At 39.9% G+C, this 72089-nt stretch overlaps 1 protein-coding gene across 2 annotated transcripts; it reads left to right on the forward strand.

Annotated features, from left to right (window-relative positions):
* The first annotated feature begins 26863 nt into the window (after nt 1-26863).
* MFAP3L (microfibril associated protein 3 like) lies at nt 26864-46867 on the forward strand. 2 transcript variants are annotated; one of them, XM_058024891.1, is made up of 4 exons: nt 26911-26946; nt 35841-35887; nt 38451-38843; nt 41685-46867. In XM_058024891.1, the coding sequence occupies exons 3-4, from the start codon at nt 38564-38566 to the stop codon at nt 42545-42547; spliced, it is 1143 nt and encodes a 380-aa protein (XP_057880874.1). In that variant the 5' UTR covers nt 26911-26946; nt 35841-35887; nt 38451-38563; the 3' UTR covers nt 42548-46867. The 2 variants fall into 2 exon arrangements, with proteins under 2 accessions (XP_057880872.1, XP_057880874.1); XM_058024889.1 differs by lacking the exon at nt 35841-35887 and having other exon boundaries at nt 26864-26946.
* Nucleotides 46868-72089: the final 25222 nt, after the last annotated feature.

A 72089-nucleotide genomic window follows, 5' to 3' on the forward strand; every position in this document is an offset into this window, starting at 1 on the left:
AAAAAAAGTCTAGTGACAATAGACAAGTAGAAATCTTCCCCAGAGCCAGACACAAATTGTTGAGACTTCCTCTGTTAGAAATGGTTTTAATACTCATTCATGGTTCTAACCACACTTTCTGATTGTCAAATGGCCTTCTTAGTCAAGGGGCAAAAATATTTTACTTCTCTAAGACTTGTATCAAATTGTATATTAAGGATGATAAAAGCCTGGCTAAAACAGCCATATGTCACTATGTAACTACTGGCACTTTGAAGAACCTAATAGAAAATTTGGCTTACTGTGTTCCCCAGGCTGTAGCAGAATTCTAATAGCTTTGCTAACATCTTTGCCTCCAAACTAGGCATTCAATAGCTGTCACAGCTTGCTTCCAGTAGCAGCTTCACAGACCACAGAAAATACAATATGCTGTGATAAATGAGCTACACAAATGTTTTGCTCATGCCAAAAACTGAAAATCACAACAAAGCCTTGCTCTTGCACCTTAACATTACACATGATTTTGTGCAGGCCAAATACATAAATGGATCTGAAAAAGGTATTAAACACAATGATTTGGAACAGAACCATAAAAGACTTTTGAACACAAAGGTCTGTGGATCTGTGAGGTCCATATCAGGATTTTCTAGACCAATGATTGCCTGAATGGGAAAGGATATCAAGGGATCACTAAATAATTCCCCATTTTTTATGCTCTTGCTTTGGCCATTGACAGAAACATTACTCTGGACTAAAGAAAATTGGTCTTAACTAATACAACAATACAGATGTTTAAGCTAGCTTGTCTCTGATTTAGCAAGGACTGCTCAGCTAAGACATATGACTGTGTAGGAAGTGAGTGGCAGCAAGAATTAAAATATAGGGCCAAGCTATAGAGCAATCTGCAATTCATGCATAGGCACTGAGTCAGTTTACTGCTAAGTTTAAGCTTTTCTTAAGGTCACATCTTTTTTCCAGTCTTGTGCTCAGCTCAAGGCAGTGGCCACATTATCCTGCAGAGTCTGTATACAATATCTCATTTCCCCTTGTAACTGCAATTGAATACAGATGTACTGATCATCTGCATTGGAACAACATGTTGGTTATGTACCAAAGAGAAAAAAATCCTGATGGTGTCACCACATGGGCAGAGAATTGTAAAGGGGTTTTACTTGAATTTCCTCCTCCTTACTGAGTAACTCCAAATGAGTCCCTTTAGTCTCTGCATCCCCATGGTAATAATGATAGCTACCTTTGTAAAGGACTTTGATATACAATGATGCTATTGACATTTCCAGGTACTTACATCATCAAATTAATAGCAAAACATGACAAAGAATGCAAATTCATGTGCCATTATCTTTTTCACAGCTGCAAAGAGAATATTATCCATTTCATCTTTTGTGATTCAAAGAGGTAAAAATTCTTTTCTGAATTTCCTAGTATTTGGTGGGGCAAGAGAGTGAAGATCAGAGTATACATGTATACATCCAGCCTTTAGGAATCTAAACCAGGAGCCCCTGTGTCACTTCCATGCTAGAAGGGTTATCTCTCCAGTCACTCTGAGGGCAGTGGAGAAGGAGGTGCATCTGGATCAGGAGGCTGTATTGCTCTGGCTCCCCTAGCTGCACTCAAGGCCCCATCTCTGCCCAGCAAGGAGACAGAGGCCTGGCAGGAGAACCTGCTGAGCCAGGCTCCCATAGTGCCCCAGGCTCTCATAGTGCCCCAGCCTCCTGTGCTGCACGGTCTGAGCACAGAAACTGTGACATGCATTCAGGTGAGGCTGTGCTAAATAAAGCAGCTGCACACTACATGCTCTCCAACCTGCCACAGTGCCTCTCACACACTTAAGCAGACCGACTGTGAAGTGGCATCTGCCTTAAAAGCCTTACTGTGGCAGAGCATCAGAGTTGTCACTGAATCACAATGCCTGTCATTTGTACATCCCTGCATAAGCACTTCCTAAAAACATCTCCCACACTGGAGCTACTGCAAGAACTGGTCTATGTTTTCATTTCAATTCTATTTGAAGCATAGGGCAGGAAATGGGGAAAACCCATCAATCTAGTACCCCTCATAACAGTAATTATGAGAAGTTATTAATATTCATAAAGCTTTTTAAACAGGCTTATTTACTAGATGTGGCTCTGGGAAGTCATCTACAAAAATGTCAATTTATGAAGGCAACAATGTACATATCTTCATCTGAATTATTCACATTGGTTGATACAATTAATCTTTTCTCTAGCTGAGGTTTAAAATTGGATCAGATGAATTGTATTACTAAGGTTCTTTTTTCCTTCAGTTGCCAGTGACTCACTTCAGTACAGAGGACTTTATTTTAGTTATCAAAAGCTTGGTGAGAAGCAGCTCATCTTTTAAAGTTCTTTTCATGACCTTACATTGTTTCATGTCATGCTGGATCTCCTGCTAGAGATGTGTGTTAGTGGCAGCCTAGTGGAAGATTTTAGAAATTCATGCATGTTTTTTTCTTCATTAATGACAGCAGATAATAGCAGGTTTGGTATTAATACAACTCACTCATTTATAACTTTATTTTCCCCTTCATGCCTTAAGCACCAATATTTCTGTTAGTGGAAGCTGAGGGCCTGATACATCTGCTGTTTTTCCTCCTGGATAAGCACTGCTCCAGAATAGTGACGAGGAAATAACTCCACAGTGTGCAGGCAGCTGTGGTTCCCAGCAGTCTGAAATATCCTTCTCATTGTACAACTGTAAAATGAGAAGGATATACATACAATACAACTGTATTCTAGTCACATTAAGCTTGTACACTCAACCCATCATCTTTGCTCCAAAGGGTACCTTTCTACAGCAGGCCTAAAGAGTTCACTTTTCTACTTAGCCGAGATTTATTAAAAATAAAATTGAGCTTTTAGTTTATCCCAACTTTTGATTATCAGCACAGTCCTATGAATGCAGATCTCAGAGAATATCTTGGCCCTTTCATACAGAAGAGTACCAATGTTCTCTCCCACTTATTCCAGCTTCACTTTCTTGCACAAGATTAAACAGCAGCAGGGTTACAGTGCTGTCAAAAGCAGAAAATATGGAAATAGTACTTCACTAGCAAAGGAAAATTTTAAAGGAGAAAAGCTTTTTATGTTAAGTCCTATCAACACTAAGAATATGGTCCACATAGCAGTGTTAGAAGAGCATGAATATGTAGAATCTTGGTGTGTTCAGATGAAAAGAATAAATGGGCTAGAAAGCAATGAGTGGTCTCAAACTAAAGTGTCATTCACCACTCCATTGAAGAAGTGGAAAGATGAAATATTTTAGCAAGTCTCCAGGTGATAATATTTAGGTAGAGCTTAGCCTGTAGAACTGCTGGCCTGCCTCTCAAACTGTAGACAAGATTACTAACTGAGAAAGCAACATTCAAATTATTCAGTAGTTATACTGATGTTTCTTGCTTGGGTACCATTATTCCAACCTTTTCATACATTAAGAGTCTTCCTGAAGCATGTAGGTAGGTGATGCCTTTGTATTATACATAAAATTTTAATTTTCCATTGCCAAAACCAGCATAGGTACATAAAAGTCAAAGTAACAATAAACATTGCATAGTGCTACTGAATATGAACTGCCCTGGGTGAACAGATGCATCTGATCATGTTTTTCATGAGAAGGTGTGTGGATTTACATTGTATTTTAGGGCCTTATTTCTCCACTCAGTCTTATCAGCAAAATAAGATTTTATTTTCTCCACCAGATAGTATCAAACCAGGTCTGGATTTCTTTGGTTTGAGGTGGTAATAAGTCAATTGCTGAAACAGCTATGACTTCAGGAAGTCAATTGCTGAAACAGCTATGATGTGTATTTATTGCCTTTATCATTCACTGAAGTTATGCTCTGATCTACCTTATCCCAGGAGCTTTTCAAGTGAATTTACAAGCAGCTGCCACCTTTTTAAAATTCTTGTCTTTGTCTGCTTTCTGATGCTGAGCTCTGGTAAGTATCATCTGTTAATATCTAACAGTATAGGTTTATAACCAGCATGCATTTCAGGAGCCAGGTTCAATATTTACAAAATCAGTGGTCCTTTATCAGCACATATCTCTGTTTCCAGCCCAAGGATCACACCACTTTGCTATCTAGTTTATACAGACAGGTGAAGTAGCCAGGAAAAATGATTGAGATAAGAGTGAAGGTAATCATGGAAAGAGAAAACATAATTAAATGCTTTATGGGAAAGGTTCCAAAACATGGAGCAGAACACCAGCATCCACTGCAGTATACCTAAAGCAAAAACAGATAGGAAGTTTTTTGCCAATTGATTTGTGAGTGATGGATCAGGTTTATTGAAAACAAAGGAGCAGTCATCCTGTTAACAAGAGAAGAATTATCCTATTGAGAAAGAAAAAGAACAGAACAGTGAGAGCACAGAGCATCCAGGCAATGGGAAGCTTTAGGAATCCCATCAGTGAGAAATAGCCAATGTCATGAAGCCTGAAGTGAGGCCATATGGGATCTATTTCATTAGACTGTTGAAGTGAAAAGATATGCACTCTCTGGGTTGTGAAACCAATAAATACAAATTTAAGTTCCAGTTTTAATTCTCCAGAATATTTTCAGAAAATTTAGCAAATGCCTTCATGAACTTAAGGACTGGGCTCATAATAACATAATGAAACTTATTCCAGTTAGAAAGAAACACACAGAATGTCCAGAAAAAGAAGCCAGATTTCTCCACCCTACAAGTGTTGCAGAAATTAAAGTTATCCTTTCTTGAAGTTCTTATGGAGAGCTTTTGCCTTGCAGTTCTTGATAAAGGAAGATGGAGAGACCAATTCAGCACATGGTGGGTTTATAAGGCATAATCTAGTTTAAATTGTACCACATCATAAGACTAGAATTTAAAATGCCATGAAAATTCATCTTTTTCCTCCTGTAGAAAATTCTAGACACAAACCCAGTGAAGACAACCTCTGAACACTGAGACAGTAGCTGACGCTGCTGAATGCACAACTTTCTCCAGCAAGGTCATGGACATGCTGGAAAATTTTGCTTCTATAAATTTTATTGACTTTCAGTTTCTGATAACACTAAGTGAAAGCACACTGAACTCTGGCATTGTGCCACAAGAGACTATTTAATTCTGACAGCCAAACCCCACAGTTTGCTGAGTCACAGAAAACTCACAGTAATAAGTCTGTGTAAATGAAAGGCACCTTTTGTCAAAGACAACTTTGTAATGTAACTTTGACCAGACTTCAGTTTATTTTCTGGCCCTCCTACAGGGGAATATAACTTTGAGAGAAAAATGCAGGTTCTGTATTGTTTGAAAACCCTCCAGTTCCCCTGGCTTATAACCATTCCTTAGTTTCCCTAGTGTGTCTATGGGGAAAGGAATAAAACAGCTCCAGGAGTAATACAATTTAATTCCACTTGTTCTTGTTGCATGGTCACAGGTCACACACTGTCAGTATGCTTTGGTGGAATGAAGAAAATGTAGAATATAGTGACTTTATAAATACATTTTTCTTTTTGCTTGCACAACTTTGATTTCCTTATGACAGAGGGTGACCCAAATTGTATTTCTCAGTAGGAATAGGTAAGTACTTGCTTGTGGTTTTCAGTATTCCTGTCACATGCAATTTTTCTTTCAAAATTAGGAATGTATTTTCATCTGCCCCAGTTAAAACACACAAACAGTAAAACATCTTGAAAGAATCCTTTGCTTTAAATATATTTTGGTAGTTAGAGGTGAATGACCCAGGCTGTCATTCACCACTAGTCAAATCTGAGCTTACAAAATCCACTTATACTAAATCAAGAATAAACTGTATTCAATTATATGTATCATACAAGCATTTAATATTTTGGCTTGGAAGGGACCTTCAAAATCATCTAGTTCCAACGCCCCCTGCCTTGGCAGGGACATTTTCCACTAAACCAAGTTGTTCAGAGGCCCATCCAACCTGGCTAATTTTATTTCTAAATCTACTCTTTTTCAGTTTGAAGCCTTTCCCCTATGTCCTGTCACTCCATACCCTTGGAAAATGTCCCTCTCCAGCTCTCGCAGGCCCCCTTCAGGTACTGGAAGGCTGCTTAAAGGTCCTCTTGGAGGCTTCTCTCCTCCAGGCTGAACAACATCAACACTGAGCCTTTCTTCACAGGAGAGGTGCTCCAGCCCTCTGATCAGCTCCTCCCCTTAAAACTCAGTTTCTCTGGAGCTCTGTTCCCACAAAAATTAGCTCAGCATAGTGAAGTTCTTCAACTGACCATTCACAAAGATACAAAGTCAAACTTGCTGTCTCCTAACACTATCCCAGAAAAGCCATCCAGGCTATTTTTGTGCCATCTGGCCAATTTTTAAAAGAATATTAAAAGCCTAAGATGCTCTCTTTTCTCTCCATGAACATTAATGGTAAAGAAGTTGTGTTTAATTTTTTTTTTCCAAAATCATCTCTGCTGGACAAGCACAACTTAAAACATACTATCAACTTCCAGAATATGCTCAAGCATTCTGTGCTATACAATTGAGCAAAGAGCCTCAAGTCTTCAATAGTCTTGTTGAAAAATTATATAAAAGCTGGAATCTCATGTGCTGTATAAAGCAAGTGTCCAGGTTTAGAGCAAATTTGGGGAAGAATCCCCCAAAGGAGCTCCGGTGAGAAAAGCAGATCCAATCGGCCCCTCCCCACAACTGGTCTGGGAGGAAAAAAAATACCTCCTTGGAGAAAGGTGGAAAAAACTGTTTATTAAACAATAAAACCAAAACAATATCAAACGATGAGACCCCTTGCCATTCTAAAAGAGATGACAAACTGAGAAAACCCCGGGTTGCAGCTCAGCTCACTCAGTCTCTGATCAGTCCCTCAGTGCTGGAATTGTCACAGGCCAGGCCTGGTAGGCCACAGCTGCAGCTGCCGGTGCTCCCCTGGGTGTTCAGGCCAGAGCAGTTTCAGCAGGTCCAAAGAAAAAGGAAAAAAAAAAACCAGTCCAGGGAACTTCTTTGCCTCAGCTAGCTAACACTAACTAAAAAGCAAAAGGAGAGCTCTGTCCCGCTGTCTGTTCATCCAGAGACAACACAGTCAGGAGCAGGAATGTGGGAATGTGGAGGAGTGAGTGCAGTGTCTGAAAACAAACCGTGTGCTTCTTCTCTCCCCCCTTCACTCTCTGGAGCACTCTTAAAGGTGCAAAACTTATTATTCAACATAAACAGAATGAGACGATTGGGGATAAAAGCATCATATAGTCAACCCAGGACAGCAAGCCTCTAATTACACAGTTGAGACCAGTGGAGAAGCAGTATTTCATTGCACAGCTCTGAGAACATCTGCCTTCTGTCCCTGGCACAGTGCTCCTGAGCTGTGTGCTCTTTGTGGGCCTTCAAAGAACAGTGGCTGATTCCCACAGTGCTTCTCCTTTACAAATCCTTGGGGAATTAAGCATGGCTCTTTCTCAATTTGCCTATGAGTGACAACGGAATGGCCTCTTACTGGTTGTACTTCGAAAAAGCAAATCTTAGACTTGTGATTTCTTTGGGGCTTGTCCTTGCCAAGCTGGCTTTATATTATTTAGCAAAGGCAAATATTAAACTGACATCCCCTCTCAGTCTTATGCTCCATGTGCATGAAAACTCCTTCTTAACTTCTTCCTTAACTTTTACTTGTAATGATTAATGACAAAGCAAATTAGGGCAGAGCTGCTTCACATTATGCGCAGAGTGCACATGATGAAATAGGAGACAATAATTTAACCCACAAAGATCCACTCATCACAAGTGCAGTGACTTATCAACTTCCCAAAACTGTGATGAAATCTAGCTAACAGATTCTAACAAGGCAAAATCACAGCCTAATATAAACTGCTGCAGATTATACATATTGGTTTTGATGCTTTTTCTTTAAGTCTAAGCACACCATCAGAGCAAAAGTAGGGAAAAGTATCTATTTTCAGGTAAGAAAGTGAACAATCCCATGCCACAGCCCACAAGCTCAGACAGATGCAACATGTTAGTGACCCAGAAAAAACATTTAATTCTAACATCCTCTTCAAAAAACTGTATATTTATGTGAAAGTGTAAATATTTTTATTCTGTAGTTTGGAACATTGAGACACAAACATAATGAGCTGTCCAAAGCTCCTGCAGAAGCCTTCAACAAAGATGAAAACCTAGACCTTCTGACTTCCTTCACTGATTCAGCCATGAGACCCAAGTCTACCATGACTTACACTTATAGAGCACATGCTATGTACAACAGAATTTTACATTGCCCTTTATTTAACTTATTTTATTTAGATAACACTGTGAGAAACAGCTATTGCCCAGATGTGTGCAGCTCCATCACCAGATGCAACCAGGCTGTAAAGTTTCTCCAGTGACCAGGTAATAGTTAGCTACACTTTTTTTACTTCCCCTTAAAGCCAGGCATTCAATTAACTCATCAGCTAATCAGCTACCACTAGTCAGCCACCAACTTTGTTCTTTTTTTAAAGCTTTCATGAAAAAAAAATCAAAGGACATGTGAAAAACCTAGTCAGAAGAAGCCCCATCTAGGATAGCACTTAAAATTGATTTCCAATGAAATCATGGCTGGGCATGACAAGGAGGGTAGTAAGGGATTATGTCTCTGTGACTGACTCATGTGTTTTGCTGTTCTTTGAAATCAAGAACATTGATTTTTTTTAATAGTTTTACTTGGGTTTGCTTCCAGCATCCTGCGATTCCCCAGGGTCCAGAAAGATACAATGCTTGACACACAGGGAAGTTGCTGAAAGGTCAGTGTGCTCAGTACACACTGCAGCATCTGTGCTGCTGCTATATTTGCCAAGATTCAAGCAAATTCAAGGAAGAAAATTATATTTGAAGAGCATTTTACCTGAAGTTTTTCATCCTCTTGAAAAATACCCATAATTTATAACCTTTATTTATATATTTGTGCACAGACAGTCCACACAAGTTAAAACAAGCTGGCATCTGAGTTTTTCCACACTTAGTTTAGCAAACTCACTCTCAAGTACAAGCCTAGCTTTTCCCTCTAAATTAGTGAGGCCATTCAGAGCCACAGGTACAAATATCACAGGAACACAAACTGGCACTGACACCCAGCATAGTCTGGCCAGGTCTGTGCCACCAGCTTGTCAGCAGCATTTACTGGCACTGGCAATGTGTACAAAGCTTGTACCCTAGCACTGATCTTTTCCCCAGCCTTGCAGTTAAGCCCCAGAGCCAAAGGTGGCTCAGAAAGCAAATGTGGAATAATTTCTAAAGTCAATCTGAAACAAGTCATAGCCTTAGCGTTGACTGACCATATATCCCAATCTAACCTTCCCCCTCTCATGATGAGATACCCTTGTCTGCCACTGACCTGACAGAAGAGCATCTCTGTCTCCCTTGCAGACACTCTCCTTTGCCCTGGAGCTCTGTGAATTCAAGCCCCAGTTCAAGCTCCAGCCTTTGCACCCCACTTCATTTGCCCAGAGAGGGTTTTGCCCCATTTTTCTTCCAGGCCAGATAGAAATTAGAAGTAGGTTTGTGGTGGAGTTTGCATTACTTTGAAAGTTTGCATAAATCATGGTTTTACTCAGTGTAGCTTCTCACCTTCCTCCCAGCCAAAGCTGTTCATAACCTAAAAACTGCTTCAGGATCAGCTTTTAGCCTGAACTCTGAAAAGCTTCCCCAGTAACCTGCAATAAACTCAAGCTTTGCCTTTTTTCTTTTATGTTTAGAGGTCAAACCCTACTTGATCCACCATGTTACCCAGTGATGCAATGTCCCAGTTCAGAGGTTATTTCCCACTGACAGTGGCTCACACCAACTCTCAGCTTAGTTTAACAGGCCCTGTTAATTGTTATATGACTTTATAAATTTACACAAACAACCTCTCATTCCTTGCATAACTATTTACTTCCAGAAGGCTGCATAGCCTTAATTTGGAAGCAAATATACAGACATGAGACCCAGTCTTTCATATCTGCCTACCTTGCTGAAAACTGAGTCTTTTATTAAGGCAGCAGGGCCAAGAGAACTTCAAACACCTTAAGATACTCAGAGCTTGACAAGAATCAGAGATTTTATTGGAATTTCTATGAATATTAACTTATTTTTCTTGCAGTAGGGATACAGTGATATTTTAGACATGAGAATGTCTGCTGTGCACATGTACTGTCTCGCTGTCTCGTATTACTCTGGATGCCACATTTCCATTTACATTAGAGCCTCAGAAGGCATTATTGACTAACTTAAAAGTAATGATCAGAGAGGTTTTATGTGGCAAGACTATTATGATCTGATGAGAAATGGACCTATTTTGTTTTATTTTCTTCCTACATTTAACAAGACATAATTAGATCTAAGAGCAATTGGTAACAGCTAAAAATGTAATCTGTTAGCTGCAGCAGTGAGCCACAATCAAATGCAGGAATGAGGTGAGGCAGCCTCTGCCTGTCTTTGGAAATGACAGTCTGCATATGAATGCTTAGAGACACATGGAGCCAAACTGAAAAGGTTCCAATTAGCATGATCATCTCTGGATTTAAATTTATAGGTCACACTCACAGTAACACCTCACCAGGTACCAGAAATCAGCCTGACAGAGAAGCCCCTCTTCACCTGGAGCACAAGGTCATTCCACAAGAATACAAGGACACTACAGAAGGACTACACACTGATGCACTCCAGGACAATTTTCAAACCTTTCTGAACATGACAGTTTGGGAGATTTCAGCAGGGAGCCCATCCTGAAAGGGACACTCTGCTATGCATCTTCAGTAAACTCCTCACATGAAAATGTAGGCTGATCAGAGGCAAAGAGCAGAGAGCCTCAGTCACCCAGGTGGTCACAGATTGTAAGTGATACCTGCAGTTTTACCAGAAGCTCTCAGAGAAGTCTGCAGGCAGGAGGAGGCATGTAAAATCAGTCTGCAGTGCTCACAAGGCTGGCGACTCATCTGCAGCAGGGACGTCACGGGGATCTGAAGGCAAATCACCCTGGGCTCTGCCAAGGGCTGTCCTGCTGTCTCTTAGCTTAGTGAGGAAGTAAAACACTGCAAACAGCAGGAGCCTCACAGAGAGAGCAGCAACTGAAAGGACAAAACTTCAGGGTCACTCAGGTGATGGGAAGTGACTGTGCTCTGCTACCTTCACCTCTCTGCAGGTAAGTCCTGGCTTTCAGATAAAGCATAAAGCATGAGCTAATTAGACCTTTCTTTTCTTTCCAAATCCAGATTATGGCTTTTGGCAGAGAAAAACATCAGTAACACAGAACCCTAGCAGCTCATGCAGTGAAGAAGTTTTGTGCCTGTCCTGCTGCCTTCGGGCCAACATCTGCTTCACTCAAGAGTTGTTCTGTGTGATAAGCAGTATCTCAAGTGCACAGCTAGGGCAACAGCCTGCTGCCTTGCAGACTATGAGCATGCATATAAGTAGTAAAGACTAAACTGTGTTTATTTTCTTTAGGGAAATATTTTTTCACCTGATAAACTGTAGAGGTGGTGACTAACTGTGGAGTAAAAAGGTTATGCAAGGTATTAGTTGCTAAAAATGCTGTACTTTTCAAGAACTGCAATAAATATTAAAGCAATTTAGAAAGACTTCTATCTGCATCAAACAACTCTGCAGTTCAGATTTATGTTCACAGCATAATTTTATTCAGAGGTGATTATACAAGACATGCATGTTCCCAGGAAGGTTTCTTGCCATGCTGTCTGTTTTATTTAAATAATAATTACCAGTCAAAATTGACTTGGGAAGCTGGGCTTTCCACTAAACACTTTAGCTTCTTCGACAATAAGCAGAAAATGGACAAGAATGAGGGAACAGTAAGTATTCAAACAGCTGCATATGCTGATAATGAAAAAATTGATCTGTCAATGAGCCTACAGTCCACCATTTCTGTAAAAGCAGACAATAGCAAATGAAGTTAGCAGGCCCTGCTGAAAATTGTCAGCTGCAAATAGGCTGTCTGGATGTCTGGAAGGATGGGGGATTCAAGAGGGCTTCCACAGTGAAATACAAAGCAAAGTGGTACCATGATTTTCTGCAAAGATAATGACTCAGCAGCAGGCACTGATCGTGTCATGCAATGATGGAAAGAGCCACTGGAGCAAGCTGCTGGACTCTGAGTATTTGTCCAGAGGGTCTACACACACTGCCCTGCACACACACACACTGCAGAGAAAAGGGCCCAATCAGCATGACTAAAACCACTTCAAATGAAATAGCATTGCTGCATTTCTCTGCATTTTCTGCCAGTATACATCTGGTAGTAGTAGAGGACAAATATGCTTTTTCAATTATTTTTAGATATTTACTTTAAAACAAACATTGATTAAGTTATACTGAACTGTGTACATCACTGATTTGTAATATCATGGACTGACAAAAGGAAACCCAGCCCAGAGTCCAGAAAAAGAGAATTGCTTGGTCATCTCATAAAACATTAGGGTAAAAAAATTGTGTACTAATACACCCATGGTATTGCAGATGAGATCTTGCCCATCTTGAAGCTACTTTCAGTATGACAGTGTTGGAGACCTGCAGGATCAATAAAATATTGATTTTATATCTTTTCTTTTGCCAGGCTTGGCAGAGAAAAACTGCCCTTTGATTGGAATTGTTTCAAGGATTACAAATAAGGACACATTCAAAACACCCCAGCTGATCATGAAAGAAGCCACAGAGACAGGGGTGAGTAAAAACTGTCCACTCAGGGAAAAAAGTTATTTTTAATGTAGTTTTACCTATATTGTGAATTTCTGATGTTCTGAATATGCTATGAGTCAAGGGATGTTTTCTTTCAGAAGACAATAAAATTTCAAGGGCTGTGAAAGGGAAAATCACATGGTTACTATGATGGCTTGGATCTGATCCATTATTTGCATGTAATTTCCCTTGGGTATATAACATAATAAAATTCCAATAAATGTGATGGACATGGAAGATATCCACAAAGAGAAATGCCTGTCTCCCCAGAATGTATAAAATGCCAGGAAGGGTGAATCCTTGTATCAATCTCTTTCACCTTCAAGATTAGCAAGACTAGGGTGTGAACTTTTAGCAGTTTTAAAGTTTCTACAATAAAATATGTGAAACTCTGGAAGAAGCATGAATATACATTAACAGGACACCATGAACCAGCAAAATCTGAGTAACAAGACACATATCCAAAAATGCTGTCTCCAGCACAGTACTTCCACCAGCTTCTTTCAGCCCCAGTGAAACCTTGCCTGTACCTAAGTATGAGAATTGTATTTACCCAAACCATAGAGAATTTCAAGTAGTGTAATCTTGTTGGGTTTTTTAATTCGCTGTTGTCATCTTATTTCAAAAGTTCCATACCTTCTTGGTGATTTTATCATGTGCAGCTCCACGCAGCACTGACTCCCTCTTCAGCACAGCCAACAAACTCCAGCACTCTCCTCACCCAGCTACCCCACTCTTTTGTAGCATCAGCTCCTCACTGGACACAGCTGTGGCCTGTTAAGGGCAGGGCTGTTCCTAATCTTTGGTGATTAGTACAGCTGCAACTCCTCAGGGGTGAGATTACCTTCTGCACTATCTTTAATTTCTTACATTCTATCCCTCCACAATCCCCAAAACTGATTTACTCATTACCTTTTCTTTATGAATAAATGCGCACAGTATGCAATTTACAACCATTATGGCAAAAGAAAACAAACCCAAAGGAAACTAAGAAAATCTCTTTAGAGTGGAGGAAAAGTGCAAATGTTCTAAAGGCTTGGAATTATTCTGATGATAGTCTTAGTCTTCTTTCCAGCTTTAATTTTTGTTGTTATCATTATTATCAGACAATAAACACCCACAGTGGAAGCAACTTAACTTATTTTTCCAGAACAAAACACATTTCCATTCCTACAGTCACTGTGGACCACTTTTCAATTAACAGAAAGGACTTCAGAGAAATTTTCTAGGTCTGCAGTATATCCTCCTTCACTAGAGTATTGGCAAGAGACATCCATGCAATAACCAAAGCTCTCCTACCTTTTTTCCCATTACTGACCAGGAATCGTTTTCAAGACTGTTCTGGCAGCTGTTCCAGAACACACAGCCTCCTTTCCACTGTCAAAGAAATACTCTGAAAATACTTACCACTCTTCAGCCTGTTGTCAGAAAGTCCATGGAATGTTAGGCTGTGAGAACCAAAGTGGTCAGTGGTAGCCAAGTCAAGGCACTGGAGAAGTCAGCAGTTCCAGCTGTGGTAGCAATGGACCATGGACATTCCCAGGGTCAGTCAGCTCAGGCAGACAAGGGATTTGTCAGCACTGACCAACACCAGCTTGAGTACCAAAAAGCAAGATAACAGCACATGGTTAGATTTCTCTCTACTTAATGGGCCTGTACAAAAAGCCACACATCTTTAACCCCTGACTAACATACCATTATTTTCATTATCTGTAAGCAGTCCAATTCATTTTTATCCTACTGGTAAATGCATAATTGTTAATGCCTGGAGACTTTGACCTATACAGATTATAATTATAAAGTCCTCTGAGCTGTTTTAGTGCAAGGCATACAGTGCAGGTGAGAAGAGTGGGACAGAATGAGCACTGGGTGTCTGAAGTGCCAAGCTCCTTTGCTCAGAACACACAGATCAAAATCATGCATCTGCCCAAGAGAAGGGGGCAAATGCAACACAACTAGTCAGTGAATTTGTCCTGATATACTTCAGCATTTCCATACACTTTTCTCCAGTTCTGAACAATCTATCTCTCACTCAAATATGATTTGTGTATCTCACCAGACATCTTTCAGAGACACTGTGGTTGTGTTTCCTGATTACAGATATGGGAGACTGTCCCAGGCAAGAAGATGTGCTGCCCATTTCTCCCCCATTCCCATTTCGTTCATTTCAGAGCAGAGTTATTTCTGACACTGACAAGTTGCTGCATTAAAGTAATAATTCTGAACTTTAGACATCATTCTATGTGCCATCCTAAACCAGTGAGCCAAGTCAATTGTGACTTGAGAGAATGAAGGCTCAAAGTCAAGGAACAGCATGGAGGGGAGCAAGGTGGAATGTTTGCCTGGGGCTTTTAAAATGCAAAATGACTCTACTGCCTGAAGTCCTTACCAGCACAGTATTGCAGCTCGAATTCCTTACCAGCACAGTATTCCAGTAGTCAGTCCTGTAGTGTGTTAGTTGCTGGTATTTGGATTAAATTAAGTCTAGCTACTCTTTTAGGACACTTGTTTTATCTGTTTTTTTTTTTCCTTTATTTTTGACAGCAGGATTTGAGGGCACTGAGAAACAGTGGGAGAAATTGCATGAAGTGATTAAAACAAAATTCTCTTGAAAACTGGCACTTTTTGGAACTTGCATTTATTGATGGATGGAAATTATGTGTCTAATTTTACACCGAAAAAATGTAACAATCTTACCTTCAGTAACTATCAAGAATTGCACAATAACTCTTAATAATAATACTTTGCACAGCACATACAAACAACAGAACAACCAGCAAAGGTGTCCTGAAATATCCCTGTAACCTGTATGAATATACAAACCCTCCTGTTGCAGGTGTGTAAGCTGTATCTCAGAACAAAGACTTTAGTCAATTTGGTGAGGGATACACCATACCCTCCTGAGAACCCATGAGTTGAGAGCATCCAGCCCTTGGACATTGAACTTAAGACTATTATTGGTTCTTTGTGTGACCAAAGTGCACAATGATTTTTTTTTCCTTTTTAATAAGTTTGTTTATGCTCATCAACAAAAAGCCCAAGAAGATACATTGGCTGCTCAGCAGCATCACTTCCTTGTCAGCCATAAGGTTTGTCACACCAAAGAACATGGCTGCATAAACCCAATGGCTTCATATCCTTTCTATATAACTATGAGATCCTGAAACTTTGAAAGTAGACTCAAAATGATGAATTCTATATTCTCCATGTAAAATCTGAAAGCAGCCTGAAGCCATCCAGCAGCACCTCTATATAACTCCACACAGGACCTAAGCAAGTCTGATGCATTAGCCTTACATTCCATAAAGAATTGTTGTCAAAGTTAAATCTCTTTCACAGCACAGAAGGTGCTTCAAAAGAAAATGTCTTCATAAGCTATTTACAAATCAAACAAATAATAGGAAACCCATTCAGATAAACTGACCTTGCTTTATGAGAACGAATAGCATTTGAGTGATAACCATTTCATTTCTATATTTTAAAAGTCTCAGTGGACTTTAAAATCAATAGATTTTTACAGCTAATTCATTTTACCACCAATTTATATTTTACAAATAATGTTTGGTTTCTAATACATCTTCATTTCCTCTCTATATTTTTTAATAATATAGGTAGTCTATCAAATAATTGTCTCACTTTTTTTTCTTAAATACTGTTTTATTTTATAAGACATGTTGTACACATGTTAAGTTACTCTATAGACTATGATATTTTCAGTAGTTTCATATATTAATCTTCTGAAATGATTAAGCTGTTCTCTGGGCTCCAGAAATAAATTCCTCAAACAAAATGATGTGTTTTTCATCAGACGATAAACACCCACAGTGGAAGCACTTTATTTCTCCAGAGCTGCAAATATTTTGAGCAACTACTTGTCATCAGTACATGAACTATATATATATCATGCAAAGAAAAACCAATTACCCACATATCAAGTGCAGTGAAGAGAAAGCCACGTGCCCCTGTTGCTGTTTCAATTGTCTTGAATTACCCATGTCCTTGAAATGCAGTTACATCTCCCACCAAATACCTGATGTGGATCTCTTGAATATATTTGCCTGACTGGACCTGTGAGGTAGCTGAACATGTCTCACACCAGCTGGGTTTACCTAAGAGGACTCCTGGCTTCTAAGTGCATGAGGAATGGGAGAAGGAGCATCTCAGGGTGAACTGCCCCTGCCATGGCATTTGTCCCCTCCAAGCTGTCTCTCTAAAAAGTAAGAACTGACAGCATCCTCCTGTTCAGAGTGGAGGGACAACTCATTGCTACTCAGCACAAGTGCTAAAGGTGACGGGTGTTTGGCACCAATGAAAGCAAGTGACAGAATAAAATTCTACAGAACACATAAGAAACACCAAACACACCCTGTTTGCTCTGCCAGCTGCAGTTACTGTGATCACCCTTTTCTCACCATGCTCAATGTATTCACAGCAGCCATTCCCACTTTAGAGCAGGAAAGGTCACTGGTGGAAGACTTGGCAGACAGTTGCTCTGCTTTGTTCTTCCAGAATGTTTAGTAAGTCTGTCTATTCTGAAAAGACCATAGACAGCTTTCTGCAAACAAGAATAATCCTATTTAACTCTGCAAAAATTAATATTTTGGCAGTCTATGAGTCTTAGAATTTCTTGCAAATTTATTTACGCTACTAGATTATAGCATTTTCTCCCTTCTAGCCATTCTATCTGTTAAGATTTCTCCTGGAGTGTCTCATTAATGCAGGCTTGGGAAAGTAGGCAGTAAAATCAACCTGTGTTATAGACAAAAAGCAAGTTTAATAAGTCATAAATATCTGAGTCCTGTGAAAGGGAAGAAGCAGTTTTAATGACCTCTTAAAACAGGTTTTAACCTACCAGAAGAAAAAAGGAGGTATGGATGTGAAAAAAATAATGTGTTCTGAATAGAGCAGACAGGAGCTGCTCTTTCAGGATATGAAATGCAGGGTAGGTAGAAGAGATTTTTCCTCTTATTGCCACATAGTCTATGATAATGTGATAGGAGAAGCTAAACCAGAATATTTTTAGTTCCCTGTAGGACTCAGCCATGACTGAAATTGTCCTTCTTTTGTTCAAGAAACACTTCCATTTAATATGCAGAGATATATGGTAGCTGGAGGGAAAAAAAACAACCCAACCCACACCATTTGGTTAACTTAATTTGGTGTTCATAGGAGGGTAGAGCAACATCACAGTAACTTGTCCCACTCCATCACACCCATCTCCTAGCCTAAGGACAAGCAGTTCTAGTTCAGTGCTGGAGCAGAAAATTAGAAGTTATTTCATTGGCAGTCACCCAAAATATCCTTCTTTCTTGTCTTCTGATCATGAACAGCTCAAGCATTTCCTGCACCCTCTGCCTCTAAAACTACCCCTGTTTATGCCTAGTGCAAAGATTTTTCTGCTAAGACCAGAGTCTGACCCCACCATCCCATTTGTGCAGCTCATCCCATTTCAGCCTAGGTAAGTGTTATCCTGTATCTGGGGCTCTAAAACCTTGGCATCTATTATAGTGTAGGAGAAAATCCTCCATAAAACTAAATAACCTAAAATGGTTTTGAGCTTAAATGCAAGTTAATACTGTCATTATTACACATAATGACAGTAAGCCTATGAATGTGCCACATCTCCTCCCTTCTAATATATGATGGGAATAAATTATTTTTTTCAATAAGGTAAAGCTGAAATATTATTAACATTCAGACAATGTGCTGTTACCAATTACTTTTTTTCTCTTGATATCTAGAAGTAATATGAATCCTATTCAAGTTCTTTCTGTGGGGAGGTGAGCTGTAAAATGGCAATTATAATGGGGAGCAGATAACAATTTTGGTCTTTTCTACTATCAAAGAGAAAGTTACGTAATTTCCTCCATAATAGAAAGGTCTTCTAGCAAGGAATATAATTTCTTTAGAAAACTAGCACATGGAGGAAAGAAAGCATTAATGAGACTTTGATTGCATCTCTGCTATTGCTATTATGTGATAATCTTCGAAATTACTCACCTGTTGTATCTTGCTTTTTAATCTATTCTTAAAATGAACACTGAATCAGATACTTAATATACTTCATTTGCAAAGCTGTTTCCACTGAAAGCCATTCTGGAGAAACTTCTGCATGCTAAGGGGGAGCTGTCAGAGTTGCTACACTAGCTGTCACTAGGCACAGTGGCACAGCTGGCACACCTAACCTCACTCCTTCTGCAGGGAGCCACATCCACTGCCACAACCCCAGAGATCTGGGAATCAGTCTGAGCAAGCACTGTGTCCTGCTCAGCACAGCTGAAGTTGCTGTTGGATTTGTGGGAATGAACCTGTGTTAACATGTGTCATGCAACACATACAGCTGTACCTGAGCTGGTGAAGTTGTCTGTACTGTGTTAAGGGGCACAGACCCCTGTATGCACAGCTTTGGCTGTGAATCAATACAGGGACATAGCTTCCAGTCCTTGAAAACCAATGCCAGATGACTTACTGAATTCCTTCAACTCTTTTATGAAGCAAATTTTGCTGTACTGTTTTGCATTGGGTTTTCTTTCCCTGTCTTTCAGAGGAGACAATGTCTTGTTGAACAACTAAAGCAAACCTCATCCACAAAGAGGGTATAGGAAGAAAGAATACAGAAAGAGCAAGGAGTGATAATTATAGATTGTTAGAGACATCAGCTCTGATGCCTTTGAGGCAAGAGGCTCCCAGAACCATGTGAACTTAGCACCTCTCAGCTACACAAATGCACAAGGCAAGAAAAGCAGGAGTTCTGCAAATCAAGAAGACCCTTTGTCTTTTACTAAACCCAATATGTCCAGATGCCAGCAGTCTACCAATAACTTACAGAGAAGAAGACAAAATAGGACCAAGCAGCCCCAGAGCCTATTCCACAGCATAACCTGCAAGCAGGTTGGCAACAGTGACACACACATATATCCTCTAGCACAGCTGGCCCACTACACTTGGTCTCTCCAAATGCTGCTTCTTTCATCCCTCCAGATGAAAACCTAGTGGTCTTGAGGGTACAGCTGCCTGCTCAACTAGAAATCAGACTCACACACACGAAATCTCTGAGCCATCAAAGAAGCTGTGCACCTCCTGACTGCCCATCCCCAAACTTTCTGATCATGCAGAAAGAACTGTGAGGCCAGCCAACTTCCCTAGTCCTGGGATACCTCCCAAAAAGTAGTGGGAGGGGAAGATGAGAGATCTCATAACTTTTGATGGCAAAAATGTTGGCTGTCTGAGAGTGAAAAGCAATTGTTTACTACATATTTGATCCCTTCCATGTAAACCCATCCATTTCAGGTGCAAGTTTCCACTGAACAACAGGGACTCAGCCTGTGTGTTTCAAAGTAGAGGTGGCCTTTTCTTGTACATAAAATTTGTAGACCAAACCACCCCAATTTTAACGACAAAAAACATTACTAAATACTTTCCAGTAGATGGCAGGGTTACGTTGTGACAGTGCTGAAAGTCTGAACTTGAAAGTGCTTCTGGATAAATGTTCAAGTACTGATCAAGCAAATTTAATTTGCAGAATGATCTAATATCGGAAAAGACATAAATACTATTGGATTAACTGATAGAATGTCATGCTGGAAATGCAGAAGTTATATTTTAAGGCAGCAAAAGCTTTAAGCTCAACATGGTATTAAAAATGAACTTTGTTAAAAATGAGCTTCATTGAGATAATCGCTTATACCACAGGACTGACATCACACAAACCACAGTATTTAAAGTGAGAACCCACAGAAGTTACCAGCCATAGAATACAGTCAGGAGAAAATATTACTGAAAATAATCAGCAAAAGGGGTTTTCAGGACAAAAAAACAATTCAGCTGGACAGTATAGTGTTTGCTTTTCCTCAGGAACTGTGAAAAAATGAGCACCCCATTAAGGGAATTCAGTACTGCTTTTGTCAATTTGAGAAATCATGACCTCAGCAGGGTAGAGAACAGCTTCACAGGTTGGGGTTCCCCTCAGAAACAGCCAGGAGAAAAGCCTCCTGCACCCCAAGGGGGGATCTCAGAAATGGTTTTTTACTTGTCAGGAACCAAAAAACTCAGCCCAGGATGACTGGCTGCAAATAGATGAGGTTTCAGTTTCTTAAAACTGTTATCTCCATGTGCTTTTCCAGCCAGGGCTGTAAGATGTGCCCCACTGAATTTCGAACACAATGACTCTAGTGAATGATTTCCTTTGCAGGTGTCCCAAGGTTGTATGGTTTTATGCTCCTTGAAGTAGAGATGATTTACATGAGATAGATAGATAGAAATGTGGCCACTCTGCTTGTGTCAACTCTGGTCTGAGAACATTTTTGGCAACTGCTTATGTCAAACCTCTGTACACTGCAGGCAAAATGAAATGGCTGCAGTGAAAAAATACCACCCTACCTTTTATATGCTTTCCTTGGCAGAAAATGTTCAGACATCAGTCACCCAATACTTTTATTTCTTATTTGGTGTATGCCAGTTTTGAGTTGATTCACTGAAATTACTCACGTATTTCATTTCACTATTCTACTGTGGAATTATAGGATTACTTGGAATACTCTATCTATTCCTAAAAAGAAGTTACTTTTGTGAATATCTAATAAGAAAATGGAGGGGCTGATGACATGTGATTTCTGAAAGTAAAAAGGCCCAGTCTGGCACACCATCTCTGTCAGGACATAGTCTGTATTTATTGCACTAGTGCCTTTGTGCAGTGCTACTCATGTAGACCATGCTGAAAAGCAGAATTCTCATTCCTAATGATAACCAGTTTCTTCAAAGGCACATTTCCTACTATTTCCTGTAATAACATACTCAACTTCCTCTGGTAAGTGGATAGCATTTATAAAGAACATAGCTACACCACTGAAAACAGTTTTGAGTTTTGCTTTTATTTTATAAAGTCCTTTGTTGTCTTTTTTTCCCTTTGTTTGCTTTCACATATTAATGCCTGATTATATATTACTCTTTAAAAGCTTCATCTTATATCCACTTTACTGATGATTCACACCTATAGATTCATCTTGTTTCTGAAAGCATGTGCTTCATAAGAAATACAAACAAAAAAGAAATAAAAACAGTATTGACTGATGCTCTAAAATCCTATTGTATTTTTGCAGTTGGATAAAACACACAGAATTTGACACATCCTGAAACTCTGACTCTGGTGAGAGGGTAACACAAATGGTAATATTAACATAATCATCTTGATCTTTCCCCCCAAGAATAACATAGCTCTAACTGTTCCAAGATCACATGTCCTTTCTCCCCCTTTCAGCCTCATGAATAATTTGGCTCATCTTTCTCACGGACACAGAGAATCTTGCTGAAGGTCATGCAACATGCCCACTATCTTTTCATTCAGCTGCAATTCAGCACTGTTCCCTGTGCCTTGTATTATTTTACACTCATGACATGCAGCTGTAGATTGTTTTCATGGTGGTGCAATGCCTGATAGTCAGTTCAAGCAGTGAATGGTAAACACTGATGTTTCAAGAGCTAATTAGTGGTGAAGATTTGTTTTTTATTTCCCTATCTCTGTTTATTCAGCTGGAAAGCCATGGGCCAGGCGAGGTCAGCAAAGGCAATTAGAGAAATGATCTTTGTTTCATACAACACAAAGTTGAATTAAATAAGATTATTTGGTAAGAAAAGAATTAAAGAGTCTGATGCATCTGACATTATTAAGGTAACAATTCTTAGACCTTTGGCTCATCAAGTATCCCCACTAATCCATTTGTCAACCAATATATCTGTCTAAAGACAAAAGCTCTCTCAGGTTTGACAGGGAACTGAAATTCTTCTATGTCTGGCTCAGTGGCTTCATTTCCAGCCTTGAGCTTCATCTCAGCAGTGCTCTCTGAAGAAATACTCTGTCTCCACTTTTCAGTAGCTAGAAGGAAATGTACAGGAAATCATGAGGCAGGGAAGTGGATGCAGAAAAAGAAAGGAACCAAAACTCTTTTATCTGTTAACCCCAGCTTATACATGGAAAGTTTTGTGCTGGGGGGAGGGATGGGCATAGAGTGGTTCTCACCAGACCTTCTTTTATTTCTTCATGTCCTAAAAATTTGGTAGCTTTTTAATAGTGGTGCCAAACCCTCTGAAGCCAGTTTTCTGTAACATCACTGTGGAATTTTCCCTTCAGATCACAAGAGGTGTGGATTTCACCCTTTCCTCAGCTGCCAATAATTTATGCAGACATATCTGCCCTTGCCTTAGCACATCAGCACAGCTAGACTTTCTGCAGCACACATCACTGAAGAGCCTGAGCAACAACACTGAACACAGCTACAAGTGCATGCAGAAATGGCTCACACACATCCGGTACAACAGGGAGAGAGACCTTTCCATCAAGTGAATATACTGCAAAGCCTCAGAAGGAGAAACTCAAAAAGGAATTCAATCACAATAAGCTGTTAATTTCAAGAAGAATCATGTATGCATTTACATAAGGTAACATATAGTGGCACATAATCAGTGGGTTTGTTTCATTTACAGACTGTCAATGACACATTTCAGGAAAGAACTTCCTCCAGAAATGAGTGACAAAAGTGGATCACAGCAGAAAATGTAATCTTCAAACAAGCTGAGAATTTTTCCTCCTCTGGAAGGAGCAAAGGAGGGAGTCATAGTAAAGGTATAAAACAAGTTACTTTTGTAACCCCATGTCCTAAAAAAATAAAGCATAAGGAGGAATAAATTGTAATTGGTCGTTCTGGTCCACTTGTAGAGGATAAAAAAAGGAACCGCCCCAGGAAAATGACAAATCCAGAAATGCAGAAGAAAAATAGTTAGCACTACATGTTATTATGAGCTACACATAAAAACCACCAAAAGTTCATGAGCTTCATGCCTAATATTTTTTAATTTATTGTGAGTTGTTTCAAAAGGTAGGGAGGAGAAACAAGAACAAAACACAAGCCACAGTGCCCTGGGACACATCAGACTAAGGTATTTCTGAAAGCTAGTTACCAAAAAAGGGTGGCCTTTTTACAAGAATGTATGCTGGTTAAAATAAATTAATAAATCAAGTGCTTTGAACTAGCACCCAAGCTGTCTTATTCAAGGCAGGAATACCTATCCCCTCCTGTGACATCTCCTCCCACACCACTCTGGCATGTTTGGTGCAGGCCAGGAGCTCCCAGGACCACATGATTTCTCCATCTCCATCCCAAGATCTTTTGTAAGCCTTTCAGTTGTCCACATCTTTCCCAAAAAATAGGATGGTACTCAACAAACAATGCAGTGCTGATCTAGCTTGGAATTTCAGTCTTTCACATGGGAATAATGTGATTACAGTTTATAGTGATAAAGTAACAATCTTGGGTCACAGATATAACCAAAACTAAAACGCTGTTAGTATTTCAGAAAACAATTTAAATGAGGTAAACGAGCATGTTGAAGATATGTATCCTAATAAATAAAGTTTTTTTTTTCTCATCAGTATTAATGTAAGATCTAATTATACTTGGGGCTAGAGTTTTTTAAAAAGAAGCAAAAGAGTAACGTCACCATACTGAAACAAGATATTTCTCATAATCAAAATTTCCTTTTTACTTTATGAGAAATATGGCAAGCTAATTTCTAAATGGAATATCCCCTCACGTATTTATGTTGACTGGCATATTAATACAGCTGGTTTGCTGAATACTATTTTAAAACTTCCTTTTTCTTTAGTTTCTCTGCTGTTACCTTTCATTGTGTGGCACACAAGCTTGTCTCAGCCATTCCAGTATGCCACTCTGCCTAGGGGATGGAGGGACTATAAACACACAAAATGTACAATTTAATCTTATCTTAGATTTTTTAACTGCATGATTACAAGGCTTCCCTGATTAAGCTGTTTAGATAAAACTATTAGCAATACCAAAGTTCTGTTTGCTCTAAGGTAAAAGGCTTCCTTTAATCAAATGATGTTATAGTTTTATAGGAATAGAATCTGGTCACTGTAGAACTAAGTATGAAATGTCAGGGTTTACCCACAGCAGGTATTAAAAAAAAAACCAAAAAACATTGCCAATTTTTAAATTAATGCATTTTCATGTATCTAGAATAATATTAAATAATGATTATACCTAGGTAAAATAACAAGCTTTTTATAGCTTAACCAGAGCTCGGGTACATGTCCAGAAGACCTTATATAGTTCCTGCTCAAATCAGTGGGCCAGTCCTCTGCATGCAGCTGGTGCAAGCACTGTTGGAAGGTGGGATGGAAAAATGCCTCACTAAGTCCACATGCTCACCTGGCAGGTGATAGTGATCTCCCAGGAAAGGGCATGGAGCAAGTAAGGTGGTGGCTGGCTCCAGCCACTGAACAGGCTTATGTTCACTGAAACCTGAGGAGCCTGAAAGGATAGACCAGACCCTTCCAGAAGGAAAGATGTTTGACTTTTCCAAATATAAAAATTCAGCCTTGTATCACACATAGCTCTGGCAGGCAGAGTAGATCCAGACAGTGGCAGAGTGTTACCTGACTTAAAGGAATTTGTAAGACTGGGCACACAACTATCTGATTAGCTCCAGCATTAATTGATAAATAAATTCTACTCAATTGTGTTCAAACCCAGTACTTCAAGATAGGAAGAAGGAAAACCAAGTTCATAATTAGTGTGGTCAAGCCAGCACAAATGGCAAGTCAGTGCCCAGCAAGGACCCGTGACTTAAACAGCTCCTCCCACCAAGGAAGGCTTTGCTGGAAGAGTTAGTAAGAAGCACACTCCTTGGCTGATTCCCTCAGCTGCCAAGTTGGACAACACCAAATGCATCTTTCCCCCCAATTTTCTCCATTCAGGAGACACTGAACACAAGAAGCCCTGGCTGTCAACAGCCTGATCTCACCAGCACCTGCACCACTCCCAAGTACTGGATGCACCCATGTTCAACCCCCGCATTTCCTACATGCAAGGACCCAGGCCCTTGACACAACCAGCCCAGCTCCCTGGAGTGAGTCTGCCTCCCTATTTCTAAACCCTTTGCTGCTATTCCTCTTCAGTTTCCTCTGGGCTGACTGTAGACCTGATTTGATGCATACCACAGTGTACTTCACATACACCTCCCCCTGCAATGAAATGCAGTCCAGTTTCAGCAAATGCTCTCTCATCTGACTACTCCTCCATGAGCAGAGGAGCTTCAGCTACTGCTCCCTGGAAGCAATCGGAAGAGGATAGTAAGATCAAGGTCCAAGCCTGACTACAAAAGTACTTCAAACATCTGGAAACACAGACCTCCATGGTTTAACCCACTGGTCTTGCCACTCAGCTGAAGGTCACTCTGCATCCTCCTCTTCTGATGCCACAAGGTTAGGGAGGAAACACGGGAGAATGGCACAGGACAGCGGCTCAGGACAGCATCGGCTCACACCAGATCCCTGCCAGATTCCTACCTGCAGCTGGCCACCTACATCCTAATCCCTTGCTCGGCAGCTGCACAGCTTGCACAGAGAGCACCAACCAAATTCAAGCACTTTTGCTCAAGCAAAATGACAGCTTTACTCTCTGCTGACAGAGCACTTAGACATGTATAGTCAGTGTCAGCTTCCCACAGGCTGGGACCACCTCAGACTGAGTTTAAACTGGAGCTGGGTGCTACAATCCCGTTAGGAATAAAGCCCTTGGGGGAAAGCACGTGTGCCATTCCTCCGAAGCGCAGCACTTCGGTTCTCAATATTATCTAGGCTTGTTGGGGTATTATCCCTTTTCTGCAGCACTTGCTCCCGCAAGTGTCTCTGAGAAGGGATGCGGTGACCGGCGGGGGCTGCTCCGGACTGCCGGCTCCGCTCGGGCAGAGGGGGCTCGCACCCCCCGCACCCCTCACAGCGACCCCGCCACGGCCGCTCGCTTCAGGCCTCCCCGCCTCGCCCGCGGCCGCCGCACGTCCCTGGCCCCGTGTCAACCCCGCGGCCGGGGGTTCTGCCGCCCCCGCGCCCCCCGCGGGCCCCGGGGCCGCCCCCCGGCCCGGCTGCGAGCATGCTCAGAGCCGCCCTGACCTACTTTCCCCGCCGGAGCCGGCAGCGGCGGGAGCGCACGGCACGGCACGGGCACGGCACGGCACGGCACGGGCACGGCACGGCACGGCACGGGCACGGCACGGCGCGGCACGGGCACGGCGCGGCACTGCGGCAGCGCCACGCTCCGCCCGCCCCGGCCCCGGCCGCGGCCGCGGGCCCGGCCCCGGCATGGTGCTGTGCGGGGCGCGCTGAGGGGCGCGGCGGCGGCGGGCGCTGCCGCGGGGCGGCGGCAGCAGAGGCGGCAGCGCAGCGACACCGGCAGCGGCACGAGCGAGCGAGCGAGCGGGAGCCGCGGGCGGGCAGGTGAGCGGCGCGGGGGGCGCGGGCCGCGGTTCCCCGGCGGGCGGGCGGGCGAGCGGGCGCGGTCCCGGAGGCGCTCCCCGCCGCCTCCACCATCGCCCCGCTGCCGGCACCTGCCGCGGCTGCCGCTGACCTGCGAGCCGGCCCCGCTGCCGCGGTGGCTGCGGAACTCTGCGGTGAGCCCCGGGCGCGCTGTCCCGCCGGCGGCCCGGGGGAGCCTGGAGGGCCGGAGCAGGGTCCGGTGGCCGTGCCGGGGAGCGCTGCAGCTCGGCCAGGCGGGCACGGCGCCTCTACCGGGGCGGCTGTCGCTCGCTCGCGGCCCGCCCGGCGTGGAGCGCGGAATCTCCCCGCGCAACGGGAGCGCACTAATGCTGTGTTCAGCATGAAAGTTCAGGAGATTATTTCAAATCAGCACCGAGTCTTGAAGGACAGTGGGTTTCGTTAGGCAAAAAAAAAAAAAAAAAAAAAAAAAAAAAAAAAATAACGAGCCGGAGGCTTTACTGAAGCTTTCCAGCTCCTGCTGCACGCAGGATGCTCGCTGCTGTCCCGCTCTGAGAAGGGGAATGGGAGGTGACACCCCAGTGCAGAGACCTCTTCGATGAACCTGACTTCAAAAAGAGGTGAAGTTGTGCTGCCTTAAATTTAAAATAAAGAATGCCTCCTGATATTTTGCTTCAATTACCCTTTTACTTCACAGGCTAGCCTCATAAGATACTCAATTTCATATGTGAACTAAGAGAACTGGAATCTAACACTTCAGAGTTCTTGTACAGAGTGGTCCTGAAATAATCTTTTGAATCCTGTTTCTTAACAGGGCCAATTCCAGCAGTATTGGACAAGGGAGCTTAAGAGAACACAGAGCGCTACTGAGCAGGCACTTTTCTAGTGCATTTGTCTGGAGAGTCTTGTAAGAGACTACACTTCCTAACAGCCCTCTTTCATTTGTTAAATTGAAGCATCTCAAATGGAGCTACCCTGATAAACCCACTTGGGGAAATAAAAATACCAACTGTGGCAAAATCCTAAATGCAACCTCATTTGGTACGTTTGTCTGAAGGACTGTAAAATTACTTCAAAAGAAGGAACACAAAGGATTTAAGGAGAGGAGAAATGTAGCATTTTCATTCTTTAAGACATTATATTGTAAAAGAGTTCCTCTTTTCACTGCAGTAAGACAAATTACAGCAGATTTTTTTTCAGTGGAGATGATGTTTTGCATGGCAGGAATCCTTTGTCTGGCTTAGTGTGTACAGTAGCGACAGCACCATTGATATACAGCAACCTTGTAGCTGCTGTATTAGAAATCCTTTATTATTAGAAATCTGTCTCATTCGGATTGCAGCATATCAACATCAGTTGATGCTGAGTGCAGCTCACACAGCTGGAGTGCACATTGAACACTCGGTTTTTTTCTGAAAATTTTGGAGTTTTCAGAGGCCTGGACAAACAGCACAACAAACAAAAAAAAAAAAAAATGTTTTGTGTCCACTGCATATTTCCTGTCCTGAAGGTTCATAAAATTTAGAGATAAAATCAGTTACTCTTAAAACATTTAACACATGGTGAGAGTGTGGTAGTGAATTCTGAAGTGACCTATATTGTACAGCTCCAGTTGCCCTCCTGCCCTGTCCTGTCCCCTTTGCCCCTCTGCAGTTGGACAGGTCCTGCATGAATTTGGAGGAGGAGGATGGAGTTGGCACAGAACCTGGCTAAAGCACTTTATTCATTGCTTTAACCAGGGGAACAAAACCCAAACCCAGCCAACAGAGGGTCACATTTGTGACACAATGGCAGGGGCTTCTGGGGAATGATTTAAATGGGGCAAAAATCCAATCTCCATTCCAGTTTTTGTCTACAGAGTTTGGAATGGGGAGCTGGCATTTCTTTTATAGTTTATGATTCTTGCCCAGTGTAAGGCACCAGTGAGATGTGAATGCAATTTACAACAGGGAGAGTGAGCTTGCCAGCAGCTAAAACAACCCGTACCAAGCTCTGCTAGCAAGGTCTTCTTTCTCTGCCAGCAAATTGCACCTTTACTAGAAGTCTTTGCAGGCACAAATGCCTCTGATCCTACTTTGAGATGTCCTGGATTGTAATAATATGTCACCAGAAGACTGGTGTAAGACCAAGGTCTTAGATACTTTCTTAAATTTTTCATTCCTTCAATTCTGAGCTGCCATCCATTCATGCAAACTTGTGAGCTTTTGCAAATATCTCTCTGTATCCTTAATTTTGTTATTTAGTTTTGACAATTGGCATTTGACCGTGTCATTTTCTGCCCATATACAGATCCACCGTAGAAACATAATTTCCAAGACAATGGAGAGGTTATCACTTTTCACCAGTTACTGTGATTAAAATCATCCATAGCAGCATTTTAGAGCATTTATCAGAAATAACAACCTCTATACAGATGTGTATAACTAACTTTGTTTTGGAAAAGGGCCACTATATGTGGAGGAATTTCTTATTGCATTAAGAATAACCTACCTAGCCCAGACCTAATATTTGATTGACATGTGTCTGCCATACTGAGAGTTTTATGCCAAGAAAAGACTCTTGCAGATATTTTTAAGTCAAGCAGGGGCCAGGGCACTGCAGCTGCATGTGTGTGTGTATAATTCTCAGTCTAGGTGAGTGTGTGTGTGTGGTACACACACAGTACTGGATGCTGAGAAAGTGATGTGCCTTTACTGTTACACTGTTCAATGTGGCATAGACATAACTGGCACACACATCTGAAATTATAGAGGTTCTTTAGTCAGCTCTTGAGGGCCTTCAGCTCAATTATTGCATGCACATGACAATATACAGTCGTGCTTGGAGAGGGCTGAATTGGTCACATTTGGGTACAAGCAAGACTTGAGCTGCTGCATGGTGCAGGGCAAACTTATTTGAATCCATCTTCTGTCCCCTTTGTTACTTGTGGAGGAAAGAGGCACAGACACCTTTAACCTAAAATAATCATTTTCAATTGCAATCAGTCATGAGCACTTAGATTCCTTTAAATTCCGCCTCTGACAAGGTTAATCCTGTCCTAATCATGGCATCTATGTGTAACCTCTTTGCCCTGTATCCCAGCAACCAATAAACATGAAAGCCAGCCATCAAAAATTATATCCATCTTACAGTGCTATAGGGATAGGGAAGAATAGTCATACTCAAATGTGTTTTGTCCTATTCTTTTTTCTCTTATGTGCCAAATAATGTGGGAGTCTTTTGTTAAGATAGCATAATATAAGCTATATCAGTGCATTGAAAACATTCAGTTTAAATTTTAGTTTAAACAGAATTTTTAGCCTGAAAAGTCCTTCATATCTTTGTTTAAGCAAAACTTAGTTTTGTATTTAAATGTCCTACATCTGGAGTCTTCCTTCTTCCTTTGGACAAAGAAAACCACTAGATGTACTTAAGGGATGGTTAGCTTTGACAAGCACAGCTCAGAGGAGTAAGTGGAAGGAAGTGAGCTGGGCCACATTCTGCATTGCTATGTTCTTAGCAGAGTCTCATAAGCCTTGCCAAGAGCATATGAGATCTGTTGCATTTACTGACTTTGCTTATTTAAACTTTTGGCAGAATAATGCTTACAGAGTGCAGGAATAAATAAAAGATACGAGGTGTGTAAAGAACATGAAAGATATGTAGAACTTGGTGAGGCCAGGCAGAGCTCAGATGTGTGCTGCACACATGGAAGTGTGGGAGGGATTCTCTGTGCTGCTTCATTGTTCTTCCTTTCTCAGCAGAGGGAACTCCTAAGCATTGATGCATCTGCATTTACTGCAACAGCAAACCAGCAGCAATGCTGCAAGTTTGCCAGGAGTTAAGCAAGGGACTCTTAAAGCCATACAGTTTCTGGAATAAGAGCTTTGTGTACAAAACTATATTGAAATGTAATTGTACAGCCTCCATATAAATACAAACACAGAGGAAATCTAGATAATCTATGTAAACAAAGTTTTTATTTCTAAGAATAAAATTCTTCAAAGCATTTATGTTCTAATAACACATAAGGTGAGCCTTGAAAAATCTCCACTATCAATAGTGTTGAATTTGTTTTATGATCTGGGTAACCTACAACTCAGTAGAACATTTTCATGACAGTACCTGCCTTGATGAAAAACAGCAAGCTTCTCCACTAAATATAGAGCATTGCTTTTGCTGCAGTCATTACAATACCACATGGAAAGAAAACTCAGATTTCTCAGTGCATATAAGAGAGCACATCTGAATTACAACTTTTTAATGAGAAGTTAACTATCCAAGTTGTCTGAATGCTTTTGTTGCTTCAGTGTATTTTGTGAAAAGCTGATTTGATACAGCAGAGATGCTAGAATTACAGGAGCTGTGGCATCAAAAGCGGATTTTCCAGAGGTTTGGCGTTCTTAAGGTACTTTTAAATAACCTCTCCAATAATTACCCGACACCAACAGCCTTCATTCTTCTTTGGGTTAATGGATTAGCATCTCTTGAGTGTTCATGGACATCAGGGGAGTGCACATCAGACCATTCAAAGACATGGTTAAATCAATGGGTCCATTCCAATATTTAAAGTGAAGCTCTAGGATGCCATGTGCTTGCTAGTTTTGCAATATTGAGACATGAAGTAGGATAAAGAGAATAGAGACATGAAGTAGATAAAGAGAAACAGAGGAGAAATTGACAGTAAAAAAATTCTAAAACATTTACACATGGATAAAGGCAACATGAAAACTCTTCCATTTTACAGCTGCTTGAATAGAAAGGCTTATGCTTCTTTCCCTAAATGGAAAGTCTGGATATAAAATTAATTTTCAATTACACTTTATTGCTTGCTGCTGTCTTGCTGCAGTGTGTTGTTACACTATGGAACCCTGAAAGTAAGACAATTCTATCTTTATGATGCTTCTTTCCTTTGTTACCCCCTACAGTGTTGTGAGTGTTCAGACCAAAATAATTTTAGAAGACAAAAACTGATAATGACTAAGTCTTGATCAGGTTCTGCCATTAATGGCAGAATAAGCTACAGCTCTTGATTTTTCCTTTTTCTTTTTTTTTTTTTTTTTTTTTTTGTTGTTACAAAACAGATTGACAAATGTTTGTCTGTAAGAACCTACCAATGCCTTCAAAATATACAATTAATGTATAGGCTTCTTTGATATAATTTTTTTTAAGACAGGTGTGCTAAAAAAGGTCTCCAGGTTGCCATACTGACAGCCCTTCCTATTCACTGCCCAGGGTCATACACTCAGAGCATAATGCATATACAGAAGTCAAGTCCCCACATTGATCATAGGCTGTCATAATTTATGCATCTGTTCTTGTAAATTATATACAGTCTCTTTTGAATCTTCATAGATTCCCAGCTCTTATTTTATCCTGTGTCAAGAAATTGAGACAACTACCTTGAGGGAGATGACTGTCCCTCTCTCCTCTGTCCTTGTGAGACCCCACCTGGAGTACTGCATCCAGGTCTGGGGTCCTCAGCACAAGAAAGACGTGGACAGGGTGAAGGAAGTCCAGCGGAGGGTAACAAAGATGCTTAGAGTTCCCTTGGCTGGAAATGTCTTCTCTGTATGGCAGAGAGGAGAGGTACTGTTCTTATCAGGTAAATGGAATGCAGAAGGCCAAATACCTTTTTTTTTCAGGCTGTAGTCAGCACTCTCAGCCTGTCTTATCATTCCAAAGTGCTGCTACTCAAAAAAATATACAGGAGCTCATGAAGACAATTTCCCAGCATCCCATATAGCAATTTTTAAGATCAGACATATTTTTCCCATTGTTTTCCCCAAGGCAATTCTTGTATTTGTGTTTCTGGAGTATTTGAGTTTATTTAGGTTGGGGGGCTGCCTCTGGGGGCCATCTGATTCAACAGCCTTTTCAAAGTAGGGCCAGTGTATGCCAGCTCAGTCAAGTTTTGAACTTCTCAAAGGATGGGGATTCCATGACCCATCTGGGCAACCTATTGCAGGGCTTGACTGACCTCCTGCATAAATATATTTTTTCATCTTCATAATTTCTGTTGTTGCAGCATGTGTCCTGTGTCTCGTGTCCTTTCACGGCTCATCTCTCAGAGGAGCCCATGTCTGTGTTCTCTGTACCCTCCCATGAGGTGGCTGAAGGCAGCAAGTGTGACATGAGGTTACTGAGCAGACAAGGCCAGGGCTCAGCCCTGTTGAAAGGTTTCCTAAAGTTCCCAGGCAGCTGAAGAGACTAAATAAGCATATAGCTGGGGGCTGCTGCCCAGCTGGGAATCTAGATGTGCAGAAGGAACTCTTCATCTTACAAACACCACCAGCAGGTCACCTATTCAACATAGCCTGGGAAACAGAAAGCCATGAAACTACAAAAGACTGAAATCCCCCACTCCAGGAGAATGAAAAGCAGCTCTTCTGGAGCCAAGCATTAATATTTTATCAACTGACAAATGAATAGAAAAAGAAGTCAAAATTTTTCTGCTAGTTGTAAATGAGTGACATTTCTTTTCCTCTGCATGTCTGGATCCTAATAATTAGACCTTTTCAGTAGGTGGTTCTCACTCATAAGCCTATGAACTGGCAGTGAGCTTCTCACCTGTGTGGCAAAAGTTCTTTCATTTGCATTCCTGTTTCACTAACACTTGTTAACTTTTACTTTTGCCCACTCTTTAAAAGACATAGCCTATGAAAACTAGGAAAAGTGGCAAGTAGTTTTTAAATAATAAAAAACTAGCCTTAATTTTGTTTTGCAGCATCAGCCTTTATACTTCTTTTAGATAAGGGAGAGCTAGAATGAAAATAATTTACTTTTCTTGGTTACTTACAAGCCAAGGAAGATAGCATTGGGATGTTAAAGCTATAGGAGCACCATTTATGCATTATGCAGTAAGCTGGCTTCTTGTGCTTCACTTGTGAATTGAATGACCTCACAGTTAATAGGATTACACATTATTCCAAGAGTAAGAACAGGCCAGTCTTACAGATGTGAGCAAGCCAGGAAAAGGTATGCATCACTGCCCTCCTTTTCTATTCTTTTGTGCTCTGTCATCATGTTGTTCTGCACAAATGCAGCACTTAGAGCCATGACCCCATAGTCATTTTCTTTGGTGGCAATAGTATGGGAAGCAAGCACATCTATGACATGAAAAAATAATTGGCCAGTCAGAACATGTCTCTGATTAATGTTCTTAGATGTGTCTGTCAGTCCTAGATGTGTCTTCCATTTAGACTGATGTCTGATCTTGGACAGAGAAGTTGTAACTGCAGCTTTTGTCCACATTTTCACATTAATTAGGAGTAAAACTATCATGCTGCAGCTCTGCAGTTTCTGGAGCCCGTTCCAGGGGACTTCTCTGGATATATGTGCATAGAGAGCCTGCTAGAGTAGGCTGCCATGTAACTTAAAGGGAAAGCTTGTCATGTGTTCTCATTTGGCTCAAGTCTTTCCTCTCACAAGCAGTAAATCTGTTACTTTAGTATTTTCAATTTATACCATTTGAGTTAGGGAATTGAAAAACAGAACTATTTAATATATTGATCACTGACAAGCATTGTTGAGTAGTAAATGTTGCTCCAAAGACAATACAGCAGGAGAGTTTCCTATATACATGTTCTAGGTGCTGGAGGAGAGTGTGGGGATTCCTTTCATTCCATCTTTGGAGGAAAGCCTGAATAGCTCAAAATAGCCAGGGGTGTTCTTTTTCCATTTCATGCACCACAAATTTAAAATTAAAAAAAAAAAAGTATATGTAACCACATTTATATTATATTATATTATATTATATCATATCATATCATATCATATCATATCATATCATATCATATCATATCATATCATATCATATCATATAGTTTTGTTCTTTGTAAGTGGTAGCTCACATGCTTTGGTGATTACACTTTTTCCATGAAATTAGCTCTTTGTTTTTAGTGACCTTTTCATGTCAAAAATGCTCCAAGACTCAATCTGTTCCTACAAAGCAAGTCTCAGGATTGCAGATGTCCTCCTTCTTTAGAATACTGTGTTACTCAGTCTAAAGGAGTTATTAGAGGAATCTTTGTTTTAGTTTAGTCAATCCAGCTTTCTCTGACTTAGGTCAGATCAAAAGGTTACAGTTTTGGCTGCCTTCATCAGGTTTATCACGGGTCACAGCTAATTGCTGCCTCTCGTGGCCCAGATCCTGGGCGACACTGTACCCACTTCTCCAATACTCTGGATTCTCTTGCTGCTTTGCCAGATATCACTAGCAGTCCTATTTTGGTCTCAGTCTTCTCCCCATTTAGTTGTGTGATTAAACCAGAACTCGTTACATCATCTACGTTTAGCAAAGCAGCTGGCTCCCAGATCTGTGTTCCCTGATATACTCTGGCTGCTCTTGCGTCTGTGGCAAAGCAGGAGGACAGGAACTCTCAGCAAATCTTCCTTTGCATCAGCGTTTGGTGTGAGCACATTTTCTACCCTTTCAGTTCTCTCTCTGCTTCTTCCTGCTTTCCTAATCTGACTCTAGCATTTTTGGTCATGCCCAGCAGGTTTGCAGAGGGTCCTGGACATTCAGGTCCCAGCATGGCCACCCTGTAACTTTTTTTTTGTCATTTGGGGCTAAGAAAACCTTTTTTGGTTTCTTCCATCTCTTTTTGTTTCCTGATAACATTGGAGAGGATGCACACCAAAGGAAATATTGCCTACTGCTTCCTAGTTGCCCTGGGAACATTTGTCTAAACTTGTATCTCAAAACACCATTCTTCAGAGAGATCTCTCCCTGTCTCCTCAAACATACTCAGGCACTTCCCTGGATGGCATATGAAAGCAGCAGCCTTCATTTCCAAACATTCTGCTTTAAACCTACTGCCTGATTATTTCTCATATTAGCCACCAAACTGTAGTTATTTCAAATAGAAATGTATCTACAAAGGTATTTAGTATTTTTTTAATATTCTGCATTCCAGGAACATACATGAGAGAGTACATTCTCAGGAGTAAGAAGAAGGAGTAGGTAAGGATGTTACACAGTAGATATAAATTATTTATCTCTGTTTCCTAAGATTTACTGCAGCTATTTATGGTTCAATTTTGGGCCAGAATGAGGGAGTCGCCGTTACCTTCAGACAAGGGATCACCCCTTTGGCCATGCTGTGGGCCAGTCACACTTGCCATCACTACACAAAGGTGCCATTTCTGCTTCCCTATGCTCTGCGTTCAAAACAAGTAACCGTACGGAATAGGCAACGCCTTACTGCCCTCACACCTTCCAAACCTCTGCCCACATCCCTGTGCTCTGTGGAATCAGTGGGCCATCAGCTACCTTGATCAGCTTCCTAATACACTGCTGGTCCCTTCCTTACAGATTTTCTGTTCATCCACTGTGGAGATGCTATTTCATTTCCTTCTGGAATGCAACTTGCTCTCCACAATAAACACTTTTTTTGACTGCTACTGATGTTTCTGCTGTAAAAATATATGATAGACCCAAATACAGTAATAACAAGGCCCAGACAGCAATTGGAACACACAGCTTAATCACTTTATATTATCTTTTGCCCTTCCCATTGTCCTAATCCAGCCAGTCTCTGTTCCTGCTCCTTTGCCAGGAAGTAAAATTTTTGTTTTTCTGTATGGTGCAATGCAGATCTGTGACACTGTACAGAAACATTTTATAGACTGAATATGTGTAATCATGAAGAATGTCAGTCTCCAAGGTTAATGGAGTAGTAGAAATGAGATGTAAATAGTTACTGAAGTGAACAGGCAGAACTGAAGGTTTTTTCCCAAACTGCTGACTCAGACAGAGTGTACCTTCAAAAGCACAGACTCTACATGCTTTGCATAATTGGAAGTAGATTTCTGAAGTCATTGTTTATATTGCTTTATATGACAAATGAGATTTGCATATTAATTTAAAGTTAAAAATTATTCTGTCTCTTCAAGAGAAATACTTCCACATTCAGTAATTATAAAAGCAGAAAAAAAAAACCAAGGACAGGCTTGAAGCTGGGACAGACCTCTACATCATGCCAGCAGTTTATTGAAACAAACATAGGTTTTCATTTCTAGTAATGATTCATCCTGTAAAATAGAAGAATTCATTTGCTTTTTCAATAACACTGTATCTATTTGTATGAAAGCAAGTTCATTGCTTTACAAAGAAGAGAGGATGCATAACAAAATGACCTAAATCAAGTACTACCAGTGCAAGATGGTAATGTGGCTTTCTTTCCTTTTTGAATACAAAAGAAAATAAGGATGGGGATTTTTTTACTTGTTTCTTTTTATTTTAGTGTTTTGTTTATATATAGAACTGCTCTCGGGAACTGATATTGTCAGCAGTTACTATGTGTGCTAAGGCAAATGAGTTACTATGAGTCAAATGTATATTTAAGAAAATAGAAACTCTTTTGAAATGGAATTGTTCATTTGGGGAAAGTTCATTAGATAGTTTCCTATATTCAGATTCCAGATAGATTCCTCTGTCTAATAAATTTCACTAAGTTTCAGTTATTTACCTTAGAGACACATCAGTAAAACCAGTATAGTTGGATACTCTGTGATTTTAGCATGATTTGTGGCCTTTAGACTCTTAAGTGAAATTTTCCAAGGTGCTCATTTTGAGGCCAACACTGTGCCTTCAGTCAGTACTGAATGCCAATTGTGTTCACTGGGAGCATAATGAGGCCAATAGAGAGCACTTTTGTAACCCCCCCCGCCTCTGTCCAGAAACTGAAATCACTGCTTCAGAAAGGCCTCATTGTGGGTGATTAGTTGAAGGAAAATACTGAGGGAGAATGTGCAAAAAGTACACAGGCAAAGTGCTTAATATCATATAAGGAATGGAAAAGTCCTAACTTCATTTGAATCTCAAAGGAACATTAACCATAATTATGTTACTAGCATGTACTCCTATTTACGAATCTGCTCTAAAAATAACAACACTGCAATTACTTGATCAAGCATTAAATACCCTCTTTTAAGAATAATCTTCCATGCTATGTTTTAGCTCAGAGAGCAGTAGCTTAAGAAAAGTGAATGGTCTGAGATGTTTTGCTGTATGTGCTGCTGTGTTTGGGGAAAAATTGTGTATATCAAAGATTCCAGCACTAGATCCAAAAACCCTTCCTGGAATTGTTCTTTCTTACACCATGTTTCACAGTTCATCTAAGACCATGCATGTCATAGAGTTGCAGCACCAAACTGGTAGTGACCGCTTTTAATGTGCTGCGCCTCAGTTTTTCCTGTTGATTTTGCAAATGGTTAAAAAAAAAAAAAGGAAAAAATCTGTTGAACTTTGGCATAAAACTGTAGCTGCTACTGTAGCTAAACTGCTGCTAAGTGTCTAGGTGATAAAAGCTTCCTCCTACGCCTGTCACTCTGAACAACACCATTGTCAGGAAAATGTATGCATCTTTTTCCAGTAAGGATAAGGACTGTGATAGCATTAGCATTCAGACAAGACACTGTGCTGATGATTGTGAAATGCATTAATGGATGTGTCACTATTTTAAAAGAGCATATCTAATGGACTGTTTATATATGCCGTCTCACTGTACTTATTTATTTTATAGGATATTTTAAGCATAAAATTGCACAGAGCAAAGTAGAACTCTCCTGTGACCTGCTCACCTCAAGGACTAAAGAGAATCAGTTGCCAGCCAGTCGTGTACACCACTGAAGGAAAATGGACATACTGAACAGCCGCCACTCTTTGTACTTTCTGCCCACCACACGCCTTGTCATCTTATTAGCAGCTCTGAGCACTGCAGAGGATGTGAGTAACAGCACTTTGAACCGCACCGACACACCCGGGGCCGCGCCGCTGGTCACCTCCCGCATCGACCACATCATCGTCAGGGAGGGCAGCAGTGCCTTGATCGACTGCAATGTCCAGGGCACTCCCAGCCCACGCTACAGATGGTACAATTCCAATGGCCGCCTGCTCCAAGAGGAGGAGAATAAAGGTAGGATCTTAGGAATAGCACTGATGGAGCCTGTCCAGAGACACTTCTGATTTCAGCAAGTTGACAAATAACCTGGATTTAATGGCCTGGCTGTGGTATTTTCCTGTGTGAAAATAAATGAAAGCTTGGTGGCAGTTATACATTTTTAATGCACACCTTGGAAGAAAACAGTAACTTTTTATGTGTTATTTATAGCAACACATAGCAAGAAGCTGAAGCAATTAACAGAAGTTGTAGACAGGCCTCTTTTCATTGGAAGACTTCATGTTTGTTCTGTTTCTCATTCTGTCCTCCTTTGTTCTTCTCTGGCACCAAAAAAAGATTCAAAAGCTGTTTCCCAACTCAAAGGAGGATTCTCATGACATATTAGTTTGTTGGCGTGAACTCAACACAGCTAACTCCCTGGTATGCCTGCTGTCTTTTATGTGCAGTGCCATGGTAGTGTGAGAAACAGGAGATGCCCTGAACAACCAACTGCAAAACTTATATAGGGCAGCAGTCAGAAGGACGGGCCAAATTTGAGCCTTCCTGGCTTTAGTAAAGACTCTGCTAGAGACCATAATTACACACAAGCTTATTTTCCTTAAATGGAAGGTTTGGGTGATAATCCTAGTTATACTTCTAGTTATCCTTCTAGTGTTTGAGGGGAGTGTGGGTATATAAAAGGTGTTTTTCTCATGTAATCCTTCCATAGTGACTGCTTTGTTCACAGCATGATGAAATAAACTCTTAGTTGTTAAGATAGAGTGCCTAACTAATGGCTGACCTGCCAGCGAACTCTGCTGTGACAGGAGTAACAATCGACCCAGCTTGATGTGAAAGAGCAGTGTGTATCTGTAAGAGCTTACTGCATAACTGGTTATGTTTTACAGTGCAGCGTGTTATCCTTTTCTGAGTTAAGCTAGAGAAAGGAACTACTTGAGCTACTAAGCAGACTTTTGAACATGATTTGTGTGGTTGTGGCAACATACAGTGATTAGTGTGCTGGAGTGTTTTGCTAAGGTTCACTAATAGAAAATTTCCCCTTTAGTAAGGCATCTAAATTTAGGTCTTTGTGTAGTCAGCTGAGAGAGGTAGCTAAACCAAACATTTAGGCAGATGAGCAAAATCTTTGAACAAATCAGTAAAAAGTACAGATGTAGTATTAAGACAACTTCACTTTAACTTAGAATTTCAACAGTGCAATACCTCCTTTAAGAGACTGTCTTTCTGTAAGAAATGTTTCCTAGCTTGAGAGCTTTCTTTGTGGTGTTAAGCATGGCACTGAATTGTTATCAAAACCCAGCAATGATACCTTTTTGAATCATTGTTTTCTTATGTGGGTCAATATGTCTGTCAGGATCCACTGGCATAGACCCAGTCACTGAGTTCAATGCCATTATGTCATTTATAACAGCTGGAGCCAGGATCCATCACAAGGCATCTTGTTATTTCACAATTAATTGAAATCTACTTTGCAAAAAAGGACCAGCATTCAAATTCAAAGAAATACTGAGCAGCAAATACTCTGCATTTTTTGTTGTACTGGAGGTGGAGGAAGAAGTGTCATCTGTTACAGATTCTAATATTTCCTCTGTAAAGGAGTACTACTCTAAATTTGCCTAAATTTAGCAGATTGGGGTATTTTTTTTATGTGAAGGTCTGATTTAGACCAAGCTTTTATTTAGTCTTTATTTTTAAATTTCAGGCAAAATGATTCAGCTCTTTTCAAGAAATATGCTAAGGTAAAAAAAAATATTGTTTCATTTAAGTTAAAACTTCTAAGAGGATAAAAAGACGTAATTAAGAGCTGTCTGTACACATGAATGGAGGCAGGGATCTTTTGGGATTACTTTATACGTAGGCTTCTACTGGAGATAATGTGAAACAATTTGGGTAAGCCATGTTTAACTAGAAATCTTTGAGGAACTAAAAATCTTAATTCATTACCAATTAATTAAGTGGCAAATACAGTAACTGGGTTAATCTTGAATCACTTTAGCAGTGACAGGAGCGATGAGTTATTTGAAACAGGTTGTTTCAAATGCAGTTTCATACCTAAACTGTTCTGCTGTGCCAGGTTCAAAGAATATCAAGTGTGCATGTAGATGAAATGTATATTTCCATGCAGCAGACCAAGTTATCAATTATATTACATTGATAGAAATTACTTTTAAAGGTAAAAGAAGTTCTGTTGTGGTATGTACCAACAAGGCATTCCCTGTCACCGCTCTTCTCCTTTCCATCTATTTTACTCCTCCTATCCTACTTCCACCTCTTTAAAATTATACTTAAAAATCAGTTTCTCAGCACCTCAGAGGGTAGCAGTGTAGTGTATGATGTCTAACATCTTAGGGGTTTTAAAGTTTACATTAACAGAATTATATGAGATACTGTAACAAAACACCAAAAATAACGCAATTGTAAGCAAATGCATTGTCAGGAAACAAAACAAGGAGGGTTTAAGTAGGTTTTTCTGCCTCACAATCCCGTTGATCCTTGTTGAAGGATCCAACTCCTTCAATTCACTTCTTTGAGGAAGTGTGACCTGTGTTTGGGAGGCTCTCTGGAGTAGTCCTATCTTTGTAGCCTAACTGACCACAAGATTGAGAGAGATGCATATTAGCATTTTCTGAGACCCTTTTAGGGCATGCTCTGACTATCCAAAGTTGATGTCAGGGATTTGACAGTAGTAGTAAGGCAGCTAAGATTGCAGGCCTTTATAAAGGTAAATTATTTGTCTTCCTGTGAACATAATTTCCTTCTTCCAAAACCTGAAGCGAGTTTGATAAAGCTGATATTTAAGACTATGCTGATCATATGACAAAATACTTCTAAGTTACTCTGTTTCCTCTCCAACAGGAAAATGGTGGTTTCTTGACAACGGGCTACTAAACATTACCCGCGTGTCATTTGAAGACAGAGGTAAATACACATGTGTGGCATCTAACACGTATGGCAGCATTAACAATACTGTGACACTGAGGGTTGTTTTTACCTCTGGAGATATGGGAATCTATTACATGATTGTCTGCCTTGTTGCTTTTACCATTGTTATGATACTGAACATTACTCGGTTATGTATGATGAGCAGTCATCTGAAGAAAACCGAGAAAGCAATCAATGAATTCTTCCGAACAGAAGGGGCAGAGAAACTTCAGAAGGCCTTTGAGATTGCAAAGCGTATCCCAATTATCACATCAGCCAAAACGCTTGAGCTTGCCAAAGTAACCCAGTTCAAGACCATGGAGTTTGCCCGCTATATTGAAGAGCTTGCTCGGAGCGTACCTTTGCCACCTCTCATCATGAACTGCAGGACTATAATGGAAGAAATTATGGAGGTTGTCGGTCTGGAGGAGCAAGGACAGAATTTTGTACGGCAGGCGGCAGAAGGCCAGGAGACCACCGAAACAGACGAGCTTTACATGATCCCAAATGCTTTGGCGCGCAGTGAATCTCCCACAGGTGACTCGGACGCATCGTCACTGCATGAGCCACCTCAACAGATTGCAATAAAAGTGTCAGTTCACCCATTGTCCAAAAAGGACTGCATGGATGGTCAGTCACAGGAAAGCATGCAGTTGGACACCAAGGAAGAAGACACTCCTCAAACACCAGCACTTCCTGCGGAGCCCCCTCCTGAGCCTTCTGCTGAACTCAGTTCTGATGACACAGCATTGGCAAATGACAAAAATACATGTGTTATATATGAAAGCCATGTATGATAGTTACTCCTGAATCTATGCATAGCAGGAAAATCAGGTGGAGCTCTTTTAAAAATACATATTGTACTTGCCGCTAAGCCTTACCTGGAGACTATCATAGCAAAAGCATGTAAGTGGATTATTTGGCACTTTCTTCTCAGTTTGAGTTTAGTTTACCATGATGTATGGCAGAGTAATTGCTATTACATTAATATTAATTGCTCTTTTTGATTAGGAGTATTTCCAAGAAACATTTACCTCAGCATTTTCTAGGTTGGAGTCACCTGTAGTGGCTCCTGGAAGTCACTGGTAGTCTTTGGAGTAGGACACTTGAACATACTAAACATAAAACTGGTTTCCATTTCCCTCCTTCACTCTTGTTATTTCCATCTATTCCATTTTTGCAAATATTAACTTGTGAATTTGAAATATTGCCCAAGAGGCAGCACTCCAGTAGCCAAATAAAATCCTAATAGGTCCCATTTACAAAGCCTGTTTGCTCAGCTGCATTGTGATTTAGAGGGCTATTAAAGAAAGTTAAAATGTTTCCATTTCATTTGAGACCACACTGCTTAGCCACATGGGAAATAGTTTTCCCTTTTTCATGGAATGGAGATGCCAACAATCATTTGTTTTGCATGAAGAAACAACTTTGAGGTATATATTACAGATTGGAAAGCCATCAGAAAGTTGCAGTTCAACAGCTCTGCAGGGGTTTTTTGCATACATTTGAGCATTTTCTATGTTGCCAGAAGTCTATATGGCAAACAACTGCAAATATGCAAGATGTCTTGTTTTGAAATAATGTGGAAGCAGTAACTATGTACTACCTTACCAGAAGATATGCAGGTTCCATAACAGTCCTGCAAATGCCAGTAATCAGTTGATAACAAGGCTGAAATGGCAAATTACCCTTTTATTTGGCTTCTTAATTTTGGTATTCTGAAGATCAATCCTAAATTCATATATAAGCATCAATTTGAGAGTTTCATCCAAACTGAAAAAAAAAATAATCAAGTGTCCTATAAAATTGCAAAGACCATCATGCAAACTGTTAAATGTGATATAATTGCGTTGAGATTTCGGAAACCTCCTACATGTAGGATGTTCACTTCTTGAGTGACTCTACCCCAGTAAAGCTTTAATGATCATAGCAATTGTGGCATTAAAAAGGATCAACATCTCTGCCAGGCAATGCCAGGAGTGGAAGGGAAGTAATCATTTCTCTTGCAGAAAGACAATAAAAAGTACCTTCTCTGAAGTGAGTCTGGAAAGAAATCACTTACAAGGAGTTTGTGTAGGGTTAATAGCATATTACTTAATTACCTGACACATTTAGTTTGACACTAATGAACAAACTATCACCTTATAGTGTTTAAGAAGGATTGTAGTAGAAATATACTTAAAATAAATCTGGAATCAGGTATACTGTAGAAAAAGAAGTCTCTTAGGTCTGTGGGGAGGTGATGCATGGATGGCTCTCTGGACATTTTAACAAAGCAGCCTCATCTCCATAAGGTGTCTGTTGGAGGCAATCAGTTATATTAACTGCACAGGTAATCAAGATCAGACAAAGTCAGTGTTGCAGGTACATAAAAGAACCCTTGATAATGAACTGAGGTCTTGTGTCAACTTCCTTATGTTAAAGTGCAGAGCCTCACCAGCAGTGCAATACAGGAATACCCCATGACTTACATAGGTGATGCAGAGATGGCTCCATATTTATCTTTCTGTGGTTACTTAAAAAAATACATGTTTAATAATGGACTTCAGATTTTACAACCAATTTTTGAGAAATGGCAGCATTCAAATGTCTCATTTTTTTGTGCTTACCACAGTGGCAGGTTTCTACACAAAATGTATTTGCACATGCCCAAAAGGAAACATGCAAGGGCAAAGCCCCATTAGGAATGTGACTTGAAATATTTGAGTTCCAGCAAAGCAATATAAATGTAAGACAGAAGTTAGTTTAAAAGAATACCATAAAGAACCTCACTTCTGACCAGTGCGATTGACAGTAGTATGATGCAAACTCTTAACTTCTTGTCTGAATCCAAAGGACATTTCTGTTTAGTGTTCACATCAGTTTTTCAAGTTACTTGATTTGCTTCTGATATGAAAAAGGACAAGGGCAGAAACAAAAGCAGGAACTTGCACTAAACTCCTTCAATTCACCTTAACATCCTGAGAAGAGGTACTTTGATGTTTCTGCCTGTCCAGCATTTACAAACAATGCCTGTGGATTCTTCAATTACCTATCTGGTGCCCAACTAAGATTGCACAGATAAGCAAGGATATTCTCCTTGAAAGCATAAAAATAACTTTTAAATTACACTTTTTTTAAGTTTTAAAAATATTTATTACAGTATTTTAATTTTAATCTTTTTAGATTATGAAATTTTTACAGTAGAGATCAGACCCCTTCATGTATTTCTATAGTGTTCTGACCCTGACTAGTACTCTCAGGCTGTCCTCCAGCCTCTTTTATTATTTATTTATTGAGAAACATTTGAGAGCAAACAATCCCCGTGGATTTCTTCAGTATCCCTGTGTAAACTTCCTTGAAGATACAAATGATGTTTTTCCCTAGAGGCTGCCCACAAAGGGCACGTTTGAAGTACACACAAACGCACATTGCAAACCACATAGAAGCACCAGTACTTGGATTAGATCCATGCAATACACAGAGGGCTGGATTCCTCTGTTGCAAGGTCACAGGGAACCCTAAATTTTCTAGAGCTGGAGTCACTCAGAGATAACAGTTCATAGGTAGGACTGCTCCAACCAATCTGGACATTTAGCTTTGTGTTATTATCAGAATAAGAACTATAAAGCACTGTAGCTGAAGAAAATACAGATTTTATACAGAACCGATGGTTCTGGTTTCTGTGGTTTTTTGGTGGTTTTGTGTCTGCTGCTCAGTGTCTTATGCACCCATTATATGACACATCTAAGCCTAAAGCTTTTTATACACTTTCAGGAACTTCCTTTGTGGAAGACAGATGGGAAGCAAGACCCAAACCTGTCTTTCCTGTTCCAAACTTTCCAGCTGTGCTATTATAAAGTATGCAATTGTGTCTTGCAGTATTTCTTAGCAAATGGCTATTTTATGGTCCAAAAACACAATTACCAAACATAAAATTAATAATGACTCTAAGAAAAAATTAGTGTTTGCATTCTTCTATATTTTCATGCACCTTAAGCACTTCAGGGGCATTAATCTGTTCCCATCATTGGACTATGCACACTTTTCGTTACATTTTTCTATTTATTGTACCACCAAACAGTAATGGTTCTTAAAACACTCAGAATCTGGAAAATCGAGTCCAACTGAAATTGCATTCTAAAAGCAAAGGAACACCAAGCCAGGCTTAATAAGGAAAAGAGATTTGCACAATTATATTTACACCATTTTCAAACAATTTTGCCAAACTTCATGAAAGATGACTAGATTTCTGCAGCAGAAGAAATCAGTTGGATTTGAATTTCATACTTACTATTCTTTTTTCAGTAAATGTAAGACTATACTAATCAGTCCACTTAAACATAGTATTCACTGTCTATTTTCTCAACATTTTCTTTTTGAGCAGCATTTTTTTCCTGCTGATTCTTTTTTTGTTCTCTGATTCAAGCATGTTTCTGATGAAACCTATCCTTCAGGGTTTTTTTTGTCTTTCATATAAAAAATTTAAAAGAACCCATAGACCAGCATTTTCTGCAGGTTTGTTGGTACTTGGTAAAGCACAGAAGTACACTCCTGTGCTTAAAAATTACTGTATAATCATAAGACTTGCAAAATGGCATATACAGGCAGATGTTGATTTTTTTTTAATCAGTGCCTGTTTTATTCTAATGTAGATACTATGTCAGTTCCTTGATTTGCAGTTATCTTTTGACAAAAGTACTGTAACATATAACCAGGGCTTTCTGACTTTCAGTTTGGTCAGATTAACTAATTCTAGAAAGTGTTAACAGTGTCAGATTTTCAAAGTTCTCATGGGATATCTTGGCAGCATGCTATTTTAAGAGTTGGCCTCTTAAGTATGCCATATTTAGTGGGACAACTGAAAGCTTCTTAGATGCAAAGGAAATGCTTGCACTAAAGTCTCGTAAGTTATATTTCATTTATTATGAAATCCTTTTTGATTTTACAAGAAATGTAAGACAAACATGAATGTGTTCTTTTGAGAAGCAGTTGCTGTATTTTGATTTAAATAACTGTTATGATTTTATAGCTCACGGCCGTAAATCACAAAGAGAAAAGTTCATGCTGAAGTGGCAAAATGAAATGTGATGTAGCTTGTACATTGATCGTTGTTTCAATAAAGAATTTGCACAGAGCCTGCTGAGTTTGTACACATTCAACAAGATATTTACAGTGCCACAACACCACTTTCCCACAGAAATGGATACTTAATAGCATACATCCTGCACTAATTTTTGGAATAACCAGCTCAAACCTTTTCTATGTCCATTTTTTTCTCTCCCTGTCTTACTTTCCTATACTTTCTTCTGTCCCCAGCAGCTCTGCTGTGACACTTCTCAAATAGGAACAGAATGAAGTTAGTTGTCAGGACAAGTGTTTCTCCACCCCAGGCACCTCTGTTCCAAACTGACCTTTTATAAGTCCCCAAATGGATTTTTTCCCCCAGCTGTACCAGGCTCTAATGCTGTGTATTATATTTAGCTCTCTGGCTCCCAGGCCCAAACTGAGTCATTTTACTCTTCCAGTAAAGGCTGACTTGTGAGTCTGTGGTATCATATGTAGGTCTGTAAATTTGGCAAAGACAATAATGTAAACTGAAGCTAAGTTACCAATTTCTTTTTCAAAATCATAGTGTGTGGCAGCACATTATAAATGTGGCAGACTTAGGACACTCAAGTTATGTTATGAGAAGCTATTTCATACCACAAGACAAGGCAAAAATGAGAAAAGAAAATCCAGCCTTGCATAGCATAAAGAATACATGTAAAACCTTGCTTATGATTGAGTAGAAATTCAGCACCACTATCAACTCATTTTGCCATTCCATAGCCAGTTTCTGTTTTGAGAACAGATTCCTGTTACATCTACTCTTAACCACCACCTTTCCTATGTGGCTAAGGACCTTAAGCATGACAATAGTAGCAAAGTTATCTAAAAAAAGAGCCTTGTCTCCCTTATCTGCCATTTTAAAAATTATTTTCAGGACTATTTAGTTATGTGTCAAATGCCACTCACAGACTACCACCCTGTCCTGTTGTGGAGTCACAGAGCTTGAGATCTCATGTTGAAGATGCAGAAGCTGGACTTTCTGAAACATATTTGCCTTCTTTTGTACAAGTTTTGATTTTACCACACAATTCACCATTTGTATTTATTAACAATTTATTAAAGTCCAGTCATTCTCCATTGGTAAATACAGAGAAGTTAAATGCCAGAAAGACTTCCCTCTTTCTGAAGCCTCTTATTGTTTCTGCCTCAAGATTAGCCCATTAGCTCTGACTGACACACAGCTCCTGAGTTGTTTGGGTATTGTTTAACTCCTTCCTGCTGGTGAACACTCCTTAGTCAGAAAACAGAATTTAAAAAAAAATACCACCCAGAAAAAGAAGCTCCCTTCTAAGGAGACACACACAGATCTTGCCTATTTAAAATGCTTTGTTATCCTTCTCTCTAATATGTGCAGAGTAAGCAGCCTCAGGAAAAGGCAGTAAAAAATAGAGAGAAATTTAAGAAGAATAAGATGGAAATTTTTTTTGCTCTGAAAACATCCAGAGGTGATTTACTTTACTGATTTACACATCCAGAAGTGATTTATCTTCAAAGTATATTGAATTCTGACTTGTTTTACCATAAACATACTCAAGTGAAGAAAAAGAAGATTCCTAAAAACAATTATATTTTCACTCCCAATATCAAAATAAATTATCACAGAACTATGAAACATATTTCCCAGTCCTTTTCTTAGAATGCTTTTTATCAGGGCAAGTATTTTCAGTGCTTTTTTGGTTCTGCCTAGGTGACTGCAGCTTCTTTATGGCTTTAGTGGAAATGCATTTTTTTCTGCTGTCTTCGTGGTTAAATATTCTCTACCCTGTGTGATCTCCTTTTGTGAGATCAAAAAAGAAATATATATTCCATTGAAGATTTATCTTCTTGTTTCATTTTCCCAGTCAAAAACCTTACTACCTTACTTTATGTTTTGTTTTACTCCTTGGATTTAGTTTTGTTTGCGCTAAAATTCTTCACATTTTAAAATAAATCAGAGGATTCTAGTGGTGTTTTTCAGTTGCCTGTTTTGGGGCAGGATCTCTCACACCTATCTGTATAATTCAGTTTGAATTATGCAGACTACAATTAATTACTCCCAAGTTGCTGCAGGATAAACTAATCAATAGACTGCAGCAGATTTTTTTGCCAAACAGCATCAAGAGAACAGGTAAATCCATTTAATTCCCAAGCCACAAGTGGAATAAATGTAATCATTCATTTGTGAGTCTATGGGCATGTTTTGTTCTTTTGTGAGCTCATTTGAAAAAAGTCATATATGATACACCTCTGCCTTAACACATTTCTTTTCCCATCATGGATGGAATAGCACATTTTGACCATCCATACATCAGTTATCCACTACCTTCATTGGTTTGCCTTACTCATTGGATAGCTGGCCAAGTGCAAGGGCCTCTCTAAATCTGGTATTTCTGAAGAGAGTGCAGACAGCTTCAGGACACTGTGTAAATTATATAAATTTCAAATGAGTTGATAAATGCTTTTCCACTTTTTTTAAACTGAAATGCTGTATTTCTACATAGGCTAATATTTACACACTAATGAAGTCTGGGTTTAGCTAGAAACTCCAGTTTTCATAAGCATGCAGTAAAATGACAGTAATCTGCTGCTGAATAATACTGCTTTTTGCAACTACCATTTCTACATTTCATAATCCCTGTGTAATCTCTCTTAAGCACAGAGTTCATTCTTTAATATATATGCCCCAAATGAGGTGAAAGGATCCAAATATGTGTTATTCCTGTAGACTGCATCAGACTACTAATTATTTCATTAGAACATATAATAGACCTAGCCAGCCCAGCCCTGTAACTCCTGTTGCAGTTACCAGAAATAGCCCCAGAGCATTAGCCAAATGTTATATGATACACTGAGAACTACGTTCCTACTCTACTCCAATTCTGGAATAAAAATTTCAGAAAAAATCCATCTCAGCAGGGAAGCATGGAATGAGAGCCTCTGAGGGACTAAACTTGTCACATGTTTTCCAGTGGGAATTAAAAAAAACAACCAAAACTGTAGGAAATTATTGGGGACCTTGTAAAATTGATGCAGGAGCTAAAATATCACCCCAGAGAGGAGGTCACTGCAGCATAGAAGTTGTCACACACTAGCTATAGACACTTCTTAGGGTAGTTAATCCATGATATTGTAAGATGGCAAATGCTGTTAAGATCATGTGAATTGGCAGCATACAGGAGACTGTGGACAGTGTTGCCAGATGCAATTCCCAGACTCCTCAGGTGATTGTGCTGCATCTGAGACTCAAGCCCTTTTCTCTACTAGAGATGGGCACTGGGAGCATCACTGAACACTGTGCTGTGATGGTGGAGTCAGACCCTTGAACCCTATTCTTTCCTTCTGGCTCGATGTTGTGACCAAAGCACCCACACCTTCTTTATTTGCTGTAGAACAACATTATAGTTGTTTTTCAAGGGGGATTAAACGTGGGCTCTTCAGTCCAGCAACTGCTGAAGACCCTGTGAATGCATGTGGAAAGAGCTGTCCTGGCAGGTGTGAGCTTACCTTTGTACTGCACCAGATAAAGACTCTCCCAGAGGCCTGCCAGCATCCAAGTGGAGAAGGGCTGTGGTGCTGTGCATGTGGACAAACTTGGTGCAGACAAGAACAAGTGGGTGGAGTGAGCTGGAGGCAGCCTAGGAGGCAGCAGTTCAATAGACATGGAGTTAAGATGACTGTCCCACACTTATTAATGGAAAACACCTCCAGCAAAATCAACTCCCTGTCCCTATCCTCTGTACTCTAAAGAAGTATGTCACACTTTGGCAGCTCAGCAACAGCTCCTTGTCCTAACTATTCTAGCTCTGACCAACCAGTTTTCACTTCTTATTGAGCAGCTACAAGGTTGTCTAATCCTAATAGATGTTTGCTGCCGTTCGTCTTGCCCTGTTTCTCACTATTATTAATTTACAAGAAGGCATGAGATTCACTTGGCAGCACATGTAAAAAGCTGGTGCTCAGAGACCTAACAGACTGACTATTCTGTTCTAAAAGAGGATGTGCAAAAGCTAGGCACATAAAGATGGATTAATAGATTTAAAGCCTCTGTCTGGCTAAGACCTGTGTGTTTATTCATCTTCTCATTCTGTAATGGAAGAATGATGGCCAGATTTACAAAGTAAAACATGACCTATTGCTGTGTTTTAACAGTGTTCTATATTTTTTCTTTTAACCTGCAAAAATTGAGTACTGAAAGGTTAAGAGAACACAGATCCCAAACTTAATCACAACATTTTCTTCTCACCATGGCATAAACTCTATTCTGTATCTATTCACTATTTGCAGAACAAAGACAGGATATCCTAGAAAAATCAATATTTTCTCAGTGATGCTGGTTGTCCTCAGCTTGCCTCCAGGTAACACAATGAAAGGCTGTAAGAAGCTGTCAGTTAGCAGAATTGATAGCAAATGCTTTTGATCAGGTACCTTGTTTGGAAAGTGACTACAGTAAGGACTCCCATTTTGTAAATGGGGTCTGTTGACTTTATATTGAGTTACCATATAATGGATTGTAAAAAGCCAGTTTTACTGGAGCAAAATTACACAATCCTTCACAAGCCTGGCCTGCTGATGCACATTTTTTCTTTTCTTGTAACAGTCTGCTATAAGATATAACATGTACTACAAAACTTTATTGTTCTACCCATGCAATTGGAGAAATTTTATTGAAACACAGAATCATAAAAGAGAAGTCTCCCCTCATATTTTTTCTTTCAAAAGCTATCATCAATAAGCTGTAGTTTGTGTCACATTGTAGGCACAAAAAAGTGAGACAGAGGCTGGTAACTTTTCTGTCCACTTCAGCCTAGGCCATGCCACTTCATAAGTGTTGACAATTCCCTGGCTTTGGAAAGGCCAAAGCATGCATTCTCAAAGGGCTGAAAGGAATATGTTCCACAAATGCCAAGCTGGAACTTGGCACCGTGGTCATTTGGCAGATGAGCAGCACTGTACATAAACAAGTAGAGAGAGGGAGCTTAAACTCTAAATACGCTCTTGAGAAAAGATAAAAACTAGTTCCTAGGAACAGTGAGCAGAAGCTGTCAGAAAAACTAAGATCATTGATTTTTGTCGTGAATGACTTATGATTATGGCTGTGTGGTTGGGATGGGAATGGAAGATTATACAGTACAAAGTACCATGTTCTCCAATCTCATGAGAGATTCCACTTACACTCATCAGATAAGGCACCATGTCACATCTGTTAGATCTTAGGGCTTAAATTCTGTATTTTACTCATTAATCCAATTATCTTTGTGTATCACCACATCTTAAATGACATTAATGTATCATCATCAATTAATACAAACTTTTGCTATTTCTGTGCATATCTGTGCAGGGAAATACACAGGCTGTAGAATAGCCACTGATTTTCCACTCAAATGATCTGCTTCAAAATGAAGCTGACCAAGCTGCAGTTTGATTTCCATACCTCTCATACTTTTATATGCAACACACAAAAACTAAAAATAAGAATATATATGGTTCAGAGTTTAGACTGCCAGCTGGCTATCTATCTGACAAAAGAGCAGATTAAGCAAGGTAGCAGGATCTCTGTATTCTGCTGTATTCTGCCTTCTGCATATTAACGCTGTTCAGATCTGAAGGGGATCTGCTGTCACCCATGTGCACTTCAGCTCTGCACTGCACAGCACTCAGGATATTCAGTAATCTGTTACCTCACCCCACACCCTTGATATCTTTCACAGTCACCATCCAATGCCAATTCAGGGTTTCATAATGCACTCTTACAAAAGCTTTCAAAACCTTACTTTGCACTGAAACAGTAGGCATCCTTCTCAGAGACTAAAGTACAGCCTTGCTCTTTACCTCAGAAGGACTTTAGTCCACACCCAGTCCTCTTCTCTTAAAATACAACCAAAGATTAACAGAAGGTGGGAAACAAACCTTCAAACTCCCCAAATAAGCATATTCAGTTTTAAATACTAACACAAAATTACTACTATGCAATGTGGCATTCTGCTCTCTTCTTTTTCCCGTGTCTTTTGCAACTTTCCTTTATAGTCCATGACTTTCTCTTTGTGGGCCTGAACTACACCCTCCACCAAAAAAAAAAAATCTATGCTTGTATTCTACTTTTTCCTGCACTTGCCTGTGGTTTGAAAGAAATCCAGTTGTGCAGTTGGGCCCAGATCCAGAAAAACACATGAGCACATGATTTGTACATATGAATAGTACCATTGTGCAGGATGCAGGCACTTTCCCAGTATTTGCCATCAGTCTTTTTCCTGCTATTGCCTCTTTGTTCCCCATTACTGCATGTGGCCTTTCTGTTTTTTCCAAGATTTTCTTGTAAATTCAAAAGCAGGTACAGTCTATGTATATGATCATGCTCAGAATGGAGGGGAGTAGAGTCTCAGATGAACTGAGACATGAAATGCACATGCAACTGTGTTTAAAATGAGGTGTCAGACAGTTCTCAGCACTGCTTTCCATCTCAACCAATTAACATGTACCAAAAAAAACCTGTTGGATATCCTGCTTGTTCAACTTGAACTTTGGGAAGCTCCTTCTGGTAGCTCATTCAGTTAGGGAAATATCATTAGAGAAGAAGTGAAGGTTTATGAGTTACAATAAATAGCTGTGACATTAAGCACTAAATATTCTAAAATAAAACTACTTAAAATTAAATAGTGTGGATTCTGTGATATTGTGAACATTTTCATATTATTTCACCTATGAGCAGTAGTGTGTATTTTGAGGTGTTTCAAACATATGTTTCAAACAGTCCCATAAGAAACATTTACAGTTAAGTATTAACTGATACTGATCACTAACATGAATTCTCCTGGAAATAATGTAATATATTCAAGTTATTTCAGTCATCATGCTTTTGGCTTAGGAATACTTCTTGGAGATTGACACATGTTGAACCAGGCATTTATAAGAGCTGCTGCAATATTTACTCTAGAATGCCAGATGTGAACTCTTTGCAGATGTGCCCAACATGGTGGAAGTTCACACTGGGTGATTTCAGTGTGAAGTTGCACCATGGCCTGCTCTACTTCTTATACTATAAGTATAGCAGAAATGCCAGTTCTGGTCAAACACTTTCATAAACCCTCATGGGAGTTAAGAGCATAACTCAGGGAGGTGTTCACAACCTTGCAGAGTCAAAGCGCTGCTATCACATAGCAGATATCTCACCTTTCTGAAATTAAAATCAGGAAAGAAATTTGAAAGTTGAAAGATCAATTTTAAAAAATAATTCTATTGCATTAGTGACTTGTAACACATCCAACATCATCTGTCTGGTTCTCAGAGAAAGGGATAATGGTTTTGGTGAGAGATTTTGGTTCAGCAAGGCATACAAGGTCAAGAACAAGAAGTTGATATTACTGTAAAAGTACATTTGATGCTGTTATCTTGATAAAATTAATTTCTAGTTGCTCAAAAAGCCCTCTAATTTGGTATTGCTGGGATATTTTGAAAATACAGATGATAAGCTTTTGTGTTAGAGCTCATTCGAGTTAAATCTTAAGTCAGCTAATGCTTTGGCACTAACGGCTTACTAAATGTTTCCAGGCAACAGAAAGAAAGTAGCAAAAGGTAAACAATTCAAATATGCTAAAGAGGAACAAACTGGTACAAAAATAAAATCTTCTTCTGTATAAACTCCTCACTTCTAAGCAATGTTTACTCCTTCTCTGTTCCATGCATTAAGAGGAAGTACAGAATCCCACAATTTAAGGCTCAGTGTTTTTCACAGTTTTTTCACAGTGTTATTTCCTCAAAAGTTTCACTGATTATTTTCAGCACTTCAGCAGAAAATTGCTTCAACCCATGAAAACCACTACAGAGTCTCCAAAGGCTCGATAAAGTCACTGAGGTTGACTGAATGTCTCCCTATGCTGTATATGCCTCTGTTGTGTGTGTTGGGGGTTAAATGTTTCCCTACAGCCACTCTTGGGAGGCCTGCGTGCTGGGGTGTGGAGTCAGTATTTTGTGCCTTGTGATACTTATAATTTTTTACAGCTCTGGCAAACCAGAGGTGCTGAAATTGCAATTTGTGCCAGCTGACAGCAGTTGCTGACTGTAGTGAACTCCCCTTGGGCCAGCAAGGGTCCAAAAGTGCTCTCCAGTATTTTTCTGATTGTCAGTGAGTTCTGCCATCAACTCTAACCCATCACCAGAAAACCTTTCTTCTCTAGACACCGTAACCCATGCTCTCACCCTGCTGCCCTTTGGACATATTGCAAAACACACAGGCACTTACTCCAACATCTCTGATGCCCTGGCCTGTGGGTGTGATGGCTTTAGAGGCACCACAGTTCTGGGTGTGGAATGTCTTCTTATTACACAGCTACTTCACAGTCCCTCTTAGCACAAAGCAAGTTAAAGATGCACTTGCACAAAGCAAGTTAAAGATGCACTTGCACAAAGCAAGTTAAAGATAAAATCAGCTTTCTACCTACACCTCTTTTTTCATTGTACAGTTGGATAGTTTGCAGATTTTTCTTGCAAATGGTTCCCTCATTTAGAGACACAGACATCTTGGGTAATAATCATTAAGAACTGTCTTATCATGCTGGAGAATGACAGCCTCTATAAGCCACCTCCCATATAAAATCCAGCCAGTGGTCATAAGTCATATTTTTTCCACTTTATCAGTCAACCATTTCCTCTTTGTTAAAATAAGCACTGTTTGACTCCCTTGGAGTGGAAAAATACCTGTTTGCTAGACAAGGTATCATGCTCTATGCTTGACAGTATGTATTGGGTTACACATCAAGATTTTGATAGCAGGTTGGCCACAGGGATGGCTTTCTGTAAGAAACTTCTGGAAACATCTCCTGTGTCCCATAGAGCTGAGGCCAGCCAACTCCAAGATGGACCCACTGCTGGCCAGGGTCAGGTCCATTGGTGATGGCAGTAGTGCCTCTGACACAACAAATAGAAGGGAGAAAGTTACTGTGCAATTTTAGCCAGAGCGGGGACAGAGAATATGTGAGAGCAAGAGCCCTGCAGACACTGAGCTTAGTGGAAAAGGAGGGAGAGGAGGTGCTCCAGGTGCCAGAGCAGAGATTCTCTTGCAGGCCATGGTGCAGCCCATGGTGCAGCCCATGGTGAGGCAGCTCCCTCCATGGAGGACCCCATGCTGGAGCAGGTGGATGCCCAAAAGAGGCTGTGATACCATGGAGAGACTGTTGGCTCCTGGCAGGAGTAGCAGAGACAATGTGTAATAAACTGATCACAGTCCCCACTCCATCTGCACTGCTGGTAGGGTGGAGGTAGAGAAAACTGGAAGTGAAGCTGAGCCTTGCAAGAAAGGATGAGTGACAGCAAGGTTTTTGAAGATTTGGGTTTATTTCTTATTACTCTATTATAAAGTAAATTAATTTCCCCCATCTGAGTCTGCTTGGACCCAGATGGTAATTGCTGACATGTCTCCCTTTCCTTATCTTTACCCAAGAGACTTCCATTATATTTTCTGTTCCCTGTCCAGCTGAGGAGGGGAGTGACAGAGCCATTTTGATGGGCACCTGGCATCCAGGTAGGGTCAACCCACTATACAGCCCCTTCTATCAGCAAGGGGTAGAATTCTTCCCTTTCCCTGTTGATGACTCACTGCATGGTTCAGTTTAAAGCATTTCTCAACTGAACTTTATGGTCCATGCTGCATATTTGTAGATTTTTGTCATAAAAAATAACTATGTAGTTCATTACTAGCTCAACAGGGCAACCACGATAATGTCATTACTTTGGGCTCACAGTGGGCTAGGTATGATTTTTTCCCATCTTCAAGCACCCTGTAAACTCACTACACTAAAACAGGAGGGCATTTTTCAGGAGGCTGGTTTTACATTTCAGTTCCTTTACCAAACAGATATGCTCTTGCTCAACTTAATGCACTTTGAAAAGGAGTTAAGCCAAAAATGAGAGTCATGCTAATTATGGAACAAGGATACCTACATATGGAGTTATTCAGAAATAGCCATTCTTGAACAGCATTGTATAACCAAGAATGGGACAGATTTTAAAGTTTTTCTTGATAATCATGGTAAATAGAGCTTTAGGAATCTAGGGGGTTTTTTACTTTGTATCCTTTTCCAAATTTTTTTTAAGTGGGTCAGCATAGCCTAGTTTTTAGTAATGGGGGGTTGAGGACAGACACAGAGGTTGCTTCTGTGAGAACCTGCTGGAAGCTTCCACCATGTCTGGAAGAGCCAGTCCTTCATGGTTCCAAAGACAGACATGCCTCTGGCCACAACTGGGTCAACTGGAAATGGTGGTAATGTCCCTGTGATAGCGTATTTAAGAATAAATCAAAACAAAGGTGTTGTTGCACTGTAATTCTCCAGACAGAGAAGAGCAGAGTGAGAATATGTGACAACAACTCTGCAAACACCAAGGTTAGTGAAGAAGGAGGGGGAGGAGGTGCTCCAGGTGCCTGAGCCGAGATTCCTCTGTAGCCCACAGTAAAGACCATGGTGAAGTAAACAAAATCAAAAAGAAAGAAACCTCTGGAACCTGTGGCAAAAAATTTGCTTCAGTTAAATTGTTGAAAAAGCAAAGGAGTATTTGTATCTCCAAGTTCTTGTATAACCAAAATTTGTATCTCAAGTATTTGCATATCCAAAATTTTAGGAAAATAGACCCATTACCATGCAACTAGAAACTCAAAGTCTTACCAAAAAATCATTTCTACAAAAATTTTCCACATTCCTAATAACAGAAAAAGTGATAAAAAATTAATTATATCAGGGCATATTAATCCAGTATGCAATGGGAAAAATTTTCTGGCCTCTTGTGTTAGCTTGGTGACTCAGGCACCATGGCAGGATTTCCTTGCCTATAAAATTCTTTAATTGGAGTGGATGATGAGGCATCTGTTGCCACTCCTTTGGACCCAGTACAGCTGTCTATGGAAAGACACGACTGTTTTTGTAAACGGACAACGGAAAAAATCTTTTTGACAAAGTACAAAAGGCCAACAAGCAGTGGAGCCAAATCCATTCCTGAGATCCCTGAAGAATATCAGTGCCATCATGGCAGAGTTTATTATAGCCTACAGGCTGGATGCTCTGCAGCAAATGGAAAGCACTGGAATAAGCTCACAAACCTGATCCACAGGAACAGCTCGCTGTTGGGACATCTGGTTGTGGGTAAATGTTCTGCTTTTTCTAGCTAATGTTGCTAACTTTTTTCTTAGGAACACAATTGACTGTTTTGCCTTGTTCCTTTCCCTGGCCCTTCAGAAGAAAATCTAGGTGCATGTCTAAGGAACAGGATTATATTGCTGCAGTGATATTGCAATATAGTTATTGTTTCTGGCAAAAATAGGAAGTATTTTTAAAAAAAGATAAGTGCAATTGCATAACTTTTGTCCCTCTGTATATGCAGAGAGTAGCATAGGAGAGAGAGCAGGACAGGCATCTTTGGAAGCACTAAGGAGCACAGAAATAATTTGACCATATGTTTAATGGCTACTTATTAGGAATTTTTATTAAAGCCTTTTAACTTCCACACATTCATAGTCCAGTGATGGCTAACTGAAACTAAGGAGGAAAACCTCCCCATGCAAGTGCATGCACACACCTCTGCCCCCATGTACAAGCACAGAAGAGAGGAATAGTTCTAAGGGAGGAGGAGACACAGTCACTGTAAGAGCTGCCTTCCATTACCTACAACACACTGCAGTGCTGACCTTGCCAGGAACTGCTGCAACAGCCAATTTACCAGCTCAGGAATCACTGAAGTGTTATTTTGCCAAGGACTCTGAAGCATTTTAAGGAGAGGTTCAAATTCTTCTCTTCTCTTGTGTTCAAAAGAGTCAAGAATTCACACACACAAACATTATGAGGCCACCCGACAGTGACTATGAAATCATCTCCCTGAGATGATCAAAGGTGTCTGTGTTAAAGACACCTTGTATTTTTGTGTACTAAAATATGGAAGTGTATGCATTCTTGTGAAATCTTGCATTGAAACTGGCAATAAAAAAGGAAGGTGGGAGTGTTGTAAGACTGACACATTTACAGACTGATTTGCTCTACATTAGCTTTTTTCTGAACATAACAGTGCTGTTTGGAAACTGTATTAAAATGATTTTGGTAAAAATTTATTCTCGAACATTTATTAGGAAATTTTATAATCACAAAGTGCAGGAGAAATATACATAATATTCAGGATCCTGAAGTCATAATCCTAAGGATAAAAAATTTTGAAAATTCCTGCAAAACCTAATTTTAGCCAACGTTTCAATAAAAAGAGATCAACAGAGAGCAAAGTAGAAGACAAAAAACCAGATCCATGCATAGTTCTCCATCACTACTGTTGTAAGTACACTGAGGGATTAGACTGCATGGGATTTCAAGCAGGAGAGGATCTCTACAATATTATTCTCTACAAGCCCTATTAGGAATTAACGATGCTTCAAGTAGGATTAGCTCTTACAAATTTTGTCCTACTGCTGCTGCTACACAATTATGGCAACATCATGGCTTCTGCCCAGGCTGTGCTCTTAGGGGAAGAGATCTGCAGCAGAAACAGAGAGGCACCAACTCCTTGGGGAGATCTTACTGCTCTGCACATCACTCAACTCCATTAACCACATAACTGGGATTCCCAGGCTTTAATGTTCCCACAGAGCTCTCCATCATCCCTAAAGCTCTGAGAGGACAGCAAATGTCATCTGAACCTCATGAAAACCCCTGCTTTGTTTCCCTTCCTGTGGGATATTGCTTTTGGGGTACAACGATAAATATGCATTTGCAGACATCTTTAACTGAGCCTATATTCATCCTGTCAGCAAAATGTTGGGCTTATCAGAATAAATGAGTGGGAAAACACTACAGAATTAATGGAAGCACTCAACCTTTTCTAATTATACACTGCATTAAACTTTTATGAGAGAAAGTGTATAAAGATGCTTTGCTATGAGTGTAGTCTCAGACTAGCTGATTTAGTTTGGTCAGTTGAACTGATCAGGCAAACAAAATTTTAACCCAAAAAAGTAAAAATATTTATTCAAGGGTGGAATCCCTCATTAATCTCTGAACAGTACAGAAACCAAGCTGAAAACTCATTGCCCACTTCAAAAGGTAATAAAGAAATGGTTCTGTATCACAAAAAAAACCCCCAAGTCTACAGCAAAAGGTTGAGCTAAGGCACTGTTTCCAAGCACACTTGTTTGTCTTTTGTTCATTTTATTTATCTGCCTTTGATGCATCAGCTGATGCTGGATTTTATTTATATTACGTTATTTATTTCTTCAGCTCCAACTCAGATGCATGTCCCTGCTGTGCATAAAAATATTCACATAATAAAACATCATCTTTGTTTCAGGAAGCAATGAACTTAAGGGCTAAACAGACAAGATGAGAAAATTGGCAGGGAAAAGGAAAACTCAGCACACCCATTTCACATTGTGCAGTTGATGGCTATGATGTTACCCTGGCAAATGGCAGCTACGTTTTGTTTTTGGCACACACTGGGATAGGGTTGCATTTGACATGTACCCAGGGAGACAGGGAACACACATGGCAGAAGGGAGGACTGAGGCCCAGTCTGCTGCACGCCACTCAGAGGGGCTGACATTCTTTCTTTTACTCTTTACCAACACAAAATACTTCTCATAGAATTGTGGACTCACAGAATGGTTTCAGCTGAAAGGGTCCTTAAAGATCCTCTAGTTCCACTCTTCCTGCTATGAGAAGGGACACCTTGCACTAGACCAAGTTGCTCAAAGCCCTGTCCAACCCGGCCTTAAACCTTGCCAAGGATGGGACTGTTCAGAGAGAAGTGCCTCACCTCCCTTACAGTAAAGAATTTCTTCCTAATATCTAGTCTAAACCTACCCTCTATCAGTTTAAAGATATTTTCCCTTGTCCTATCACTATATATCCACTATATACAGCTCTGCTGTAGATCCCCTTTAGATACTGGAAGGCTGCCTCTCTTCTCCAGGCTGAACAACCCTGGCTTTCACCTCTCCTCCAGTCTTCACAAGAGAGGTGCTCCAGCCCTCTGATCATCTTAATGGACTTTTTCTGGACTCGCTCCAAGAGGTCCACATTCTTCTTTTGTTGGGGACCTCTGGACTCCACACTGCAGGTAGGGTCTCACAAGAGCAGAGCAGCAGGGCAGAATCCCCTCCCTCACCCTGCTGGCAGCACTGCTTTGGATGCAGCCCAGGATACAGCTGGCTTTTTGGGCTGTAAGAGCACATTTGCTGGCTGATGTCCAGCCTCTCATCCACCAACAGCCTCAAGTCCTTCTTCTCAGGGCTGCTCTAAATCCATTCTCCATGCAGCCTGTACTTGTGCTTGGGATTGCCCCACCCCAAGTGCAGTACTTTGTATTTGGCCTCATTGAACTTCCTGAGGTTTGCATGGATCTGTTTCTCAAGCCTGTCAAGGTTCCTCTGGATAGCATCCCTTCCCTCCAGCCTGTCAGCTATAGCACACAGCTTGGTGGCATCAGCAAACTTGCTGAGGCTGTGCTCAGTCTCACAGTCCGTGTCACCAACAAGGATGCTGAACAGTGCCAGTCCCAGTACTGACCCCTGAGGGAGCCTGCTCAGGCTTTCATTTTTCCTAACCTTATCCCTGGCTCCTCAATCTCCCTTGTTCATCCCAGGCTGCCTGTTCTTGCTTTCCTGCTCTGCAGGGTTTCTTTTTGTGTTTGAGAATCAGGTGCTCTTGCCTGATTTCCTCTGTTTTGGGATGCATATACCTTTGTACATTCATTACATGCACACTCTACACACAGTATGGAAGAAAACACTATTTATGACAGTGTAGATATCATTTATACAGTACAATACACATTATACTTACCTCAAAAAATTAGCCCAACAACCTCAGAGCAGTTTGATGCCTGCTTGGTATTTATTAAAAAAATAGTCTGTGGCTTTGCCTAGTAATTTGTAGGTGTTAATACCTGCTGGTTGCCTTTTGAGAAAGAGATAATTTCATGTTGCTGATTTATGACAGAGACTAACAGGTTGGTGGGTGGACAGCCACACCTCCAGGTCTTTGATTTAAGCTCTTGAGAAATAGGAGGTGTGTGCACTAGGAGAGAATATGGGCTAAGCTGACCTGACCTCCATAGCCAAATCTGGCACACAGGGAAGTGGCTTTGGGGTCAAGGGGTGTCCTGATTTACCAGCATGTGTTGCCATGCTGGGCAGATCCTTTCCAAAGTTACCTTGCTCAGCAGCTATTGGAAGAAGACAGCAATTGCAAGTAAAGACTACACCTGGATGGAAAACAGAACTCTGCCTAACAAAATATGGTGGTATTTCAAGTTGGGAAGAAGCCCTTCAACATTTTCAAAATTCTACACAGGACAATTTTATTTAAAGAGAATAACCCCCACATTTCTGCTCCAGCATTTTTGCTCTTGGGGTTTTTTAATAGAAGGTAAGAAATAAATTGAAATAGATATATGATTCCAAACAAAAACACAAAAATCCAACAAAATTTATTATTCTAAATGTGTCAAAACTCTTTTTTTCAAAATTAACATAGACAAAACTAGCCTTTTAAAGACTTCCAAAGTAAATATTATCTCTGATGTCTTGTCAATCAGTTCTAATAAAAATAACTACTGTTGTATAATTCTCTGAGAATCACAAATAAGAGGCAGTATATACACACAATTAATAATAATAATAGCCTTTGTAGATAGATATAGATTTAATACTTTTTTATTTTTGAGCTAAGCTATAAATTCATAACAATAAAACAAGAACTCCAGTAAAATAAAGCTGACCTCTGTTTTGGGATGTGATTGACAGAATAAAAGGGTTATACTAAATACTATGTTAAATGCTGCTGGTCTGAATCAAGACCTTTCACAACATGTTGCATGGAGTTTTCTCTGATTCCTACTGATTTTTTCTGGGGAAAATACTCATTTGTTGATAGCTTCACTGTATGTACTACAGCAATAATTTTAAGGGACGTATACTGAAACATCCAATCATATTTTGGAAGAACGTATTCAGGCTTACATCCCTAGAAATCCCAGATCAACATCTGATACATTTCTAAAGAGATACATTTCTAAAGAGAAATGGGGCAGTCAGTGCAGAAACTATGTAAAGAAGATCTTCAGCTGTAGCATGTAGAACCTCAGTCTTGATGACTGTGTTCTTTTTCTTTATTTATATTCTATCTTTTACTCGGATATCATGACGGAAATTGCTTAAAATGAAAACAGCTGTTTCCTTATTGCAAACTTTGTGGTATTAGGCACAGTCTGAATTTTGTTTTGCAACAGCATGTGTCATTCTGCTGAGGGCAAGCAATGATTAGCAATTCTTTGCTGCAAACTTTATCAACTAACTTTAGAAATTTCTCCGTGTGGTTTAAAGCGGATGACCATGCAAAACCTAAGAAAACAATTTGTTTCCATGTTCTGTGCCCCACAGAAATGTCTGATTTGCCTGAGTGTTCAAGCTCTATGGCACATAGTGCTTCATGCTTCAGATTCAGTGGCTGTGATCACAGACATATGCTAACCTTGCTCAGGAACGAAGGCAGCACTTTACCAGCTGATAAAGTGTAAATTTCTACTTCACGACCAATTCAGACTTTTCCAGGGCTACCTGAAAGCACAAGCACTCAGCTTGAATCCAACAGCTCTAGCAGAGTGGAATACAAAGCACTGAATTGGTATTTAGAAAACCCGAGCCTTGCAACTGCTCTGGTGAGTAGACTAAAATCCTCTACTTTTAGAGCCATCATCCACAAAAAAGGGAAAAGATGACCTATCCATGAAAAGTGTCATGGAAAGCCAGTTACAACATACTACTAACATGATAATGTAATTCTTCTATGAACTGGAGTTAGGTCCAAGCAATGAAGTGTGGATCCTAATGCTCCATTTGCAAGTCAAAATTTACCTGCCTTATGTCTGAAAATATCCCCAGCACAGGCTTTATGTGGGAAAGGTAACAAAAATACCATTCCTTTTCTTCCAAGGCTTGTAACATTTTCTCTTAGAATTAAAACAACAGCTATTGCTTTAGTTTTTTGGGGTCTTTTGTTGTTGTTGAATTTGCTCACTAGAAAGCACTCACAAGTTTAGAGTAAGGGTAGGGGTACACCACATCAAAGGAAAAAGTTCTGAGCAGTTATGAGTTACTAAACTAAAAACACAGAAAAAGGAGAGCCTGGTTTGTTGTATTCCTTTGCTAGTCAAATAGCCATAGAAAACCACAGAAGGTACATAGTGATCTATGTGACCTGACATTATGTATATCATTCAGTGCCTTTATCTGCTAGATTTTCTTCTATAGCTAAGGCACTCATTTTCCAGGGACAAACAAGTGTCATTTTGTCACACAGAAAGCACCCCAGATATTAAAATATGTTCTGCCTGCATCAAGACAGCAAAAGTTTATCCCAATTTCACCTGATGATATAATTAGAATGGAAAAATTTTGAAAAAAGATTAATCCATCAAATTAGACAGTTTTCATTAAATTCTGATGGCATAATACCATTAACAGTGCACTCCTCTGGCTTAATCATAGGTAAAAATGTGATTTTCCTCCATATCCAAGTTTACAGCTTTAATTGAGTCAGTAAAACCTATTTTTATATACATAAAAGAATTCTATAAGTACGTGTTATTTAAGTGTTATTTAAGTTACTTAAACCTGTACACTTTTAACATTTCTGTGACTCCAGTCCAGCCTTTAAGAACTTGCCAATGCCAGGAATCGGAGTTTACAAGAGAACAAAATGTACTTTATAGAGAAATTAGTATTAAAAGCAGATGAACTTGTTCTTAAGAAGGTTTCAGTATGTGCCCTTTGAAAAATACATGCCCTACCACTTACAGCTACAGTGAGTCAGAGAGGAGAACTGGGCAAGGCCACCTCCTCAGAGAAAAGAATGACTCACCAAAATGTGTTTAGACTGAGCACCCTGGTCCTGACTTCCTTATAATAAGAAACAACACTATTGAAGACATGGAGGTGGTGAGATGAAGAAACATTTGTTCCAGTGGGATCGCTTTTTCCTAGCCCTTAATTATCTGTCTTAATTGATAACTTCATATATAGGGCTGTAAGATGAGGAATTCTGACCTCACTGAAAAAGCAGGCACTTTTAGAGGAGGATAGAAATGATTCGAATGTGAGTAAATAAAACACAGATAAAATTAAGGATAAAGTCCCTTGAAAAAAATTAACTATTACTTGATGGTCTTAGAGATGGTCTAACTTAGAAAGAACAGAGCTTCATATGTGGCCACTTTTGTAATTACCAATCTTTTACTCTGTGTGTGATCCTTTTTTCTCAGACAGACTAGAAGCTCTCACTGTGCTGCAATCAGAAATGGCCAAGGCTGGCACTACGTTTCTGTCCCCAGCTCAGCAGAGACACGCTCGTGGCAAAGAGCCCTTCAAAGCCTGAGTTATCAAAGCACTCAAACATGTAAAAGGAGTCCTTGGGGACTTAGCAGTATCACAGAGTAGGACTGACAGTGAAATAAAATGAAGAGATAATTCTAATACCCTACTCTGTGGAGCAATGTACACTTATCTCTGTGAAATGAATACCCAAAAACCTCTGCCCTAGAAAGGGCTCTGGCACTGTAGGGTGGGGAGCTTGATGGAGGGACTGATGCCCAGGGGGGCCTTTGGCTAAATGCTGTATTGCACAGAGCTGAGCTGTCTGTGGCACAGCACAGCTTTCTGAGGCAGCACAGGGGCTGTGGAGGAGAGCAGAAAAAAAAAGGTTCACTCCTTCCCAGGACATCCCACCAGGGCAAACATGACCATCCTCAATGTAAGTGGATTTAAACAGTCTCTAGGAACAAAAAATGATCCAAGAATTTTTGTTCACACTTTTTATAAGCTTTCTGTCCCATTCTCTGTCTATAATGATCCAACTGTTGGATTTAATTAATTTTAAACAGTACATGGTAAGAGAGTATCTCACAATTGCCTATGACTCTTTGTTCACACTAATTTGTTTAATACTTTAGTCTTGGTGAAATCCCATTCATTCCAAATACTTCCCCCAAATATCTCTTTCTTGGGACTTTACCTGTGGGATTATGCTTCTTGATAGAAACGATTTGACAGTAACCAGAGTGAAGTTAATTCTTTCATTGTATAGAAGGGAATAAAAGTAAAGTCACCATTCAATTTAGTGGCAGAATATTAGTGAGAGGCTTCCATAAGCTCCTGAAACCACGTTCTGCAATAAAATTCAATCAAATTTGATATGATCCTGGTCATCTTGAGAAATGCAGCATATTTCAAGCTGCCAGTCAGCCCCAGCTAAAACCCAAAACTGGCCTCTCAAGGCACTTGGGTTTTATATTTACAATTTTTTTTGGGTGGTCTGAGGTTTCTGTGGGGCTTTCTTTTTTTCCTGAAGCAGTCAAGATTATTTAATTGTTGCTTTCAGAGTTGGCAGGCAGTTTATTTCATTATTAGCATTAACCATAGTTCTTGAATTTCCTATCATTTAACAGTAAACTAAGTTATTACAAGAGAAGAAAAGGGAACACTGAGTGCCTCTGCAGGAGACTGTGAAACTAATGACACATATCTGCTGAATTTCAATACTTTTCTAAAGAGGTTAACACAGATAGTGCCTGAAGAAAGCAGAGGTCTGAAATGAAAGGTGTTTCTCAGCTTTTTGCCTAGTTAATCCCCTTGTTCAGAGATCACTTTGTTCAGGTCACCTGTGATACTTTTTAAAGTCACAATTAAAAATTTTGTAACATCTCAGTAAATATTTGAGTAGAAACTGAGCCAACTACAAAATTAAAAATCCAATTAAAATATTATTTTAAAAAAACTATCCTCCAGAAATATGACTTTACAATCTATGTGTATGTATCACAATTAAAATGTGCTTTGATGCAGGATATGAATGCTAATTGAACCTCTAGAAATCCTTGTGATTCTTGATCCACTTTTTCCCTGCCCTCTGTAGGATAAATAGTGGGCATAAATCTATGAAACTAACTGTACCAAATAATCTACTGTCTTGGAAGATAAGAATTAAAAGAAAACATCAGCCTGTTTATTCAAGTTTTCTCTAGAGAAACCAATAAGGAAGTTCTGCCACCTTGGAAATGCTCTTCTTCCTTACTGCTAGGTGTAAATATGGTTTGATAAAAAATGTTCTGAAACGGAAATCTCAAAAATTAAAAAAAGAAAATCAACTGTTTATCTCTGGGGTTCCAAGTTGAGAGGTGGAGGTGAGAAGTCTAGGAGAGCAAAGTATGCTGTAGTATTACAGAACAAAAGGAAATGGTCTCAAGTGTGCCATGGGAGGTTTAGATTGGATATTAGAAAAATATTCTTGACTGGAAGGGCTGGCAAGCACTGGCACAGGCTGGCCAGGGAAGTCATGGAATCCCTGTCCATGGGAGGAATGAAAAACCATCTAGTTGTGGCACTTAGGGACATGCTTCAGTGGTGAAGGTGACAGTGCTAAGAATAGTTGGACTGGATGATTTTAGAGGTCTTTTCCATCCTTAACAATTCGATGATTCTATACATTCTATTGAAGCTGGGTATTGTTTATTTTTAAAACAAAACATGTAAAAGATTCATATGGGGAAAGGCAAAAAGGGAAAAATGCTTTGTTCCCTTCATGAAAAAAGGAGTTCATAGAATAAACTTGAGGTTTTTAATTACAAAACTGTTTTATTTAAAAGGCAAGTATTTTTTGACATTCAAGTGCAGTCTGCTTTTTAAAAAGGTGTGTGTTTCAATTTGTGGGCTCAGCATTTTTGCCACCCTCAGAAGAGGATGAAGAGTTGATTGTAGACCTGTTTTTGAAGCTGCATGCTGTGAGGCACATAATGTGACACATCAGATGGCTTTATCACTGTTAGATTTAATGCCAGTGACTCACACCAGGAAGCTGAGCAGGGAAGCAAAGGCTTAAAGGCCAAGCTACAGTCATCGTTTCCATGTATGCAGAACAAGAAGAGCTTCAACCAGAGAAAGCAGTTTTGTACCATTTGAGACTCTCCTGAAATAGCACTAGGAAAAGCTCCAGGGGTGCCAACGAAATTACACAAGGGGCTGATCTGTTTGACAAGCATGATCTCTGCAATCTTTACCACAGCAAACAGAAAGACACCCTTAATAAAAGTAAAAATATATTTCCAAATAGAACTGTAGAAAAGGAAAATATTACCAGTCCATCAAAAAAAGATCATGCAACCTCAAACTTAGCAGATTTTTGGTAGATTTTAAATGCCCATCTGCTGTCAGGGCATTTACAATCACAAGCTTTCAAGCTTTTCTTCACAAGGGAAGATTCTTTCTTCACAGTTCCTATGGCCAGGAGCTTGCTCTAATTAAAAATAAACACTCCCAGGCCATATATAAACCAAGTGGATCTTACAGACTGAAACCTCAGCAGTCACCCTGGGGGTGCTTGCCTAATCCACACAGCTGGGTTCACTTCCACTGAAAACTGACACAGAGAGGAGGGAGTGTGCAATAAAGTCTCATCCCAGCATGGAGCTGGGGTTCCTGCACAGCTCCCAGAATTAGGAAGTGCTTCCTAATAGAAGAACTAGTGCATCTGGTAACAAATCAGTTCAAATCTCAGTCTCCAATGTGACAATTTAAGGAAAATGTGCCAAATTAGATAAGATGGTGATTTAAGATACAAACTGATAGCACTCAAAATTACTATTTCTTTGCAACATTTTTATGGACTGTGCTATATAGCTGTAACAGGGAGTCACTGTGTGGGAAAGTGACAGCCTTCCATCAAATTTGGGCAAGTAATTCCAACTCAACTCCCATTATAAACATCAGGATTAGAGTAATTGACTAGACACCACTAACAAAACTGAAAACCAAGGGTGAACAAAAAAGGAACTAATAAATCATTAGGCTGTATCAATTAATTTCCATGCTCTTTTCTATACTTAGACAAAACTCCAGTCAGCTCCAGTGAAAAATGTAAGACTGTACTGTAAACCTTAGGAGATGCACTAAAGCTGTGTGAAGAACTTACAGTTCTTCATTACCAAAACTTTCACTGAAGTAATTTTTCTAAGCATCAGTTACTGTACTATTGCAGTGAAAAACAAGCTGTTGAAAAGCAAAACAAAGCACCTCTGTTTTTCCTTTGGGTGCATTGCATGCTGTTCTTCTTCATTCAATGTCTGTTATTGCTAAGCTTTGTGCATCATTAAGAAAGTTATTTATGAAAATGGCGTATGAAAATGGTGTTGTTCTGTTTTGGTAGAGAATGAGAGTTATTTCAAGACATGGAAATTTTATTCAATCACAATTTCAGCTATTGGTAACTGAAGCATTGCTTCTATGTGTCCATCTTCTACAACAGCTCAATAAAATTCCCAATTAAAATGCTGCAGCTTATGCTCTCTCCATCTATCAAGCAGCCTTCACAATTACACTTGCCAATGCTAACTGGCCTCCTGAATCATCAACACTGTAAAATTCCACTTTCTCCTACAGGCTGTTAGTCAGTCCTGATAATTCTTTTTGCTTTCAAAGATACATCAAAATGTAATGAAAATGTGGTAACTTTTTATCAAAAAAGTAAAACTGTCTATTTTGTACTGCTCATCTTGTTACATTCCAAAATTGCAGCTTCTTGTCCTGAGGGTATGGATCAGGTATCTGGTATTGCTAAAATTTAGCAAAGGACTGTCACAATTCACTGTTACTGACCAGAATAACTTGCAAACGTCCAAAAAGAACTGCATCAAAAAAATCCTTATCTGAATTCAACAGAACCGTAAAGATAAAAGTACAAGATAAATAAAAAGAAACAATTAAAGGAACCTAAGAAGAAAAAATAAATTATTTCCCTAATTGTTTTGTATAATTTTTTCCTAACATTACCACTCATTTCCCACACTTCCTTTATGTGCAACTACATCAGTGCATCTCTGCGTGGCAGCTCTAGTCAGGATCAGCTCTAGTCAGGATCAGCAGCAGCACCATGTGTCATATGGCTGTGGCTGAACACCACAGTATTTGCTTTTATCATACTGAGTAAAAGCAACTTGACCACTGCTACCCTTCACCTCAGATTTCTACTCTCATCTTACTCTCCAGAAAAAAAAAAAAAAAGTATTAACTGAGTATTATTCATATAGGTCTTTAAAACCATATATGCTACCAAGTATTAGAGGTAGAAAAGGTAAGTTATAGGAATTGCATATATAGATGCAGGACAGGGAGGTTTGTGTCAGTCTAAGTTCTGTGGCCATTTAGTGCCACATCTGAGAGGCCTAAAACACATCTGAAATCTGAACATTTGAGTTCTACCTATAGAGAGCTGCATTGTGTCAAGCAAAGAAAGTTAGTGATGATGACCTTTATTTAAGGGTTTTAGTTGGCTGTTTAGGTATAACATAGCAAATGTTGACTGCTGGGGTCAAAGGAGTGATAGAATTCAAAATCCAGTGAGAATTTTACTCAAGAAAAATGAAGCTTGAGTGTGACACTGATGATCTGTGAGGCAGAACACATTTCTAAGGAACATTTTGTACTTGGTGGTGGTGCTTAAGTGTGGCAAACATCCCAGATAGACAGCACGTTGTAACACTACTGAGAAAGTATAAAGGTGAAAATAATTGATGCCACATTAAGATGATGTCTTTTAGCTACTCACTGACAATATGGGCTTGCAGATGGGGATAAACTCCTGGTTTCTTGGAGGTTCACAAAAGCTGTTGTACAAAAAATATAATCCAATTATCTTCCTACACTGTCTCTTAGGCTGTGCAGTTAGTCTAACACCTTTGCCTCTATTCCAAATAGAGGAATGGAGGAATTTATGTAAACCAAATTACTTAAGTTATTCATAGCTCTCAATAATGCAAATAAGAATAAAATTCCACTTTCTATGTAGACACTGATGAACACACACGTGAATACAGTGCTATGCCATACATGAGTATCTCTAATTACTACAGTTCAGACACAAAGTGTAGTAATTTTTTCCCACTGCCCACCAATTGCAAAAAGACACAAAAGGAACACGTCTTGACCCTCCTGTCAACAAAGCAGCAATAGATGCATACTGAAGTAGAGACAATGTGCTACAGTTTCTGGTGGTGTGCCAGTAACACATCAGCTGCGCTATGGAACAAATTCTACAAAGCCTGAACATTAGCACTGGGGAAAAAGAAAAAAAAGAGAAACTTAGTATTTAGGAAGACAACAATGTGACTGCAATGTTCCCTACCAAGCATTAAGCACCCAGCCCAAGTTCCTCTAAAGTCAACGGCAAAATTCTCATACCTAAATGTTACGAAATGGGGTACAATGAGGTACAGCCACTTCTAAGGCACAGTCCTCTTTCTGACTTGGTCCCTAGTGAAAGAGAATAAAATAATAAATGAAAATGAAAAAATCCTGTATAAAATCAGCTTTGACATTAAATTCTACCCGTACACATCAAATAGCTGATATTGTTTTCATCATATTTTGTCAATCTCTGTGCTAATTTGTACTGATTTATAAATGCTTAAACATCTTTACTTCAGCACACTGCTTCTATAAAAATGCTTTGGTAGCCAAAAAATAACTCTTCTAAGCAGGTTATCTTTACTGCTTTTTTTTTTTTTTCTACTTTTCTTTAATGCAAAACTGGCAGTTCTTCAGGACTCCATGCTGTTGCCTCTCATATTCTCATCATTTATTGAAAATCTGCCTGAAGGATGAATTCATAATCATAGCAGTAGCACTATTTATTTTCTAGCCCCTTTACTCTGCTAATAGACTTTCAGCAGTAGCAAATCTAAACAATTTATAGTAAATGGAGAATCCCAGCTCTTCCAAATAAAACATGTGACTGAAAGGAGGTAGTATAAATGGTTTACAACCCACTTGGGAGGGTGTGACTAATGAGAGGCTGTACTACTGCCTGTTGCTGGATAGAATTGAAACAGTTTGCTTTACATCTCTGGACTAGAAACTGCTGGTCAGACTCATCATCTAATCTGATTTCTCTATGTAGATATTTGAGGGAATTTATCTATATATCTATCTATCCATCTGGTTTAGGGAGATTTTTTTCCCCAGGTTATTCTATTTCTGCATCCAATGACAGAACACTACACTTGTGTTTTGCCTGGAAAGGAGTCCCAAAGTTTCTAAAGTCAGGGAATAACTGATCAGGAGTGTTGATATTACTGTGTACAGACACAGGCCCTGAGCACTATCCTCCTACAGAAAATTTCACTTAGCTGGGGTTGTAGTGAATTATTTACATCCTGCTTTCTATTTTAGAATTCAGCTAATCCTGGGGAGGAATACAACTCTGC

This window comes from Melospiza georgiana, chromosome 5 (genome assembly GCF_028018845.1).
Source record: "Melospiza georgiana isolate bMelGeo1 chromosome 5, bMelGeo1.pri, whole genome shotgun sequence".
In the NCBI taxonomy this organism is placed as follows: domain Eukaryota; kingdom Metazoa; phylum Chordata; class Aves; order Passeriformes; family Passerellidae; genus Melospiza; species Melospiza georgiana.

Coding starts and splice junctions, on each gene's coding strand:
- MFAP3L (XM_058024889.1), top strand. CDS start 38,564: ATGGACATACTGAACAGCCGCCACTCTTTGTACTTTCTGCCCACCACA. Junction 38,844..41,684: donor CCAAGAGGAGGAGAATAAAG/GTAGGATCTTAG, acceptor CCTCTCCAACAG/GAAAATGGTGGTTTCTTGAC.